A 68,395-nucleotide genomic window follows, 5' to 3' on the forward strand; every position below is an offset into this window, starting at 1 on the left:
CCGAAAGGTTGGAGGTTCGAGCCCACCCGGTGGTGGTGCGGCGCTTTTTTTTCTATGGGCTGATAGCTTTGAAGATATGTTCTGATGGTGGTAAGAGTGGAGCAGGACTGTCTCCATTGCGCAATTGGCTAGCACGATCGGCTGTTAACCGAAAGGTTGGAGGTTCCAGCCCACCCGGTGGTGGTGCAGCGCTTCTTTTTTTCTTTGGGATGATAGCTTTGAAGATATGTTCTGATGGTGGTGAGAGTGGAGCAGGACTGTCTCCGTTGCGCAATTGGCTAGCGCGATCGGCTGTTAACCGAAAGGTTGGAGTTTCAAGCCCTCCTGGGAGTGGTGTGTTGCTTTTTTCTTTGCGCTGATAGCTTTGAAGATATGCTCTGATGGTGGTGAGAGTGGAGCACGACTGTCTTCCTGGCGCGATCGGCTAGCGCGATCGTCTGTTAACCGAAAGGTTGAAGGTTCGAGCCCAGCCGGTGGTGGTTCGGCGCTCTTTTTTCTTTAGGGTGATAGATTCGAAGATATGCTCTGATGGTGGTGAGAGTGGAGCACGACTGTCTCCGTGGCGCAATTGGCTAGCGCGATCGGCTGATAATCGAAAGGTTGGAGGTTACAGCCCACGCGGGGACGGTGTGTCGTTTTTTTTTCTTTGCACTGATAGCTTTGAAGATATGTTCTGATGGTGGTGAGAGTGGAGCACGACTGTCTCCGTGGCGCGATTGGCTAGCGCGATCGTCTGTCAACCGAAAGGTTGGAGGGTCGAGCCAACCCGGTGGTTTTGCGGCGCTTTTTTTCTATGGCCTGATAACTTTGAAGATATGTTGTAATGGTGGTGAGAGTGGAACAGGACTGTCTCCGTGGCGCAATTGGCTAGCGCGATCGGCTGTTAATCGAAAGGTTGGAGTTTCGAGCCCACCCGGTGGAGGTGCGGCGCTTTTTGTTGGGGCTGATAGCTTTGAAGATATGTTCTGATGGTGGTGAGAGTGGAGCAGGACATTCTCCGTTGCGCAATTGGCTAGCGCGATCGGCTGTTAACCGAACGGATGGAGTTTCGAGATCTCCCGGGAGTGGTGTGTTGCTTTTTTCTTTGTGCTGATAACTTTGAAGATATGTTCTGATGGTGGTGAGAGTGGAGCACGACTGTCTCCGTGGCGCGATCGGCTAGCGCGATCGTCTGTTAACCGAAAGGTTGGAGGTTCGTGCCCATCCGGTGGTGGTGCGGCGCTTTTTTTTCTTTAGGCTGATAGCTTTGAAGATATGCTCTGATGGTGGTGAGAGTGGAGCACGACTGTCTTTGTGGCGCAATTGGCTAGCGCGATCGGCTGTTAACTGAAAGGTTGGAGGTTCGAGCCCTCCGGGGAGTGGTGTGTTGCTTTTTTTTCTTTGGGCTGACAGCTTTGACGATATGTTCTGATGGTGGTGAGAGTGTAGCACGACTGTCTCCGTGGCGCAATTGGCTAGCGCGATCGGCTGTTGACCGAAAGGTTGAAGGTTCGAGCGCACCCGGTGGTGGTGCGGCGCTTTTTTTTCTTTGGGCTGATAGCTTTGAAGATATGTTCTGATGGTGGTGAGAGTGGAGCAAGACTGTCTCCGTGGCGCAATTGGCTAGCGCGATCGGCTGTTAACCGAACGGTTGGAGTTTCGAGCTCTCCCGGGAGTGGTGTGTTGCTTTTTTCTTTGCGCTGATAACTTTGAAGATATGTTCTGATGGTGGTGAGAGTGGAGCACGACTGTCTCCGTGGCACGATCGGCTAACGCGATCGTCTGTTAACCGAAAGGTTGGAGGTTCGTGCCCATCCGGTGGTGGTGCGGCGCTTTTTTTTCTTTAGGCTGATAGCTTTGAAGATATGCTCTGATGGTGGTGAGAGTGGAGCACGACTGTCTCTGTGGCGCAATTAGCTAGCGCGATCGGCTGTTAACTGAAAGGTTGGAGGTTCGAGCCCTCCGGGGAGTGGTGTGTTGCTTTTTTTTCTTTGGGCTGACAGCTTTAACGATATGTTCTGATGGTGGTGAGAGTGGAGCACGACTGTCTCCGTGGCGCAATTGGCTAGCGCGATCGGCTGTTAATCGAAAGGTTGGAGTTTCGAGCCCACCCGGTGGAGGTGCGGCGCTTTTTGTTGGGGCTGATAGCTTTGAAGATATGTTCTGATGGTGGTGAGAGTGGAGCAGGACATTCTCCGTTGCGCAATTGGCTAGCGCGATCGGCTGTTAACCGAACGGTTGGAGTTTCGAGCTCTCCCGGGAGTGGTGTGTTGCTTTTTTCTTTGCGCTGATAACTTTGAAGATATGTTCTGATGGTGGTGAGAGTGGAGCACGACTGTCTCCGTGGCGCGATTGGCTAGCGCGATCGGCTGTTAACTGAAAGGTTGGAGGTTCGAGCCCTCCGGGGAGTGGTGTGTTGCTTTTTTTTTCTTTGGGCTGACAGCTTTGACGATATGTTCTGATGGTGGTGAGAGTGGAGCACGACTGTCTCCGTGGCGCAATTGGCTAGGGCGATCGGCTGTTGACCGAAAGGTTGGAGGTTCGAGCGCACCCGGTGGTGGTGCGGCGCTTTTTTTCTTTGGGCTGATAGCTTTGAAGATATGTTCTGATGGTGGTGAGAGTGGAGCAGGACTGTCTCCGTGGCGCAATTGGCTAGCGCGATCGGCTTTAACCGAAAGGTTGGAGGTTCGAGCCCTCCCGGGAGTGGTGTGTTGCTTTTTTCTTTGCGCTGGTAGCTTTGAAGATATGTTCTGTATGTGGTGAGAGTGGAGCACGACTGTCTCCGTGGCGCAATTGGCTAGCGCGATCGGCTGTTAACCGAAAGGTTGGAGGTTGCAGCCCACCCGGTGGTGGTGCGACGCTTTTTTTCTTTGGGCTGATAGCTCTGAAGAAATGTACTGACGGTGGGGAGAGTGGAGCACGACTGTCTGCGTGGCGCAATTGGCTAGCGCAATCGGCTGTTAACCGAAAGGTTGGAGGTTCGAGCCCTCCCGGGAGTGGTGTGTTGTTTTTTTTTCTTTGGGCTGATAGCTTTGAAGATATGTTCTGATGGTGGTGAGAGTGGAGCAGGACTGTCTCCGGGGCGCAATTGGCTTGCGCGATCGTCTGTTAACCGAAAGGTTGGAGGTTCGAGCCCACCCGGTGGTGGTGCGGCGCTTTTTTTTATTGGGCTGATAGCTTTGAAGATATGTTCTGATGGTGGTGAGAGTGGAGCACGACTGTCTCCGTGGCGCAATTGGCTAGCGCGATGGGCTGTTGACCGAAAGGTTGGAGGTTCGAGCGCACCCGGTGGTGGTGCGGCGCTTTTTTTTTCTTTGGCCTGATAGCTTTGAAGATATGTTGTGATGGTGGTGAGAGTGGAGCAGGACTGTCTTCGTGGCGCAATTGGCTAGTGCGATCGGCTGATAACCGAAAGGTTGGAGGTTCAAGCCCTCCCGGGAGTGGTGTGTTGCTTTTTTCTTTGACGCAGATAGCTTTGAAGCTATGTTCTGTTAGTGGTGAGAGTGGAGCACGACTGTCTCCGGGGCGTAATTGGCTAGCGCGATCGGCTGTTAACCGAAAGGTTGGGGTTCCAGCCCACCCGGGGGTGGTGCGACGCTTTTTTTCTTTGGGCTGATAGCTCTGAAGAAATGTTCTGACGGTGGTGAGAGTGGAGCACGACTGTCTCCGTGGCGCAATTGGCTAGCGCGATCGGCTGTTAACCGAAAGGTTGGAGTTTCGAGCCCTCCCGGGAGTGTGTGTTGCTTTTTTTTGGGCTGATAGCTTTGAAGATATGTTCTGATGGTGGTGAGAGTGGAGCAGGACAGTCTCCGTGGCGCAATTGGCTAGCGCGATCGGCTGTTAACTGAAAAGTTGGAGGTTTGAGCCCTCCCGGGAGTGGTGTGTTGCTTTTTTTTCTTTGGGCTGATAGCTTTGAAGATATGTTCTGAGTGTGGTAAGAGTGGAGCAGGACTGTCTCCGTGGCGCAATTGGGTAGCGCGTTCGGTCGTTAACCGAAAGGTTGGAGGTTCGAGCCCACCCGGTGGTGGTGCGGCGCTTTTTTTTCTATGGGCTGATAGCTTTGAAGATATGTTCCGATGGTGGTAAGAGTGGAGCAGGACTGTCTCCATTGCGCAATTGGCTAGCACGATTGGCTGTTAACCGAAAGGTTGGAGGTTCGAGCCCACCCGGTGGTGGTGCAGCGCTTCTTTTTTTCTTTGGGATGATAGCTTTGAAGATATGTTCTGATGGTGGTGAGAGTGGAGCAGGACTGTCTCCGTTGCGCAATTGGCTAGCGCGATCGGCTGTTAACCGAAAGGTTGGAGTTTCAAGCCCTCCTGGGAGTGGTGTGTTGCTTTTTTCTTTGCGCTGATAGCTTTGAAGATATGTTCTGATGGTGGTGAGAGTGGAGCACGACTGTCTTCCTGGCGCGATCGGCTAGCGCGATCGTCTCTTAACCGAAAGGTTGAAGGTTCGAGCCCAGCCGGTGGAGGTTCGGCGCTTTTTTTTCTTTAGGGTGATAGCTTCGAAGATATGCTCTCATGGTGGTGAGAGTGGAGCACGACTGTCTCCGTGGCGCAATTGGCTAGCGCGATCGGCTGATAATCGAAAGGTTGGAGGTTACAGCCCACGCGGGGACAGTGTGTCGTTTTTTTTTTCTTTGCACTGATAGCTTTGAAGATATGTTCTGATGGTGGTGAGAGTGGAGCACGACTGTCTCCGTGGCGCGATTGGCTAGCGCGATCGTCTGTCAACCGAAAGGTTGGAGGTTCGAGCCCACCCGGTGGTTGTGCGGCGCTTTTTTTCTATGGCCTGATAACTTTGAAGATAAGTTGTAATGGTGGTGAGAGTGGAACAGGACTGTCTCCGTGGCGCAATTGGCTAGCGCGATCGGCTGTTAATCGAAAGGTTTGAGTTTCGAGCCCACCCGGTGGAGGTGCGGCGCTTTTTGTTGGGGCTGATAGCTTTGAAGATATGTTCTGATGGTGGTGAGAGTGGAGCAGGACATTCTCCGTTGCGCAATTGGCTAGCGCGATCGGCTGTTAACCGAACGGTTGGAGTTGCGAGCTCTCCCGGTAGTGGTGTGTTGCTTTTTTCTTTGCGCTGATAACTTTGAAGATATGTTCTGATGGTGGTGAGAGTGGAGCACGACTGTCTCCGTGGCGCGATCGGCTAGCGCGATCGTCTGTTAACCGAAAGGTTGGAGGTTCGTGCCCATCCGGTGGTGGTGCGGCGCTTTTTTTTCTTTGGGCTGATAGCTTTGAAGATATGTTCTGATGGTGGTGAGAGTGGAGCACGACTGTCTCCGTGGCGCAATTGGCTAGCGCGATCGGCTTTAACCGAAAGGTTGGACGTTCGAGCCCTCCCGGGAGTGGTGTGTTGCTTTTTTCTTTGCGCTGATAGCTTTGAAGATATGTTCTGATGGTGGTGAGAGTGGAGCAGGACTGTCTCCGTGGCGCAATTGGCTAGCGCGATCGGCTGTTCACCGAAAGGTTAGAGTTTTGAGCCCTCCCGAGAGTGGTGTGTTGCTGTTTTCTTTGCGCTGATAGCTTTGAAGATATGTTCTGATGGTGGTGAGAGGGAGCACGACTGTCTCCGTGGTGGAATTGGCTAGCGCGATCGGCTGTTGACCGAAAGGTTGGAGGTTTGAGCTCACCCGGTGGTTGTGCGGCGCTTTTTTTTATTGGGCTGATAGCTTTGAAGATATGTTCTGATGGTGGTGAGAGTGGAGCACGACTGTCTCCGTGGCGCAATTGGCTAGCGCGATGGGCTGTTGACCGAAAGGTTGGAGGTTCGAGCGCACCCGGTGGTGGTGCGGCGCATTTTTTTCTTTGGGCTGATAACTTTGAAGATATGTTCTGACGGTGGTAAGAGTGGAGCAGGACTGTCTCCATTGCGCAATTGGCTAGCACGATCGGCTGTTAACCGAAAGGTTGGAGGTTCGAGCCCACCCGGTGGTGGTGCAGCGCTTCTTTTTTTCTTTGGGATTATAGCTTTGACGATATGTTCTGATGGTGGTGAGAGTGGAGCAGGACTGTCTCCGTTGCGCAATTGGCTAGCGCGATCGGCTGTTAACCGAAAGGTTGGAGTTTCAAGCCCTCCTGGAAGTGGTGTGTTGCTTTTTTCTTTGCGCTGATAGCTTTGAAGATATGTTCTGATGGTGGTGAGAGTGGAGCACGACTGTCTTCCTGGCGCGATCGGCTAGCGCGATCGTCTGTTAACCGAAAGGTTGAAGGTTCGAGCCCAGCCGGTGGTGGTTCGGCGCTTTTTTTAGGGTGATAGCTTCGAAGATATGCTCTGATGGTGGTGAGAGTGGAGCACGACTGTCTCCGTGGCGCAATTGGCTAGCGCGATCGGCTGTTAACCGAACGGTTGGAGTTTCGAGCTCTCCCGGGAGTGGTGTGTTGCTTTTTTCTTTGCGCTGATAACTTTGAAGATATGTTCTGATGGTGGTGAGAGTGGAGCACGACTGTCTCCGTGGCGCGATCGGCTAGCGCGATCGTCTGTTAACCGAAAGGTTGGAGGTTCGTGCCCATCCGGTGGTGGTGCGGCGCTTTTTTTTCTTTAGGCTGATAGCTTTGAAGATATGCTCTGATGGTGGTGAGAGTGGAGCACGACTGTCTCTGTGGCGCAATTGGCTAGCGCGATCGGCTGTTAACTGAAAGGTTGGAGGTTCGAGCCCTCCGGGGAGTGGTGTGTTGCTTTTTTTTCTTTGGGCTGACAGCTTTGACGATATGTTCTGATGGTGGTGAGAGTGGAGCACGACTGTCTCCGTGGCACAATTGGCTAGCGCGATCGGCTGTTGACCGAAAGGTTGGAGGTTCGAGCGCACCCGGTGGTGGTGCGGCGCTTTTTTTTTCTTTGGGCTGATAGCTTTGAAGATATGTTCTGATGGTGGTGAGAGTGGAGCAGGACTGTCTCCGTGGCGCAATTGGCTAGCGCGATCGGCTTTAACCGAAAGGTTGGAGGTTCGAGCCCTCCCGGGAGTGGTGTGTTGCATTTTTCTTTGCGCTGATAGCTTTGAAGATATGTTCTGTATGTGGTGAGAGTGGAGCACGACTGTCTCCGTGGCGCAATTGGCTAGCGCGATCGGCTGTTAACCGAAAGGTTGGAGGTTCCAGCCCACCCGGTGGTGGTGCGACGCTTTTTTTCTTTGGGCTGATAGCTCTGAAGAAATGTTCTGACGGTGGGGAGAGTGGAGCACGACTGTCTGCGTGGCGCAATTGGCTAGCGCGATCGGCTGTTAACCGAAAGGTTGGAGGTTCGAGCCCTCCCGGGAGTGGTGTGTTGTTTTTTTTTGGGCTGATAGCTTTGAAGATATGTTCTGATGGTGGTGAGAGTGGAGCAGGACTGTCTCCGTGGCGCAATTGGCTAGCGCGATCGGCTGTTAACCGAAAGGTTAGAGTTTCGAGCCCTCCCGGGAGTGGTGTGTTGCTGTTTTCTTTGCGCTGATAGCTTTGAAGATATGTTCTGATGGTGGTGAGAGTGGAGCAGGACTGTCTCCGGGGCGCAATTGGCTTGCGCGATCGGCTGTTGACCGAAAGGTTGGAGATTCGAGCGCACCCGGTGGTGGTGCGGCGCTTTTTTTCTTTGGGCTGATAGCTTTGAAGATATGTTCTGATGGTGGTGAGAGTGGAGCACGACTGTCTCCTTGGCGCAATTGGCTAGCGCGATCGGGTGTTAACCGAAACGTTGCAGTTTCGAGCCCTCCCGGGAGTGGTGTGTTGCTTTTTTTTGCGCTGATAGCTTTGAAGATATGTTCTGTTGGTGGTGAGAGTGGAGCAGGACTGTCTCCGTGGCGCAATTGGCTAGCGTGATCGGCTGTTAACCGAAAAACGGGAGGTTCGAGCCCTCCTGGGAGTGGTGTGTTGCTTTTTTTTTCTTTGAGCTGATAGCTTTGAAGATATGTTCTGATGGTGGTGAGAGTGGAGCAGGACTGTCTCCGGGGCGCAATTGGCTAGCGCGATCGGCTGTTGACCGAAAGGTTGGAGGTTCGAGCGCACCCGGTGGTGGTGCGGCGCTTTTTTTCTTTGGGCTGATAGATTTGAAGATATGTTCTGATGGTGGTGAGAGTGGAGCAGGACTGTCTTCGTGGCGCAATTGGCTAGCGCGATCGGCTGATAACCGAAAGGTTGGAGGTTCCAGCCCACCCGGGGGTGGTGCGACGCTTTTTTTCTTTGGGCTGATAGCTCTGAAGAAATGTTCTGACGGTGGGTAGAGTGGAGCACGACTGTCTCCGTGGCGCAATTGGCTAGCGCGATCGGCTGTGAACCGAAAAATTGGAGGTTCGAGCCCTCCCGGGAGTGGTGTGTTGCTTTTTTTTCTTTGGGCTGATAGCTTTGAAGATATGTTCTGATGGTGGTCAGAGTGGAGCAGGACTGTCTCCGTGGCGCAATTGGGTAGCGCGTTCGGTCTTTAACCGAAAGGTTGGAGGTTCGAGCCCACCCGGTGGTGGTGCAGCGCTTCTTTTTTTCGTTGCGATGATAGCTTTGAAGATATGTTCTGATGGTGGTGAGAGTGGAGCAGGACTGTCTCCGTTGCGCAATTGGCTAGCGCGATCGGCTGTTAACCGAAAGGTTGGAGTTTCAAGCCCTCCCGGGAGTGGTGTGTTGCTTTTTTCTTTGCGCTGATAGCTTTGAAGATATGTTATGATGGTGGTGAGAGTGGAGCACGACTGTCTTCCTGGCGCGATCGGCTAGCGCGATCGTCTGTTAACCGAAAGGTTGAAGGTTCGAGCCCACCCGGTGGTGGTTCGGCGCTTTTTTTTCTTTAGGGTGATAGCTTTGAAGATATGCTCTGATGATGAAGAGTGGAGCACGACTGTCTCCGTGGCGCAATTGGCTAGCGCGATCGGCTGATAATCGAAAGGTTGGAGGTTAGAGTTCACCCGGGGACGGTGTGTCGTTTTTTTTCTTTGCGCTGATAGCTTTGAAGATATGTTCTGATGGTGGTGAGAGTGGAGCACGACTGCATACGTGGCGCAATTGGCTAGCGCGATCGGCTGTTGACCGAAAGGTTGGAGGTTCGAGCCCACCCGGTGGTTGTGCGGCGCTTCTTTTTCTTTAGGCTGATAGCTTTGAAGATATGCTCTGATGGTGGTGAGAGTGGAGCACGACTGTCTCTGTGGCGCAATTGGCTAGCGCGATCGGCTGTTAACTGAAAGGTTGGAGGTTCGAGCTCTCCGGGGAGTGGTGTGTTGGTTTTTTTTCTTTGGGCTGACAGCTTTGACGATATGTTCTAATGGTGGTGAGAGTGGAGCACGACTGTCTCCGTGGCGCAATTGGCTAGCGCGATCGGCTGTTGACCGAAAGGTTGGAGGTTCGAGCGCACCCGGTGGTGGTGCGGCGCTTTTTTTCTTTGGGCTGATAGCTTTCAAGATATGTTCTGATGGTGGTGAGAGTGGAGCAGGACTGTCTCCGTGGCGCAATTGGCTAGCGCGATCGGCTTTAACCGAAAGGTTGGAGGTTCGAGCCCTCCCGGGAGTGGTGTGTTGCTTTTTTCTTTGCGCTGATAGCTTTGAAGATACGTTCTGTATGTGGTGAGAGTGGAGCACGACTGTCTCCGTGGCGCAATTGGCTAGCGCGATCGGCTGTTAACCGAAAGGTTGGAGGTTCCAGCCCACCCGGTGGTGGTGCGACGCGTTTTTTCTTTGGGCTGATAGCTCTGAAGAAATGTTCTGACGGTGGGGAGAGTGGAGCACGACTGTCTGCGTGGCGCAATTGGCTAGCGCGATCGGCTGTTAACCGAAAGGTTGGAGGTTCGAGCCCTCCCGGGAGTGGTGTGTTGTTTTTTTTTCTTTGGGCTGATAGCTTTGAAGATATGTTCTGATGGTGGTGAGAGTGGAGCAGGACTGTCTCCGTGGCGCAATTGGATAGCGCGATCGGCGGTTCACCGAAAGGTTAGAGTTTCGAGCCCTCCCGGGAGTGGTGTGTTGCTGTTTTCTTTGCGCTGATAGCTTTGAAGATATGTTCTGATGGTGGTGAGAGGGAGCACGACTGTCTCCGTGGTGAAATTGGCTAGCGCGATCGGCTGTTGACCGAAAGGTTGGAGGTTTGAGCCCACCCGGTGGTTGTGCGGCGCTTTTTTTTATTGGGCTGATAGCTTTGAAGATATGTTCTGATGGTGGTGAGAGTGGAGCATGACTGTCTCCGTGGCGCATTTGGCTAGCGCGATGGGCTGTTGACCGAAAGGTTGGAGGTTCGAGCGCACCCGGTGGTGGTGCGCCGCTTTTTTTTCTTTGGGCTGATAGCTTTGAAGATATGTTCTGATGGTGGTGAGAGTGGAGCAGGACTGTCTTCGTGGCGCAATTGGCTAGCGCGATCGGCTGATAACCGAAAGGTTGGAGGTTCAAGCCCTCCCGGAAGTGGTGTGTTGCTTTTTTCTTTGCGCAGATAGCTTTGAAGATATGTTCTGTTAGTGGTGAGAGTGGAGCACAACTGTCTCCGTGGCGCAATTGGCTAGCGCGATCGGCTTTTAACCGAAAGGTTGGGGTTCCGGCCCACCCGGGGGTGGTGCGACGCTTTTTTTCTTTGGGCTGATAGCTCTGAAGAAATGTTCTGACGGTGATGAGAGTGGAGCAGGACTGTCTCCATTGCGCAATTGGCTAGCACGATCGGCTGTTAACCGAAAGGTTGGAGGTTCGAGCTCACCCGGTGGTGGTGCAGCGCTTCTTTTTTTCTTTGGGCTGATAGCTTTGAAGATATGTTCTGATGGTGGTGAGAGTGGAGCAGGACTGTCTCCGTTGCGCAATTGGCTAGCGCGATCGGCTGTTAACCGAAAGGTTGGAGTTTCAAGCCCTCCTGGGAGTGGTGTGTTGCTTTTTTTGCGCTGATAGCTTTGAAGATATGTTCTGATTGTGGTGAGAGTGGAGCACGACTGTCTTCCTGGCGCGATCGGCTAGCGCGATCGTCTGTTAACCGAAAGGTTGAAGGTTCCAGCCCAGCCGGTGGTGGTTCGGCGCTTTTTTTAGGGTGATAGCTTCGAAGATATGCTCTGATGGTGGTGACAGTGAAGCACGACTGTCTCCGTGGCGCAATTGGCTAGCGCGATCGGCTGATAATCGAAAGGTTGGAGGTTACAGCCCACGCGGGGACGGTGTGTCGTTTTTTTTTTCTTTGCACTGATAGCTTTGAAGATATGTTCTGATGGTGGTGAGAGTGGAGCACGACTGTCTCCGTGGCGCGATTGGCTAGCGCGATCGTCTGTCAACCGAAAGGTTGGAGGTTCTAGCCCACCCGGTGGTTGTGCGGCGCTTTTTTTCTATGGCCTGATAACTTTGAAGATATGTTGTAATGGTGGTGAGAGTGGAACAGGACTGTCTCCGTGGCGCAATTGGCTAGCGCGATCGGCTGTTAATCGAAAGGTTGGAGTTTCGAGCCCACCCGGTGGAGGTGCGGCGCTTTTTGTTGGGGCTGATAGCTTTGAAGATATGTTCTGATGGTGGTGAGAGTGGAGCAGGACATTCTCCGTTGCGCAATTGGCTAGCGCGATCGGCTGTTAACCGAACGGTTGGAGTTTCGAGCTCTCCCGGGAGTGGTGTGTTGCTTTTTTCTTTGCGCTAATAACTTTGAAGATATGTTCTGATGGTGGTGAGAGTGGAGCACGACTGTCTCCGTGGCGCGATCGGCTAGCGCGATCGTCTGTTAACCGAAAGGTTGGAGGTTCGAGCGCACCCGGTGGTGGTGCGGCGCTTTTTTTTCTTTAGGCTGATAGCTTTGAAGATATGTTGTGATGGTGGTGAGAGTGGAGCAGGACTGTCTCCGTGGCGCAATTGGCTAGCGCGATCGGCTGTTAACCGAAAGGTTAGAGTTTCGAGCCCTCCCGGGAGTGGTGTGTTGCTGTTTTCTTTGCGCTGATAGCTTTGAAGATATGTTCTGATGGTGGTGAGAGGGAGCACGACTGTCCCCGTGGTGGAATTGGCTAGCGCGATCGGCTGTTGACCGAAAGGTTGGAGGTTCGAGCGCACCTGGTGGTGGTGCGGCGCTTTTTTTCTTTGGGCTGATAGCTTTGAAGATATGTTCTGATGTTGGTGAGAGTGGAGCACGACTGTCTCCTTGGCGCAATCGGCTAGCGCGATCGGGTGTTAACCGAAACGTTGGAGTTTCGAGCCCTCCCGGGAGTGGTGTGTTGCTTTTTTTTTGCGCTGATAGCTTTGAAGATATGTTTTGTTGGTGGTGAGAGTGGAGCAGGACTGTCTCCGTGGCGCAATTGGCTAGCGCGATCGGCTGTTAACCGAAAAACGGGAGGTTCGAGCCCTCCTGGGAGTGGTGTGTTGCTTTTTTTTCTTTGAGCTGATAGCTTTCAAGATATGTTCTGATGGTGGTGAGAGTGGAGCAGGACTGTCTCCGGGGCGCAATTGGCTTGCGCGATCGGCTGTTAACCGAAAGGTTGGAGGTTCGAGCCCTCCCGGGAGTGGTGTGTTGCTTTTTTTTCTTTTGTCTGATAGCTTTGAATATATGTTCTGATGGTGGTGAGAGTGGAGCACGACTGTCTCCGTGGCGCAATTGGCTAGCGCGATCGGCTGTTGACCGAAAGGTTGGAGGTTCGAGCGCACCCGGTGGTGGTGCGACGCTTTTTTTTCTTTGGGCTGATAGATTTGAAGATATTGATGCTGCTCCCATTCACCGTCGACCGTATCGCGAGTCCGCGTCGGAGCGCCAGATTATTCAAGCTGAAGTGAATAAGATGTTAACTAAAGGCATTATTGAGCCCTCATCAAGCCCATGGGCGTCACCCGTCGTCCTGGTTAAAAAGAAGGACAACACATGGCGTTTTTGCATCGATTACCGGCATCTAAATCGAATCACCAAAAAGGACGTGTATCCTTTACCACGTATTGATGACGCCCTCGATTGTCTCCACGGCGCACGCTACTTTTCATCCATCGACCTTCGTTCTGGTTATTGGCAGATTGCCGTAGACGAGAAAGACCAAGAAAAGACCGCCTTCATCACTCCAGATGGCCTATACCAATTCAAGGTTATGCCCTTCGGCCTATGCAATGCCCCCGCCACGTTCGAACGTATGATGGACTCTCTGCTACACGGGTTCAAATGGTCAACATGCCTGTGTTACCTAGACGACGTCCTCGTATTTGCACCTACGTTTGAGACCCACCTTGAGCGTCTGTCGGCCATTCTCGACGTCTTCCGCAAAGCCGGCCTCCAGTTGAACTCCTCGAAGTGTCACTTCGGCCGCCGACAGATTACCGTGCTGGGCCACCTTGTCGATGCTTCTGGTGTGAGACCGGACCCTGAGAAAATTCGTGCCGTCACGAATTTCCCAGTACCCCAATCCGCCAAAGATGTCCGGAGCTTTGTGGGACTTTGCTCCTACTTTAGGCGGTTCGTGAAAGATTTTGCGGCAATCGCCCAACCACTTACCGATCTTTTGAAGAAAGGCGTTCCATTTTCGTGGGGGTCCACTCAAGCTGCCGCCTTCTCTCACCTCATAACACTTTTGACGACGCCCCCTATCCTCGCCCACTTTGACCCATCTGCCCGAACTGAGGTCCGAACTGATGCCAGTGGTCACGGTATCGGAGCCGTTCTCGCCCAATGCCAACAGGGACACGACCGCGTTATCGCGTATGCTAGCCGCCTCCTTACACCTGCAGAGCGTAACTATTCGATCACAGAGCGAGAATGCCTTGCTCTTGTCTGGGCGGTCTCAAAATTCCGTCCATATTTATATGGCACTCACTTTTCCGTCGTCACCGACCACCACGCGCTCTGCTGGCTTTCATCCTTAAGAGATCCTACAGGTCGACTTGGTCGCTGGGCTCTGCGACTGCAAGAATACACCTTTTCTGTGATATACAAGTCTGGACGCCTGCACCAGGACGCCGATTGCCTTTCTCGCTATCCAGTTGACCCATCGGCCACCATACCTGACAACGACGCCTGCGTGTGCTCCGTTTCTCAACTGAACCACATAGCCGACGAGCAACGCCGTGATGCAGCCCTACGAGCTATCATTGAGCGCCTCGACTCCTCCCCATCGAACCGATCCTATCGCTCGTTCGTACTCCAGAATGGCACATTATACCGGCATAACTTCCATCCAGACGGTCCATCTCTGCTGCTTGCCATACCCAAACACCTCCGCTTGGCTGTACTCCACGAACTTCATGACATTCCTACTGCCGGTCACCTGGGTGTGTCCCGCACATACGACCGGATTCGCCGTCGCTTCTATTGGCCAGGTCTGGCACGGTCCGTCAGAAGATACGTCGCGGCGTGTGAGGAATGTCAGCGCCGCAAAACACCATCGACGCTTCCGGCTGGGCGCCTTCAACCACTCGATATTTCTACTGAACCTTTCTTTCGCGTCGGCTTGGACTTACTCGGCCCTTTTCCTCTGTCTTCTGCTGGCAACAGGTGGATAGCTGTGGCCACAGACTACGCCACACGCTACGCAATCACACGCGCCCTTCCAACAAGTTGCGCCACTGACGTCGCCGATTTTCTTCTACACGACGTGATCTTGCAACATGGTGCTCCACGCCAGCTGCTCACGGACCGAGGCCGCACATTTCTATCGAAAGTCATAGCGGACATTCTACGCTCTTGTGCAACACGCCACAAGCTCACTACGTCGTACCATCCGCAAACAAATGGCCTCACAGAACGCCTGAACCGAACCCTAACTGACATGCTTGCAAAGTACGTTTCCTCAGATCACTCTGACTGGGACATCGCTTTACCATACGTGACATTTGCCTACAATTCTTCGCGCCACGACACGGCTGGTTACTCCCCTTTTTTCTTGCTGTTCGGCCGCGAACCCACATTACCCCTCGATACGACGATTCCGTTACCAGCAGCTCCAACTTCACAATATGCTCGGGACGCCATCAGCCGGGCCGCCCACGCACGCGAAACCGCTCGTGCTCGCCTTCTGACCTCCCAAGCAAACCAACGGCGTCGGTACGACCAACGACACCGCGATGTGCACTTTTCGCCCGGTTCGTTGGTTCTGCTGTGGTCTCCGACCAGGCACGTTGGCCTGTCTGACAAGCTGCTCTCTCGGTACACAGGGCCCTACAGAGTGCTTCGTGAGGTGACTCCCGTCACTTATGAAATCACTCCTGCTGCCTCGCCGTCTTCATCCACCCCTAGGGCCAGCGACATCGTACACGTCGCACGCCTGAAGCAGTACCATTCGCCCAATGATCTTGACATCTAGATGCGCCGAGACGGCGCCTTTGCCGACGGGGGTTATATGCTACCTGTAGGCTGCCACAAACCATAGTGCGAATGCGCGTGTGCGCCCGACGAAGAAGAGGAGGCTCGCTGGCTGCTCGAGCTCGGAGCCAGACTGGCCAGTGCTGCAACCGCTCTTGCAAATATATTTTTCGAATATATTCGCAATACTTTGTCTCGTTACTCACGTAACATAATGTTCTGATGGTGGTGAGAGTGGAGCAGGACTGTCTTCGTGGCGCAATTGGCTCGCGCGATCGGCTGATAACCGAAAGGTTGGAGGTTCCAGCCCACCCGGGGGTGGTGCGACGCTTTTTTTCTTTGGGCTGATAGCTCTGAAGAAATGTTCTGACGGTGGGTAGAGTGGAGCACGACTGTCTCCGCGGCGCAATTGGCTAGCGCGATCGGCTGTGAACCGAAAAATTGGAGGTTCGAGCCCTCCCGGGAGTGGTGTGTTGCTTTTTTTTCTTTGGGCTGATAGCTTTGAAGATATGTTCTGATGGTGGTCAGAGTGGAGCAGGACTGTCTCCGTGGCGCAATTGGGTAGCGCGTTCGGTCGTTAACCGAAAGGTTGGAGGTTCGAGCCCACCCAGTGGTGGTGCAGCGCTTCTTTTTTTCGTTGCGATGATAGCTTTGAAGATATGTTCTGATGGTGGTGAGAGTGGAGCAGGACTGTCTCCGTTGCGCAATTGGCTAGCGCGATCGGCTGTTAACCGAAAGGTTGGAGTTTCAAGCCCTCCCGGGAGTGGTGTGTTGCTTTTTTCTTTGCGCTGATAGCTTTGAAGATATGTTCTGAGGGTGGTGAGAGTGGAGCACGACTCTCTTCCTGGCGCGATCGGCTAGCGCGATCGTCTGTTAACCGAAAGGTTGAAGGTTCGAGCCCACCCGGTGGTGGTTCGGCGCTTTTTCTTCTTTAGGGTGATAGCTTTGAAGATATGCTCTGATGGTGGTGAGAGTGGAGCACGACTGTCTCCTTGGCGCAATTGGCTAGCGCGATCGGCTGATAATCGAAAGGTTGGAGGTTAGAGTTCACCCGGGGACGGTGTGTCGTTTTTTTTTCTTTGCGCTGATAGCTTTGAAGATATGTTCTGATGGTGGTGAGAGTGGAGCACGACTGCATACGTGGCGCAATTGGCTAGCGCGATCGGCTGTTGACCGAAAGGTTGGAGGTTCGAGCCCACCCGGTGGTTGTGCGGCGCTTCTTTTTCTTTGGGCTGATAGCTTTGAAGATATGTTTTGATGGTGGTGAGAGCGGAACACGACTGTCTCCGTGGCGCAATTGGCTAGCGCGATCGGCTGGTAACCGAAAGGTTGGAGGTTCGAGCCCTCCCGGGAGTGGTGTGTTGTTTTTTTTTTCTTTGGGCTGATAGCTTTGAAGATATGTTCTGATGGTGGTGAGAGTGGAGCAGGACTGTCTCCGTGGCGCAATTGGCTAGCGCGATCGGATGTTAACCGAAAGGTTGGAGGTTCGAGCCCTCCCGGGAGTGGTGTGTTGCTGTTTTCTTTGCGCTGATAGCTTTGAAGATATGTTCTGATGGTGGTGAGAGGGAGCACGACTGTCTCCGTGGTGGAATTGGCTAGCACGATCGGCTGTTGACCGAAAGGTTGGAGGTTCGAGCGCACCCGGTAATGGTGCGGCGTTTTTTTTCTTTGGGCTGATAGCTTTGAAGATATGTTCTGATAGTGGTGAGAGTGGAGCACGACTGTTTCCTTGGCGCAATTGGCTAGCGCGATCGGGTGTTAACCGAAAGGTTGGAGTTTCGAGCCCTCCCGGGAGTGGTGTGTTGCTTTTTTTTGGGCTGATAGCTTTGAAGATATGTTCTGTTGGTGGTGAGAGTAGAGCAGGACTGTCTCCGTGGCGCAGTTGGCTAGCGCGATCGGCTGTTAACCGAAAGGTTGGAGGTTCGAGCCCTCCCGGGAGTGGTGTGTTGCTTCTTTTTCTTTGGGCTGATAGCTTTGAAGATATGTTCTGATGGTGGTCAGAGTGGAGAAGGACTGTCTCCGTGGCGCAATTGGGTAGCGCGTTCGGTCGTTAACCGAAAGGTTGGAGGTTCGAGCCCACCCGGTGGTGGTGCGGCGCTTTTTTTTCGATGGGCTAATAGCTTTGAAGATATGTTCTGATGGTGGTAAGAGTGGAGCAGGACTGTCTCCATTGCGCAATTGGCTAGCACGATCGGCTGTTAACCGAAAGGTTGGACGTTCGAGCCCACCCGGTGGTGGTGCAGCGCTTCTTTTTTTCTTTGGGATGATAGCTTTGAAGATATGTTCTGATGGTGGTGAGAGTGGAGCGGGACTGTCTCCGTTGCGCAATTGGCTAGCGCGATCGGCTGTTAACCGAAAGGTTGGAGTTTCAAGCCCTCCCGGGAGTGGTGTGTTGCTTTTTTTTGCGCTGATAGCTTTGAAGATATGTTCTGATGGTGGTGAGAGTGGAGCACGACTGTCTTCCTGGCGCGATCGGCTAGCGCGATCGGCTGTTGACCGAAAGGTTGGAGGGTCGAGCCCACCCAGTGGTGGTGCGGCGCTTTTTTTTCTTTGGGCTGATAGCTTTGAAGATATGTTCTGATGGTGGTGAGAGTGGAGCACGACTGCCTACGTGGCGCAATTGGCTAGCACGATTGGCTCTTGACCGAAAGGTTGGAGGTTCGAGCGCACGCGTTGGTGGTGCGGCGCTTTTTTCTCCTTCGGGCTGATAGCTTTGAAGGTATGTTCTGATGGTGGTGGAAGTGGAGCAGGACTGTCTCCATGGCGAAATTGGCTAGCGCGATCGGCTGTTAACCGAAAGGTTGGAGGTTCGAGCTCTCCCAAGAGTGGTGTGTTGCTTTTTTCTTTGCGCTGATAGCTTTGAAGATATGTTCTGTTGGTGGTGAGAGCGGAGCACGAATGTCTCCGTGGCGCAATTGGCTAGCGCGATCGGCTGATAACCGAAAGGTTGGAGGTTCAAGCCCTCTCGGGAGTGGTGTGTTGCTTTTTTCTTTGCGCAGATAGCTTTGAAGATATGTTCTGTTAGTGGTGAGAGTGGAGCACGACTGTCTCCGTGGCGCAATTGGCTAGCGCGATCGGCTGTTAACCGAAAGGTTGGAGGTTCCAGCCCACCCGGGGGTGGTGCGACGCTTTTTTTCTTTGGGCTGATAGCTTTGAAGATATGTTCTGTTGGTGGTGAGAGCGGAGCACGAATGTCTCCGTGGCGCAATTGGGTAGCGCGTTCGGTCGTTAACCGAAAGGTTGGAGGTTCGAGCCCACCCGGTGGTGGTGCAGCGCTTCTTTTTTTCGTTGCGATGATAGCTTTGAAGATATGTTCTGATGGTGGTGAGAGTGGAGCAGGACTGTCTCCGTTGCGCAATTGGCTAGCGCGATCGGCTGTTAACCGAAAGGTTGGAGGTTCGAGCCCTCCCGGGAGTGGTGTGTTGCTTTTTTTTCTTTTGTCTGATAGCTTTGAATATATGTTCTGATGGTGGTGAGAGTGGAGCACGACTGTCTCCGTGGCGCAATTGGCTAGCGCGATCGGCTGTTGACCGAAAGGTTGGAGGTTCGAGCGCACCCGGTGGTGGTGCGGCGCTTTTTTTTCTTTGGGCTGATAGATTTGAAGATATGTTCTGATGGTGGTGAGAGTGGAGCAGGACTGTCTTCGTGGCGCAATTGGCTCGCGCGATCGGCTGATAACCGAAAGGTTGGAGGTTCCAGCCCACCCGGGGGTGGTGCGACGCTTTTTTTCTTTGGGCTGATAGCTCTGAAGAAATGTTCTGACGGTGGGTAGAGTGGAGCACGACTGTCTCCGTGGCGCAATTGGCTAGCGCGATCGGCTGTGAACCGAAAAATTGGAGGTTCGAGCCCTCCCGGGAGTGGTGTGTTGCTTTTTTTTCTTTGGGCTGATAGCTTTGAAGATATGTTCTGATGGTGGTCAGAGTGGAGCAGGACTGTCTCCGTGGCGCAATTGGGTAGCGCGTTCGGTCGTTAACCGAAAGGTTGGAGGTTCGAGCCCATCCAGTGGTGGTGCAGCGCTTCTTTTTTTCGTTGCGATGATGGCTTTGAAGATATGTTCTGATGGTGGTGAGAGTGGAGCAGGACTGTCTCCGTTGCGCAATTGGCTAGCGCGATCGGCTGTTAACCGAAAGGTTGGAGTTTCAAGCCCTCCCGGGAGTGGTGTGTTGCTTTTTTCTTTGCGCTGATAGCTTTGAAGATATGTTCTGAGGGTGGTGAGAGTGGAGCACGACTCTCTTCCTGGCGCGATCGGCTAGCGCGATCGTCTGTTAACCGAAAGGTTGAAGGTTCGAGCCCACCCGGTGGTGGTTCGGCGCTTTTTCTTCTTTAGGGTGATAGCTTTGAAGATATGCTCTGATGGTGGTGAGAGTGGAGCACGACTGTCTCCGTGGCGCAATTGGCTAGCGCGATCGGCTGATAATCGAAAGGTTGGAGGTTAGAGTTCACCCGAGACGGTGTGTCGTTTTTTTTTCTTTGCGCTGATAGCTTTGAAGATATGTTCTGATGGTGGTGAGAGTGGAGCACGACTGCATACGTGGCGCAATTGGCTAGCGCGATCGGCTGTTGACCGAAACGTTGGAGGTTCGAGCCCACCCGGTGGTTGTGCGGCGCTTCTTTTTCTTTGGGCTGATAGCTTTGAAGATATGTTTTGATGGTGGTGAGAGCGGAACACGACTGTCTTCCTGGCGCGATCGGCTAGCGCGATCGGCTGTTGACCGAAAGGTTGGAGGGTCGAGCCCACCCAGTGGTGGTGCGGCGCTTTTTTTTCTTTGGGCTGATAGCTTTGAAGATATGTTCTGATGGTGGTGAGAGTGGAGCACGACTGCCTACGTGGCGCAATTGGCTAGCACGATTGGCTCTTGACCGAAAGGTTGGAGGTTCGAGCGCACGCGTTGGTGGTGCGGCGCTTTTTTCTCCTTCGGGCTGATAGCTTTGAAGGTATGTTCTGATGGTGGTGGAAGTGGAGCAGGACTGTCTCCATGGCGAAATTGGCTAGCGCGATCGGCTGTTAACCGAAAGGTTGGAGGTTCGAGCTCTCCCAAGAGTGGTGTGTTGCTTTTTTCTTTGCGCTGATAGCTTTGAAGATATGTTCTGTTGGTGGTGAGAGCGGAGCACGAATGTCTCCGTGGCGCAATTGGCTAGCGCGATCGGCTGATAACCGAAAGGTTGGAGGTTCAAGCCCTCTCGGGAGTGGTGTGTTGCTTTTTTCTTTGCGCAGATAGCTTTGAAGATATGTTCTGTTAGTGGTGAGAGTGGAGCACGACTGTCTCCGTGGCGCAATTGGCTAGCGCGATCGGCTGTTAACCGAAAGGTTGGAGGTTCCAGCCCACCCGGGGGTGGTGCGACGCTTTTTTTCTTTGGGCTGATAGCTTTGAAGATATGTTCTATTGGTGGTGAGAGCGGAGCACGAATGTCTCCGTTGCGATATTGGCTAGTGCGATCGGCTGTTAACCGAAAGGTTGGAGTTTCAAGCCCTCCCGGGAGTGGTGTGTTGCTTTTTTCTTTGCGCTGATAGCTTTGAAGAGATGTTCTGATGGTGGTGAGAGTGGAGCACGACTGTCTTCCTGGCGCGATCGGCTAGCGCGATCGTCTGTTAACCGAAAGGTTGAAGGTTCGAGCCGACCCGGTGGTGGTTCGGCGCTTTTTTTTCTTTAGGGTGATAGCTTTGAAGATATGCTCTGATGGTGGTGAGAGTGGAGCACGACTGTCTCCGTGGCGCAATTGGCTAGCGCGATCGGCTGATAATCGAAAGGTTGGAGGTTAGACTTCACCCGGGGACGGTGTGTCGTTTTTTCTTCTTTGCGCTGATAGCTTTGAAGATATGTTCTGGTGGTGGTGAGAGTGGAGCATGACTGCATACGTGGCGCAATTGGCTAGCGCGATCGGCTGTTGACCGAAAGGTTGGAGGTTCGAGCCCACCCGGTGGTTGTGCGGCGCTTCTTTTTCTTTGGGCTGATAGCTTTGAAGATATGTTCTGATGGTGGTGAGAGTGGAGCAGGACTGTCTCCGTGGCGCAATTGGCTAGCGCGATCAGATGTTAACCGAAAGGTTGGAGGTTCGAGCCCTCCCGGGAGTGGTGTGTTGCTGTTTTCTTTGCGCTGATAGCTTTGAAGATATGTTCTGATGGTGGTGAGAGGGAGCACGACTGTCTCCGTGGTGGAATTGGCTAGCACGATCGGCTGTTGACCGAAAGGTTGGAGGTTCGAGCGCACCCGGTGGTGGTGCGGCGCTTTTTTTCTTTGGGCTGATAGCTTTGAAGATATGTTCTGATGGTGGTGAGAGTGGAGCACGATTGTCTCCTTGGCGCAATTGGCTAGCGCGATCGGGTGTTAACCGAAAGGTTGGAGTTTCGAGCCCTCCCGGGAGTGGTGTGTTGCTTTTTTTGGGCTGATAGCTTTGAAGATATGTTCTGTTGGTGGTGAGAGTGGAGCAGGACTGTCTCCGCGGCGCAATTGGCTAGCGCGATCGGCTGTTAACCGAAAAACGGGAGGTTCGAGCCCTCCCGGGAGTGGTGTGTTGCTTTTTTTTTCTTTGGGCTGATAGCTTTGAAGATATATACTGATGGTGGTGAGAGTGGAGCAGGACTGTCTCCGGGGCGCAATTGGCTTGCGCGATCGGCTGTTAACCGAAAGGTTGGAGGTTCGAGCCCTCCCGGGAGTGGTGTGTTGCTTTATTTTTCTTTGGGCTGATAGCTTTGAATATATGTTCTGATGGTGGTGAGAGTGGAGCACGACTGTCTCCGTGGCGCAATTGGCTAGCGCGATCGGCTGTTGACCGAAAGGTTGGAGGTTCGAGCGCACCCGGTGGTGGTGCGGCGCTTTTTTTTCTTTGGGCTGATAGCTTTGAAGATATGTTCTGATGGTGGTGAGAGTGGAGCAGGACTGTCTTCGTGGCGCAAGTGGCTAGCGCGATCGGCTGATAACCGAAAGGTTGGAGGTTCAAGCCCTCCCGGGAGTGGTGTGTTGCTTTTTTCTTTGCGCAGATAGCTTTGAAGATATGTTCTGTTAGTGGTGAGAGTGGAGCACGACTGTCTCCGTGGCGCAATTGGCTAGCGCGATCGGCTGTTAACCGAAAGGTTGGAGGTTCCAGCCCACCCGGGGGTGGTGCGACGCTTTTTTTCTTTGGGCTGATAGCTCTGAAGAAATGTTCTGACGTTGGGGAGAGTGGAGCATGACTGTCTCTGTGGCGCAATTGGCTAGCGCGATCGGCTGTTAACCGAAAGGTTGGAGGTTCGAGCCCTCCCGGGAGTGGTGTGTTGCTTTTTTTTCTTTGGGCTGATATCTTTGAAGATATGTTCTCATGGTGGTCAGAGTGGAGAAGGACTGTCTCCGTGGCGCAATTGGGTAGCGCGTTCGGTCGTTAACCGAAAGGTTGGAGGTTCGAGCCCACCCGGTGGTGGTGCGGCGCTTTTTTTTCTATGGGCTAATAGCTTTGAAGATATGTTCTGATGGTGGTAAGAGTGGAGCAGGACTGTCTCCATTGCGCAATTGGCTAGCACCATCGGCTGTTAACCGAAAGGTTGGACGTTCGAGCCCACCCGGTGGTGGTGCAGCGCTTCTTTTTTTCTTTGGGATGATAGCTTTGAAGATATGTTCTGATGGTGGTGAGAGTGGAGCGGGACTGTCTCCGTTGCGCAATTGGCTTGCGCGATCGGCTGTTAACCGAAAGGTTGGAGGTTCGAGCCCTCCCGGGAGTGGTGTGTTGCTTTTTTTTCTTTTGTCTGATAGCTTTGAATATATGTTCTGATGGTGGTGAGAGTGGAGCACGACTGTCTCCGTGGCGCAATTGGCTAGCGCGATCGGCTGTTGACCGAAAGGTTGGAGGTTCGAGCGCACCCGGTGGTGGTGCGGCGCTTTTTTTTCTTTGGGCTGATAGATTTGAAGATATGTTCTGATGGTGGTGAGAGTGGAGCAGGACTGTCTTCGTGGCGCAATTGGCTCGCGCGATCGGCTGATAACCGAAAGGTTGGAGGTTCCAGCCCACCCGGGGGTGGTGCGACGCTTTTTTTCTTTGGGCTGATAGCTCTGAAGAAATGTTCTGACGGTGGGTAGAATGGAGCACGACTGTCTCCGTGGCGCAATTGGCTAGCGCGATCGGCTGTGAACCGAAAAATTGGAGGTTCGAGCCCTCCCGGGAGTGGTGTGTTGCTTTTTTTTCTTTGGGCTGATAGCTTTGAAGATATGTTCTGATGGTGGTCAGAGTGGAGCAGAACTGTCTCCGTGGCGCAATTGGGTAGCGCGTTCGGTCGTTAACCGAAAGGTTGGAGGTTCGAGCCCATCCAGTGGTGGTGCAGCGCTTCTTTTTTTCGTTGCGATGATAGCTTTGAAGATATGTTCTGATGGTGGTGAGAGTGGAGCAGGACTGTCTCCGTTGCGCAATTGGCTAGCGCGATCGGCTGTTAACCGAAAGGTTGGAGTTTCAAGCCCTCCCGGGAGTGGTGTGTTGCTTTTTTCTTTGCGCTGATAGCTTTGAAGATATGTTCTGAGGGTGGTGAGAGTGGAGCACGACTCTCTTCCTGGCGCGATCGGCTAGCGCGATCGTCTGTTAACCGAAAGGTTGAAGGTTCGAGCCCACCCGGTGGTGGTTCGGCGCTTTTTCTTCTTTAGGGTGATAGCTTTGAAGATATGCTCTGATGGTGGTGAGAGTGGAGCACGACTGTCTCCGTGGCGCAATTGGCTAGCGCGATCGGCTGATAATCGAAAGGTTGGAGGTTAGAGTTCACCCGGGGACGGTGTGTCGTTTTTTTTTCTTTGCGCTGATAGCTTTGAAGATATGTTCTGATGGTGGTGAGAGTGGAGCACGACTGCATACGTGGCGCAATTGGCTAGCGCGATCGGCTGTTGACCGAAAGGTTGGAGGTTCGAGCCCACCCGGTGGTTGTGCGGCGCTTCTTTTTCTTTGGGCTGATAGCTTTGAAGATATGTTTTGATGGTGGTGAGAGCGGAACACGACTGTCTCCGTGGCGCAATTGGGTAGCGCGATCGGCTGGTAACCGAAAGGTTGGAGGTTCGAGCCCTCCCGGGAGTGGTGTGCTGTTTTTTTTTCTTTGGGCTGATAGCTTTGAAGATATGTTCTGATGGTGGTGAGAGTGGAGCAGGACTGTCTCCGTGGCGCAATTGGCTAGCGCGATCGGATGTTAACCGAAAGGTTGGAGGTTCGAGCCCTCCCGGGAGTGGTGTGTTGCTGTTTTCTTTGCGCTGATAGCTTTGAAGATATGTTCTGATGGTGGTGAGAGGGAGCACGACTGTCTCCGTGGTGGAATTGGCTAGCACGATCGGCTGTTGACCGAAAGGTTGGAGGTTCGAGCGCACCCGGTAATGGTGCGGCGTTTTTTTTCTTTGGGCTGATAGCTTTGAAGATATGTTCTGATAGTGGTGAGAGTGGAGCACGACTGTTTCCTTGGCGCAATTGGCTAGCGCGATCGGGTGTTAACCGAAAGGTTGGAGTTTCGAGCCCTCCCGGGAGTGGTGTGTTGCTTTTTTTTGGGCTGATAGCTTTGAAGATATGTTCTGTTGGTGGTGAGAGTAGAGCAGGACTGTCTCCGTGGCGCAGTTGGCTAGCGCGATCGGCTGTTAACCGAAAGGTTGGAGGTTCGAGCCCTCCCGGGAGTGGTGTGTTGCTTCTTTTTCTTTGGGCTGATAGCTTTGAAGATATGTTCTGATGGTGGTCAGAGTGGAGAAGGACTGTCTCCGTGGCGCAATTGGGTAGCGCGTTCGGTCGTTAACCGAAAGGTTGGAGGTTCGAGCCCACCCGGTGGTGGTGCGGCGCTTTTTTTTCGATGGGCTAATAGCTTTGAAGATATGTTCTGATGGTGGTAAGAGTGGAGCAGGACTGTCTCCATTGCGCAATTGGCTAGCACGATCGGCTGTTAACCGAAAGGTTGGACGTTCGAGCCCACCCGGTGGTGGTGCAGCGCTTCTTTTTTTCTTTGGGATGATAGCTTTGAAGATATGTTCTGATGGTGGTGAGAGTGGAGCGGGACTGTCTCCGTTGCGCAATTGGCTAGCGCGATCGGCTGTTAACCGAAAGGTTGGAGTTTCAAGCCCTCCCGGGAGTGGTGTGTTGCTTTTTTTGCGCTGATAGCTTTGAAGATATGTTCTGATGGTGGTGAGAGTGGAGCACGACTGTCTTCCTGGCGCGATCGGCTAGCGCGATCGGCTGTTGACCGAAAGGTTGGAGGGTCGAGCCCACCCAGTGGTGGTGCGGCGCTTTTTTTTCTTTGGGCTGATAGCTTTGAAGATATGTTCTGATGGTGGTGAGAGTGGAGCACGACTGCCTACGTGGCGCAATTGGCTAGCACGATTGGCTCTTGACCGAAAGGTTGGAGGTTCGAGCGCACGCGTTGGTGGTGCGGCGCTTTTTTCTCCTTCGGGCTGATAGCTTTGAAGGTATGTTCTGATGGTGGTGGAAGTGGAGCAGGACTGTCTCCATGGCGAAATTGGCTAGCGCGATCGGCTGTTAACCGAAAGGTTGGAGGTTCGAGCTCTCCCAAAAGTGGTGTGTTGCTTTTTTCTTTGCGCTGATAGCTTTGAAGATATGTTCTGTTGGTGGTGAGAGCGGAGCACGAATGTCTCCGTGGCGCAATTGTCTAGCGCGATCGGCTGATAACCGAAAGGTTGGAGGTTCAAGCCCTCTCGGGAGTGGTGTGTTGCTTTTTTCTTTGCGCAGATAGCTTTGAAGATATGTTCTGTTAGTGGTGAGAGTGGAGCACGACTGTCTCCGTGGCGCAATTGGCTAGCGCGATCGGCTGTTAACCGAAAGGTTGGAGGTTCCAGCCCACCCGGGGGTGGTGCGACGCTTTTTTTCTTTGGGCTGATAGCTTTGAAGATATGTTCTGTTGGTGGTGAGAGCGGAGCACGAATGTCTCCGTGGCGCAATTGGGTAGCGCGTTCGGTCGTTAACCGAAAGGTTGGAGGTTCGAGCCCACCCGGTTGTGGTGCAGCGCTTCTTTTTTTCGTTGCGATGATAGCTTTGAAGATATGTTCTGATGGTGGTGAGAGTGGAGCAGGACTGTCTCCGTTGCGATATTGGCTAGCGCGATCGGCTGTTAACCGAAAGGTTGGAGTTTCAAGCCCTCCCGGGAGTGGTGTGTTGCTTTTTTCTTTGCGCTGATAGCTTTGAAGAGATGTTCTGATGGTGGTGAGAGTGGAGCACGACTGTCTTCCTGGCGCGATCGGCTAGCGCGATCGTCTGTTAACCGAAAGGTTGAAGGTTCGAGCCGACCCGGAGGTGGTTCGGCGCTTTTTTTTCTTTAGGGTGATAGCTTTGAAGATATGCTCTGATGGTGGTGAGAGTGGAGCACGACTGTCTCCGTGGCGCAATTGGCTAGCGCGATCGTCTGATAATCGAAAGGTTGGAGGTTAGACTTCACCCGGGGACGGTGTGTCGTTTTTTCTTCTTTGCGCTGATAGCTTTGAAGATATGTTCTGGTGGTGGTGAGAGTGGAGCATGACTGCATACGTGGCGCAATTGGCTAGCGCGATCGGCTGTTGACCGAAAGGTTGGAGGTTCGAGCCCACCCGGTGGTTGTGCGGCGCTTCTTTTTCTTTGGGCTGATAGCTTTGAAGATATGTTTTGATGGTGGTGAGAGCGGAACACGACTGTCTCCGTGGCGCAATTGGCTAGCGCGATCGGCTGTTAACCGAAAGGTTGGAGGTTCGAGCCCTCCCGGGAGTGGTGTGTTGTTTTTTTTCTTTGGGCTGATAGCTTTGAAGATATGTTCTGATGGTGGTGAGAGTGGAGCAGGACTGTCTCCGTGGCGCAATTGGCTAGCGCGATCAGATGTTAACCGAAAGGTTGGAGGTTCGAGCCCTCCCGGGAGTGGTGTGTTGCTGTTTTCTTTGCGCTGATAGCTTTGAAGATATGTTCTGATGGTGGTGAGAGGGAGCACACCTGTCTCCGTGGTGGAATTGGCTAGCACGATCGGCTGTTGACCGAAAGGTTGGAGGTTCGAGCGCACCCGGTGGTGGTGCGGCGCTTTTTTTCTTTGGGCTGATAGCTTTGAAGATATGTTCTGATGGTGGTGAGAGTGGAGCACGATTGTCTCCTTGGCGCAATTGGCTAGCGCGATCGGGTGTTAACCGAAAGGTTGGAGTTTCGAGCCCTCCCGGGAGTGGTGTGTTGCTTTTTTTGGGCTGATAGCTTTGAATATATGTTCTGATGGTGGTGAGAGTGGAGCACGACTGTCTCCGTGGCGCAATTGGCTAGCGCGATCGGCTGTTGACCGAAAGGTTGGAGGTTCGAGCGCACCCGGTGGTGGTGCGGCGCTTTTTTTTCTTTGGGCTGATAGCTTTGAAGATATGTTCTGATGGTGGTGAGAGTGGAGCAGGACTGTCTTCGTGGCGCAAGTGGCTAGCGCGATCGGCTGATAACCGAAAGGTTGGAGGTTCAAGCCCTCCCGGGAGTGGTGTGTTGCTTTTTTCTTTGCGCAGATAGCTTTGAAGATATGTTCTGTTAGTGGTGAGAGTGGAGCACGACTGTCTCCGTGGCGCAATTGGCTAGCGCGATCGGCTGTTAACCGAAAGGTTGGAGGTTCCAGCCCACCCGGGGGTGGTGCGACGCTTTTTTTCTTTGGGCTGATAGCTCTGAAGAAATGTTCTGACGTTGGGGAGAGTGGAGCATGACTGTCTCCGTGGCGCAATTGGCTAGCGCGATCGGCTGTTAACCGAAAGGTTGGAGGTTCGAGCCCTCCCGGGAGTGGTGTGTTGCTTTTTTTTCTTTGGGCTGATATCTTTGAAGATATGTTCTCATGGTGGTCAGAGTGGAGAAGGACTGTCTCCATTGCGCAATTGGCTAGCACCATCGGCTGTTAACCGAAAGGTTGGACGTTCGAGCCCACCCGGTGGTGGTGCAGCGCTTCTTTTTTTCTTTGGGATGATAGCTTTGAAGATATGTTCTGATGGTGGTGAGAGTGGAGCGGGACTGTCTCCGTTGCGCAATTGGCTAGCGCGATCGGCTGTTAACCGAAAGGTTGGAGTTTCAAGCCCTCCCGGGAGTGGTGTGTTGCTTTTTTTGCGCTGATAGCTTTGAAGATATGTTCTGATGGTGGTGAGAGTGGAGCACGACTGTCTTCCTGGCGCGATCGGCTAGCGCGATCGGCTGTTGACCGAAAGGTTGGAGGTTCGAGCCCACCCAGTGGTGGTGCGGCGCTTTTTTTTCTTTGGGCTGATAGCTTTGAAGATATGTTCTGATAGTGGTGAGAGTGGAGCACGACTGCCTCCGTGGCGCAATTGGCTAGCACGATTGGCTCTTGACCGAAAGGTTGGAGGTTCGAGCGCACCCGTTGGTGGTGCGGCGCTTTTTTCTCCTTCGGGCTGATAGCTTTGAAGGTATGTTCTGATGGTGGTGGAAGTGGAGCAGGACTGTCTCCATGGCGAAATTGGCTAGCGCGATCGGCTGTTAACCGAAAGTTTGGAGGTTCGAGCTCTCCCGAGAGTGGTGTGTTGCTTTTTTCTTTGCGCTGATAGCTTTGAAGATATGTTCTGTTGGTGGTGAGAGCGGAGCACGAATGTCTCCGTGGCGCAATTGGCTAGCGCGATCGGCTGTTAACCGAAAGGTTGGAGGTTCGAGCCCTCCCGGGAGTGGTGTGTTGCTTTTTTTTCTTTGGGCTGATAGCTTTGAAGATATGTTCTGATGGTGGTGAGAGTGGAGCACGACTGTGTCCGTGGCGCGATTGGCTAGCGCGATCGTCTGTTAACCGAAAGGTTGGAGGTTCGAGCCCACCCAGTGGTGGTGTGGCGCTTTTTTTCTATGGCCTGATAACTTTGAAGACATGTTCTAATGGTGATGAGAGTGGAACAGGACTGTCTCCGTGGCGCAATTGGCTAGTGCGATCGGCTGTCAATCGAAAGGTTGGAGTTTCGAGCCCACCCGGTGGAGGTGCGCCGCTTTTTGTTGTGGCTGATAGCTTTGAAGATATGTTCTGATGGTGGTGAGAGTGGAGCGCGACTGTCTCCGTGGCGCGATCGGCCAGCGCGATCGTCTGTTAACCGAAAGGTTGGAGGTTCGTGCCCATCCGGTGGTGGTGCGGCGCTTTTTTTTCTTTAGGCTGATAGATTTGAAGATATGCTCTGATGGTGGTGAGAGTGGAGCACGACTGTCTCCGTGGCGCAATTGGCTAGCGCGATCGGCTGTTGACTGAAAGGTTGGAGGTTCAAGCCGTCCCGGGAGTGGTGTGTTGCTTTTTTCTTTGCGCAGATAGCTTTGAAGATATGTTCTGTTAGTGGTGAGAGTGGAGCACGACTGTCTCCGTGGCGCAATTGGCTAGCGCGATCGGCTGTTAACCGAAAGGTTGGAGGTTCCAGCCCACCCGTGGGTGGTGCGACGCTTTTTTTCTTTGGGCTGATAGCTCTGAAGAAATGTTCTGACGTTGGGGAGAGTGGAGCATGACTGTCTCCGTGGCGCAATTGGCTAGCGCGATCGGCTGTTAACCGAAAGGTTGGAGGGTCGAGCCCTCCCGGGAGTGGTGTGTTGCTTTTTTTTCTTTGGGCTGATAGCTTTGAAGATATGTTCTGATGGTGGTCAGAGTGGAGAAGGACTGTCTCCGTGGCGCAATTGGGTAGCGCGTTCGGTCGTTAACCGAAAGGTTGGAGGTTCGAGCCCTCCCGGCAGTGGTGTGTTGCTTTTTTCTTTGCGCTGATAGCTTTGAAGATATGTTCTGTATGTGGTGAGAGTGGAGCACGACTGTCTCCGTGGCGCAATAGGCTAGCGCGATCGGCTGTTAACCGAAAGGTTGGATGTTCCAGCCCACCCGCTGGTGGTGCGATGCTTTTTTTTGGGCTGATAGCTCTGAAGAAATGTTCTGATGGTGGGGAGAGTGGAGCACGACTGTCTCCGTGGCGCAATTGGCTAGCGCGATCGGCTGTTAACCGAATGGTTGGAGGTTCGAGCCCTCCCGGGAGTGGTGTGTTGCTGTTTTCTTTGCGCTGATAGCTTTAAAGATATGTTCTGATGGTGGTGAGAGGGAGCACGACTGTCTCCGTGGCGCAATTGGGTAGCGCGTTCAGTTGTTAACCGAAAGGTTAGACGTTCGAGCCCACCCGGTGGTGGTGCGGCGCTTTTTTCTATGGCCTGATAGCTTTGAAGATATGTTCTAATGGTGGTGAGAGTGGAGCAGGACTGTCTCCGTGGCGAAATTGGCTAGCGCCATCGGCTGTTAACCGAAAGGTTGGAGGTTCGAGCCCTCCCGAGAGTGGTGTGTTGCTTTTTTCTTTGCGCTGATAGCTTTGAAGATATGTTCTGTTGGTGGTGAGAGTGGAGCATGACTGTCTTCGAGGCACAATTGGCTAGCGCGATCAGCTGTTAACCGAAAGGTTGGAGGTTCGAGCCCTCCCGGGAGTGGTGGGTTGCTTTTTTTTCTTTGGGCTGATAGCTTTGAAGATATGTTCTGATGGTGGTGAGAGTGGAGCAGGACTGTCTCTGTGGCGCAATTGGGTAGCGCGTTCGGTCGTTGACCGAAAGGTTGGAGGTTCGAGCCCACCCGGTGGTGGTGCGGCGCTTTTTTGGGGCTGATAGCTTTGAAGATATGTTCTGATGGTGGTGAGAGTGGAGCAGGACTGTCTCCATGGCGCAATTGGCTAGCACGATCGGCTGTTAACCGAAAGGTTGGAGTTTTGAGCTCTCTCGGGAGTGGTGTGTTGCTTTTTTCTTTGCGCTGATAGCTTTGAAGATATGTTCTGATGGTGGCGAGAGTGGAGCACGACTGTCTCCGTGGCGCGATCGGCTAGCGCGATCGTCTGTTAACCGAAAGGTTGGAGGTTCGAGCCCATCCGGTGGTGGTGCGGCGCTTTTTTTTCTTTAGGCTGATAGCTTTGAAGATATGCTCTGATGGTGGTGAGGGTGGAGCACGACTGTCTCCGTGGCGCAATTGGCTAGCGCGATCGGCTGCTAACTGAAAGGTTGGAGGTTCGAGCCCTCCGGGGAGTGGTGTGTTGCTTTTTTTTTTCTTTGGGCTGATAGCTTTGACGATATGTTCTGATGGTGGTGAGAGTGGAGCAGGACTGTTTTCGGGGCGCAATTGGCTTGCGCGATCGGCTGTTAACCGAAAGGTTGGAGGTTCGAGCCCACCCGGTGGTGGTGTGGCGCTTTTTTTCTTTGGGCTGATAGATTTGAATATATGTTCTGATGGTGGTGAGAGTGGAGCGGGACTGTCTCCGTGGCGCAATTGGCTAGCGCGATCGGCTGTTAACCGAAAGGTTGGAGGTTCGAGCCCTCCCGGGTGTGGTGTGTTGTATTTTTCTTTGCGCTGATAGCTTTGAAGATATGTTCTGTATGTGGTGAGAGTGGAGCACAGCTGGCTCCATGGCGCAATTGGCTAGTGCGATCGGGTGTTAACCGAAAGGTTGGAGGTTCGAGCCCACCCGGTGGTGGTGCGAAGCTTTTTTTCTTTGGGTTGATAGCTCTGAAGAAATGTTCTGACGGTGGGGAGAGTGGAGCACGACTGTCTCCATGGCGCAATTGGCTAGCGCGATCGGCTGTTAACCGAAAGGTTGGAGGTTCGAGCCCACCGGGTGGTCGTGCGGCGCTTTTTTCTCCTTCGCGCTGATAGCTTTGAAGGTATGTTCTGATGGTGGTGAGAGTGGAGCAGGACTGTCTCCGTGGCGAAATTGGCTAGCGCGATCGGCTGTTAACCGAAAGGTTGGAGGTTCGAGCTCTCCCGAGAGTGGTCTGTTGCTTTTTTCTTTGCGCTGATAGCTTTGAAGATATGTTCTGTTGGTGGTGAGAGCGGAGCACGAATGTCTCCGTGGCGCAATTGGCTAGCGCGATCGGCTGTTAACCGAAAGGTTGGAGGTTCGAGCCCTCCCGGGATTGGTGTGTTGCTTTTTTTTTCTTTGGGCTGATAGCTTTGAAGATATGTTCTGATGGTGGTGAGAGTGGAGCACGACTGTCTCCGTGGCGCGATTGGCTAGCGCGATCGGCTGTTAATCGAAAGGTTGGAGTTTCGAGCCCACCCGGTGGAGGTGCGGCGCTTTTTGTTGTGGCTGATAGCTTTGAAGATATGTTCTGAAGGTGGTGAGAGTGGAGCAGGACTGTCTCCGTTGCGCAATTGGCTAGCACGATCGGCTGTTAACCGAACGGTTGGAGTTTCGAGCCCTCCCGGGAGTGGTGTGTTGCTTTTTTTGCGCTGATAGCTTTGAAGATATGTTCTGATGGTGGTGAGAGTGGAGCACGACTGTCTCCGTGGCGCGATCGGCTAGCGCGATCGTCTGTTAGCCGAAAGGTTGGAGGTTCGTGCCCATCAGGTGGTGGTGCGGAGTTTTTTTTTTCTTTAGGCTGATAGCTTTGAAGATATGCTCTGATGGTGGTGAGAGTGGAGCACGACTGTCTCCGTTGCGCAATTGACTAGCGCGATCGCCTGTTAACTGAAAGGTTGGAGGTTCGAGCCCTCCGGGGAGTGGTGTGTTGCTTTTTTTTCTTTGGGCTGACAGCTTTGACGATATGTTCTGATGGTGGTGAGAGTGGAGCAGGACTGTCTCCGGGGCGCAATTGGCTTGCGCGATCGGCTGTTAACCGAAAGGTTGGAGGTTCGAGCCCACCCGGTGGTGGATCGGCGCTTTTTTTTCTTTGGGCTGATAGCTTTGAAGATATGTTTTGATGATGGTGAGAGTGGAGCACGACTGTCTCCGTGGCGCAATTGGTTAGCGCGATCGGCTGTTGACCGAAACGTTGGAGGTTCGAGCGCACCCGGTGGTGGTGCGGCGCTTTTTTTTCTTTGGGCTGATTGCTTTGAAGATATGTTCTGATGGTGGTGAGAGTGGAGCAGGACTGTCTCCGTGGCGCAATTGGCTAGCGCGATCGGCTGTTAACCGAAAGGTTGGAGGTTCGAGCCCTCCCGGGAGTGGTGTGTTGCTTTTTTCTTTGCGCTGATAGCTTTGAAGATATGTTCTGTATGTGGTGAGAGTGGAGCACGACTGTCTCCATGGCGCAATTGTTTAGCGCGATCGGCTGTTAACCGAAGGTTGGAGGTTCGAGCCCACCCGGTGGTCGTGCGGCGCTTCTTTTTCTTTGGGCTGATAGCTCTGAAGAATTGTTCTGATGGTGGTGAGAGTTGAGCAGGACTGTCTCCGTGTCGCAATTGGCTAGCGCGATCGGCTGTTAACCGAAAGGTTGGAGGTTCGAGCCCTCCCGGCAGTGGTGTGTTGCTTTTTTCTTTGCGCTGATAGCTTTGAATATATGTTCTGATGGTGGTGAGAGTGGAGCACGACTGTCTCCGTGGCGCAATTGGCTAGCGCGATCGGCTGTTGACCGAAAGGTTGGAGGTTCGAGCGCACCCGGTGGTGGTGCGGCGCTTTTTTTTCTTTGGGCTGATAGCTTTGAAGATATGTTCTGATGGTGGTGAGAGTGGAGCAGGACAGTCTTCGTGGCGCAAGTGGCTAGCGCGATCGGCTGATAACCGAAAGGTTGGAGGTTCAAGCCCTCCCGGGAGTGGTGTGTTGCTTTTTTCTTTGCGCAGATAGCTTTGAAGATATGTTCTGTTAGTGGTGAGAGTGGAGCACGACTGTGTCCGTGGCGCAATTGGCTAGCGCGATCGGCTGTTAACCGAAAGGTTGGAGGTTCCAGCCCACCCGGGGGTGGTGCGACGCTTTTTTTCTTTGGGCTGATAGCTCTGAAGAAATGTTCTGACGTTGGGGAGAGTGGAGCATGACTGTCTCCGTGGCGCAATTGGCTAGCGCAATCGGCTGTTAACCGAAAGGTTGGAGGTTCGAGCCCTCCCGGGAGTGGTGTGTTGCTTTTTTTTCTTTGGTCTGATATCTTTGAAGATATGTTCTGATGGTGGTCAGAGTGGAGAAGGACTGTCTCCGTGGCGCAATTGGGTAGCGCGTTCGGTCGTTAACCGAAAGGTTGGAGGTTCGAGCCCACACGGTGGTGGTGCGGCGCTTTTTTTTCTATGGGCTAATAGCTTTGAAGATATGTTCTGATGGTGGTAAGAGTGGAGCAGGACTGTCTCCATTGCGCAATTGGCTAGCACGATCGGCTGTTAACCGAAAGGTTGGACGTTCGAGCCCACCCGGTGGTGGTGCAGCGCTTCTTTTTTTCTTTGGGATGATACCTTTGAAGATATGTTCTGATGGTGGTGAGAGTGGAGCGGGACTGTCTCCGTTGCGCAATTGGCTAGCGCGATCGGCTGTTAACCGAAAGGTTGGAGTTTCAAGCCCTCCCGGGAGTGGTGTGTTGCTTTTTTGCGCTGATAGCTTTGAAGATATGTTCTGATGGTGGTGAGAGTGGAGCACGACTGTCTTCCTGGCGCGATCGGCTAGCGCGATCGGCTGTTGACCGAAAGGTTGGAGGTTCGAGCCCACCCAGTGGTGGTGCGGCGCTTTTTTTTCTTTGGGCTGATAGCTTTGAAGATATGTTCTGATGGTGGTGAGAGTGGAGCACGACTGCCTCCGTGGCGCAATTGGCTAGCACGATTGGCCTTGACCGAAAGGTTCGAGGTTCGAGCGCACCCGTTGGTGGTGCGGCGCTTTTTTCTCCTTCGGGCTGATAGCTTTGAAGGTATGTTCTGATGGTGGTGGAAGTGGAGCAGGACTGTCTCCATGGCGAAATTGGCTAGCGCGATCGGCTGTTAACCGAAAGTTTGGAGGTTCGAGCTCTCCCGAGAGTGGTGTGTTGCTTTTTTCTTTGCGCTGATAGCTTTGAAGATATGTTCTGTTGGTGATGAGAGCGGAGCACGAATGTCTCCGTGGTGCAATTGGCTAGCGCGATCGGCTGTTAACCGAAAGGTTGGAGGTTCGAGCCCTCCCGGGAGTGGTGTGTTGCTTTTTTTCTTTGGGCTGATAGCTTTGAAGATATGTTCTGATGGTGGTGAGAGTGGAGCACGACTGTGTCCGTGGCGCGATTGGCTAGCGCGATCGTCTGTTAACCGAAAGGTTGGAGGTTCGAGCCCACCCAGTGGTGGTGTGGCGCTTTTTTTCTATGGCCTGATAACTTTGAAGACATGTTCTAATGGTGATGAGAGTGGAACAGGACTGTCTCCGTGGCGCAATTGGCTAGTGCGATCGGCTGTCAATCGAAAGGTTGGAGTTTCGAGCCCACCCGGTGGAGGTGCGCCGCTTTTTGTTGTGGCTGATAGCTTTGAAGATATGTTCTGATGGTGGTGAGAGTGGAGCGCGTCTGTCTCCGTGGCGCGATCGGCCAGCGCGATCGTCTGTTAACCGAAAGGTTGGAGGTTCGTGCCCATCCGGTGGTGGTGCGGCGCTTTTTTTTCTTTAGGCTGATAGATTTGAAGATATGCTCTGATGGTGGTGAGAGTGGAGCACGACTGTCTCCGTGGCGCAATTGGCTAGCGCGATCGGCCGTTGACTGAAAGGTTGGAGGTTCAAGCCGTCCCGGGAGTGGTGTGTTGCTTTTTTCTTTGCGCAGATAGCTTTGAAGATATGTTCTGTTAGTGGTGAGAGTGGAGCACGACTGTCTCCGTGGCGCAATTGGCTAGCGCGATCGGCTGTTAACCGAAAGGTTGGAGGTTCCAGCCCACCCGGGGGTGGTGCGACGCTTTTTTTCTTTGGGCTGATAGCTCTGAAGAAATGTTTTGACGTTGGGGAGAGTGGAGCATGACTGTCTCCGTGGCGCAATTGGCTAGCGCGATCGGCTGTTAACCGAAAGGTTGGAGGTTCGAGCCCTCCCGGGAGTGGTGTGTTGCTTTTTTTTCTTTGGGCTGATAGCTTTGAAGATATGTTCTGATGGTGGTCAGAGTAAAGAAGGACTGTCTCCGTGGCGCAATTAGGTAGCGCGTTCGGTCGTTAACCGAAAGGTTGGAGGTTCGAGCCCTCCCGGCAGTGGTGTGTTGCTTTTTTCTTTGCGCTGATAGCTTTGAAGATATGTTCTGTATGTGGTGAGAGTGGAGCACGACTGTCTCCGTGGCGCAATAGGCTAGCGCGATCGGCTGTTAACCGAAAGGTTGGAGGATCCAGCCCACCCGGTGGTGGTGCGACGCTTTTTTTTGGGCTGATAGCTCTGAAGAAATGTTCTGATGGTGGGGAGAGTGGAGCACGACTGTCTCCGAGGCGCAATTGGCTAGCGCGATCGGCTGTTAACCGAAAGGTTGGAGGTTCGAGCCCTCCCGGGAGTGGTGTGTTGCTGTTTTCTTTGCGCTGATAGCTTTAAAGATATGTTCTGATGGTGGTGAGAGGGAGCACGACTGTCTCCGTGGCGCAATTGGGTAGCGCGTTCAGTCGTTAACCGAAAGGTTAGACGTTCGAGCCCACCCGGTTGTGGTGCGGCGCTTTTTTTCTATGGCCTGATAGCTTTGAAGATATGTTCTAATGGTGGTGAGAGTGGAGCAGGACTGTCTCCGTGGCGAAATTGGCTAGCGCCATCGGCTGTTAACCGAAAGGTTGGAGGTTCGAGCCCTCCCGAGAGTGATGTGTTGCTTTTTTCTTTGCGCTGATAGCTTTGAAGATATGTTCTGTTGGTGGTGAGAGTGGAGCATGACTGTCTTCGAGGCGCAATTGGCTAGCGCGATCAGCTGTTAACCGAAAGGTTGGAGGTTCGAGCCCTCCCGGGAGTGGTGGGTTGCTTTTTTTTCTTTGGGCTGATAGCTTTGAAGATATGTTCTGATGGTGGTGAGAGTGGAGCAGGACTGTCTCTGTGGCGCAATTGGGTAGCGCGTTCGGTCGTTGACCGAAAGGTTGGAGGTTCGAGCCCACCCGGTGGTGGTGCGGCGCTTTTTTGGGGCTGATAGCTTTGAAGATATGTTCTGATGGTGGTGAGAGTGGAGCAGGACTGTCTCCATGGCGCAATTGGCTAGCACGATCGGCTGTTAACCGAAAGGTTGGAGTTTTGAGCTCTCTCGGGAGTGGTGTGTTGCTTTTTTCTTTGCGCTGATAGCTTTGAAGATATGTTCTGATGGTGACGAGAGTGGAGCACGACTGTCTCCGTGGCGCGATCGGCTAGCGCGATCGTCTGTTAACCGAAAGGTTGGAGGTTCGAGCCCATCCGGTGGTGGTGCGGCGCTTTTTTTTCTTTAGGCTGATAGCTTTGAAGATATGCTCTGATGGTGGTGAGGGTGGAGCGCGACTGTCTCCGTGGCGCAATTGGCTAGCGCGATCGGCTGCTAACTGAAAGGTTGGAGGTTCGAGCCCTCCGGGGAGTGGTGTGTTGCTTTTTTTTTTCTTTGGGCTGATAGCTTTGACGATATGTTCTGATGGTGGTGAGAGTGGAGCAGGACTGTTTTCGGGGCGCAATTGGCTTGCGCGATCGGCTGTTAACCGAAAGGTTGGAGGTTCGAGCCCACCCGGTGGTGGTGTGGCGCTTTTTTTCTTTGGGCTGATAGATTTGAATATATGTTCTGATGGTGGTGAGAGTGGAGCGGGACTGTCTCCGTGGCGCAATTGGCTAGCGCGATCGGCTGTTAACCGAAAGGTTGGAGGTTCGAGCCCTCCCGGGTGTGGTGTGTTGTATTTTTCTTTGCGCTGATAGCTTTGAAGATATGTTCTGTATGTGGTGAGAGTGGAGCACAGCTGGCTCCATGGCGCAATTGGCTAGCGCGATCGGCTGTTAACCGAAAGGTTGGAGGTTCGAGCCCACCCGGTGGTGGTGCGAAGCTTTTTTTCTTTGGGTTGATAGCTCTGAAGAAATGTTCTGACGGTGGGGAGAGTAGAGCACGACTGTCTCCATGGCGCAATTGGCTAGCGCGATCGGCTGTTAACCGAAAGGTTGGAGGTTCGAGCCCACCCGGTGGTCGTGCGGCGCTTTTTTCTCCTTCGCGCTGATAGCTTTGAAGGTATGTTCTGATGGTGGTGAGAGTGGAGCAGGACTGTCTCCGTGGCGAAATTGGCTAGCGCGATCGGCTGTTAACCGAAAGGTTGGAGGTTCGAGCTCTCCCGAGAATGGTCTGTTGCTTTTTTCTTTGCGCTGATAGCTTTGAAGATATGTTCTGTTGGTGGTGAGAGCGGAGCACGAATGTCTCCGTGGCGCAATTGGCTAGCGCGATCGGCTGTTAACCGAAAGGTTGGAGGTTCGAGCCCTCCCGGGAGTGGTGTGTTGCTTTTTTTGCGCTGATAGCTTTGAAGATATGTTCTGATGGTGGTGAGAGTGGAGCACGACTGTCTCCGTGGCGCGATCGGCTAGCGGGATCGTCTGTTAGCCGAAAGGTTGGAGGTTCGTGCCCATCAGGTGGTGGTGCGGCGCTTTTTTTTTTCTTTAGGCTGATAGCTTTGAAGATATGCTCTGATGGTGGTGAGAGTGGAGCACGACTGTCTCCGTTGCGCAATTGGCTAGCGCGATCGCCTGTTAACTGAAAGGTTGGAGGTTCGAGCCCTCCGGGGAGTGGTGTGTTGCTTTTTTTTCTTTGGGCTGACAGCTTTGACGATATGTTCTGATGGTGGTGAGAGTGGAGCAGGACTGTCTCCGGGGCGCAATTGGCTTGCGCGATCGGCTGTTAACCGAAAGGTTGGAGGTTCGAGCCCACCCGGTGGTGGATCGGCGCTTTTTTTTCTTTGGGCTGATAGCTTTGAAGATATGTTCTGATGATGGTGAGAGTGGAGCACGACTGTCTCCGTGGCGCAATTGGTTAGCGCGATCGGCTGTTGACCGAAACGTTGGAGGTTCGAGCGCACCCGGTGGTGGTGCGGCGCTTTTTTTTCTTTGGGCTGATTGCTTTGAAGATATGTTCTGATGGTGGTGAGAGTGGAGCAGGACTGTCTCCGTGGCGTAATTGGCTAGCGCGATCGGCTGTTAACCGAAAGGTTGGAGGTTCGAGCCCTCCCGGGAGTGGTGTTGCTTTTTTCTTTGCGCTGATAGCTTTGAAGATATGTTCTGTATGTGGTGAGAGTGGAGCACGACTGTCTCCATGGCGCAATTGTTTAGCGCGATCGGCTGTTAACCGAAAGGTTGGAGGTTCGAGCCCACCCGGTGGTCGTGCGGCGCTTCTTTTTCTTTGGGCTGATAGCTCTGAAGAATTGTTCTGATGGTGGGGAGAGTTGAGCAGGACTGTCTCCGTGGCGCAATTGGCTAGCGCGATCGGCTGTTAACCGAAAGGTTGGAGGTTCGAGCCCTCCCGGCAGTGGTGTGTTGCTTTTTTCTTTGCGCTGATAGCTTTGAAGATATGTTCTGTATGTGGTGAGAGTGGAGCACGACTGTCTCCGTGGCGCAATTGGCTAGCGCGATCGGCTGTTAACCGAAAGGTTGGAGGTTCCAGCCCACCCGGTGGTGGGACGCTTTTTTTTGGGCTGATAGCTCTGAAAAAATGTTCTGACGGTGTGGAGAGTGGAGCACGACTGTCTCCGTGGCGCAATTGGCTAGCGCGATCGGCTGTTAACCGAACGGTTGGAGTTTCGAGCCCTCCCGGGAGTGGTGTGTTGCTTTTTTTTGCGCTGATAGCTTTGAAGATATGTTCTGATGGTGGTGAGAGTGGAGCAGGACTGTCTCCGGGGCGCAATTGGCTTGCGCGATCGGCTGTTAACCGAAAGGTTGGAGGTTCGAGCCCACCCGGTGGTGGTTCGGCGCTTTTTTTCTTTGGGCTGATAGCTTTGAAGATATGTTCTGATGGTGGTGAGAGTGGAGCACGACTGTCTCCGTGGCGCAATTGGCTAGCGCGATCGGCTGTTGACCCAAAGGTTGGAGGTTCGAGCGCACCCGGTGGTGGTGCGGCGCTTTTTTTTCTTTGGGCTGATAGCTTTGAAGATATGCTCTGATGGTGGTGAGAGTGGAGCACGACTGTCTCCGTGGCGCAATTGGCTAGCGCGATCGGCCGTTGACTGAAAGGTTGGAGGTTCAAGCCGTCCCGGGAGTGGTGTGTTGCTTTTTTCTTTGCGCAGATAGCTTTGAAGATATGTTCTGTATGTGGTGAGAGTGGAGCACGACTGTCTCCGTGGCGCAATAGGCTAGCGCGATCGGCTGTTAACCGAAAGGTTGGAGGATCCAGCCCACCCGGTGGTGGTGCGACGCTTTTTTTTGGGCTGATAGCTCTGAAGAAATGTTCTGATGGTGGGGAGAGTGGAGCACGACTGTCTCCGAGGCGCAATTGGCTAGCGCGATCGGCTGTTAACCGAAAGGTTGGAGGTTCGAGCCCTCCCGGGAGTGGTGTGTTGCTGTTTTCTTTGCGCTGATAGCTTTAAAGATATGTTCTGATGGTGGTGAGAGGGAGCACGACTGTCTCCGTGGCGCAATTGGGTAGCGCGTTCAGTCGTTAACCGAAAGGTTAGACGTTCGAGCCCACCCGGTTGTGGTGCGGCGCTTTTTTTCTATGGCCTGATAGCTTTGAAGATATGTTCTAATGGTGGTGAGAGTGGAGCAGGACTGTCTCCGTGGCGAAATTGGCTAGCGCCATCGGCTGTTAACCGAAAGGTTGGAGGTTCGAGCCCTCCCGAGAGTGATGTGTTGCTTTTTTCTTTGCGCTGATAGCTTTGAAGATATGTTCTGTTGGTGGTGAGAGTGGAGCATGACTGTCTTCGAGGCGCAATTGGCTAGCGCGATCAGCTGTTAACCGAAAGGTTGGAGGTTCGAGCCCTCCCGGGAGTGGTGGGTTGCTTTTTTTTCTTTGGGCTGATAGCTTTGAAGATATGTTCTGATGGTGGTGAGAGTGGAGCAGGACTGTCTCTGTGGCGCAATTGGGTAGCGCGTTCGGTCGTTGACCGAAAGGTTGGAGGTTCGAGCCCACCCGGTGGTGGTGCGGCGCTTTTTTGGGGCTGATAGCTTTGAAGATATGTTCTGATGGTGGTGAGAGTGGAGCAGGACTGTCTCCATGGCGCAATTGGCTAGCACGATCGGCTGTTAACCGAAAGGTTGGAGTTTTGAGCTCTCTCGGGAGTGGTGTGTTGCTTTTTTCTTTGCGCTGATAGCTTTGAAGATATGTTCTGATGGTGACGAGAGTGGAGCACGACTGTCTCCGTGGCGCGATCGGCTAGCGCGATCGTCTGTTAACCGAAAGGTTGGAGGTTCGAGCCCATCCGGTGGTGGTGCGGCGCTTTTTTTTCTTTAGGCTGATAGCTTTGAAGATATGCTCTGATGGTGGTGAGGGTGGAGCGCGACTGTCTCCGTGGCGCAATTGGCTAGCGCGATCGGCTGCTAACTGAAAGGTTGGAGGTTCGAGCCCTCCGGGGAGTGGTGTGTTGCTTTTTTTTTCTTTGGGCTGATAGCTTTGACGATATGTTCTGATGGTGGTGAGAGTGGAGCAGGACTGTTTTCGGGGCGCAATTGGCTTGTGCGATCGGCTGTTAACCGAAAGGTTGGAGGTTCGAGCCCACCCGGTGGTGGTGTGGCGCTTTTTTTCTTTGGGCTGATAGATTTGAATATATGTTCTGATGGTGGTGAGAGTGGAGCGGGACTGTCTCCGTGGCGCAATTGGCTAGCGCGATCGGCTGTTAACCGAAAGGTTGGAGGTTCGAGCCCTCCCGGGTGTGGTGTGTTGTATTTTTCTTTGCGCTGATAGCTTTGAAGATATGTTCTGTATGTGGTGAGAGTGGAGCACAGCTGGCTCCATGGCGCAATTGGCTAGCGCGATCGGCTGTTAACCGAAAGGTTGGAGGTTCGAGCCCACCCGGTGGTGGTGCGAAGCTTTTTTTCTTTGGGTTGATAGCTCTGAAGAAATGTTCTGACGGTGGGGAGAGTAGAGCACGACTGTCTCCATGGCGCAATTGGCTAGCGCGATCGGCTGTTAACCGAAAGGTTGGAGGTTCGAGCCCACCCGGTGGTCGTGCGGCGCTTTTTTCTCCTTCGCGCTGATAGCTTTGAAGGTATGTTCTGATGGTGGTGAGAGTGGAGCAGGACTGTCTCCGTGGCGAAATTGGCTAGCGCGATCGGCTGTTAACCGAAAGGTTGGAGGTTCGAGCTCTCCCGAGAATGGTCTGTTGCTTTTTTCTTTGCGCTGATAGCTTTGAAGATATGTTCTGTTGGTGGTGAGAGCGGAGCACGAATGTCTCCGTGGCGCAATTGGCTAGCGCGATCGGCTGTTAACCGAAAGGTTGGAGGTTCGAGCCCTCCCGGGAGTGGTGTGTTGCTTTTTTTGCGCTGATAGCTTTGAAGATATGTTCTGATGGTGGTGAGAGTGGAGCACGACTGTCTCCGTGGCGCGATCGGCTAGCGGGATCGTCTGTTAGCCGAAAGGTTGGAGGTTCGTGCCCATCAGGTGGTGGTGCGGCGCTTTTTTTTTTCTTTAGGCTGATAGCTTTGAAGATATGCTCTGATGGTGGTGAGAGTGGAGCACGACTGTCTCCGTTGCGCAATTGGCTAGCGCGATCGCCTGTTAACTGAAAGGTTGGAGGTTCGAGCCCTCCGGGGAGTGGTGTGTTGCTTTTTTTTCTTTGGGCTGACAGCTTTGACGATATGTTCTGATGGTGGTGAGAGTGGAGCAGGACTGTCTCCGGGGCGCAATTGGCTCTCGCGATCGGCTGTTAACCGAAAGGTTGGAGGTTCGAGCCCACCCGGTGGTGGATCGGCGCTTTTTTTTCTTTGGGCTGATAGCTTTGAAGATATGTTCTGATGATGGTGAGAGTGGAGCACGACTGTCTCCGTGGCGCAATTGGTTAGCGCGATCGGCTGTTGACCGAAACGTTGGAGGTTCGAGCGCACCCGGTGGTGGTGCGGCGCTTTTTTTTCTTTGGGCTGATTGCTTTGAAGATATGTTCTGATGGTGGTGAGAGTGGAGCAGGACTGTCTCCGTGGCGTAATTGGCTAGCGCGATCGGCTGTTAACCGAAAGGTTGGAGGTTCGAGCCCTCCCGGGAGTGGTGTGTTGCTTTTTTCTTTGCGCTGATAGCTTTGAAGATATGTTCTGTATGTGGTGAGAGTGGAGCACGACTGTCTCCATGGCGCAATTGTTTAGCGCGATCGGCTGTTAACCGAAAGGTTGGAGGTTCGAGCCCACCCGGTGGTCGTGCGGCGCTTCTTTTTCTTTGGGCTGATAGCTCTGAAGAATTGTTCTGATGGTGGTGAGAGTTGAGCAGGACTGTCTCCGTGGCGCAATTGGCTAGCGCGATCGGCTGTTAACCGAAAGGTTGGAGGTTCGAGCCCTCCCGGCAGTGGTGTGTTGCTTTTTTCTTTGCGCTGATAGCTTTGAAGATATGTTCTGTATGTGGTGAGAGTGGAGCACGACTGTCTCCGTGGCGCAATTGGCTAGCGCGATCGGCTGTTAACCGAAAGGTTGGAGGTTCCAGCCCACCCGGTGGTGGGACGCTTTTTTTTTGGGCTGATAGCTCTGAAAAAATGTTCTGACGGTGGGGAGAGTGGAGCACGACTGTCTCCGTGGCGCAATTGGCTAGCGCGATCGGCTGTTAACCGAACGGTTGGAGTTTCGAGCCCTCCCGGGAGTGGTGTGTTGCTTTTTTTTGCGCTGATAGCTTTGAAGATATGTTCTGATGGTGGTGAGAGTGGAGCAGGACTGTCTCCGGGGCGCAATTGACTTGCGCGATCGGCTGTTAACCGAAAGGTTGGAGGTTCGAGCCCACCCGGTGGTGGTTCGGCGCTTTTTTTCTTTGGGCTGATAGCTTTGAAGATATGTTCTGATGGTGGTGAGAGTGGAGCACGACTGTCTCCGTGGCGCAATTGGCTAGCGCGATCGGCTGTTGACCCAAAGGTTGGAGGTTCGAGCGCACCCGGTGGTGGTGCGGCGCTTTTTTTTCTTTGGGCTGATAGCTTTGAAGATATGCTCTGATGGTGGTGAGAGTGGAGCACGACTGTCTCCGTGGCGCAATTGGCTAGCGCGATCGGCCGTTGACTGAAAGGTTGGAGGTTCAAGCCGTCCCGGGAGTGGTGTGTTGCTTTTTTCTTTGCGCAGATAGCTTTGAAGATATGTTCTGTTAGTGGTGAGAGTGGAGCACGACTGTCTCCGTGGCGCAATTGGCTAGCGCGATCGGCTGTTAACCGAAAGGTTGGAGGTTCCAGCCCACCCGGGGGTGGTGCGACGCTTTTTTTCTTTGGGCTGATAGCTCTGAAGAAATGTTTTGACGTTGGGGAGAGTGGAGCATGACTGTCTCCGTGGCGCAATTGGCTAGCGCGATCGGCTGTTAACCGAAAGGTTGGAGGTTCGAGCCCTCCCGGGAGTGGTGTGTTGCTTTTTTTTCTTTGGGCTGATAGCTTTGAAGATATGTTCTGATGGTGGTCAGAGTAAAGAAGGACTGTCTCCGTGGCGCAATTAGGTAGCGCGTTCGGTCGTTAACCGAAAGGTTGGAGGTTCGAGCCCTCCCGGCAGTGGTGTGTTGCTTTTTTCTTTGCGCTGATAGCTTTGAAGATATGTTCTGTATGTGGTGAGAGTGGAGCACGACTGTCTCCGTGGCGCAATAGGCTAGCGCGATCGGCTGTTAACCGAAAGGTTGGAGGATCCAGCCCACCCGGTGGTGGTGCGACGCTTTTTTTTGGGCTGATAGCTCTGAAGAAATGTTCTGAAGGTGGGGAGAGTGGAGCACGACTGTCTCCGAGGCGCAATTGGCTAGCGCGATCGGCTGTTAACCGAAAGGTTGGAGGTTCGAGCCCTCCCGGGAGTGGTGTGTTGCTGTTTTCTTTGCGCTGATAGCTTTAAAGATATGTTCTGATGGTGGTGAGAGGGAGCACGACTGTCTCCGTGGCGCAATTGGGTAGCGCGTTCAGTCGTTAACCGAAAGGTTAGACGTTCGAGCCCACCCGGTTGTGGTGCGGCGCTTTTTTTCTATGGCCTGATAGCTTTGAAGATATGTTCTAATGGTGGTGAGAGTGGAGCAGGACTGTCTCCGTGGCGAAATTGGCTAGCGCCATCGGCTGTTAACCGAAAGGTTGGAGGTTCGAGCCCTCCCGAGAGTGATGTGTTGCTTTTTTCTTTGCGCTGATAGCTTTGAAGATATGTTCTGTTGGTGGTGAGAGTGGAGCATGACTGTCTTCGAGGCGCAATTGGCTAGCGCGATCAGCTGTTAACCGAAAGGTTGGAGGTTCGAGCCCTCCCGGGAGTGGTGGGTTGCTTTTTTTTCTTTGGGCTGATAGCTTTGAAGATATGTTCTGATGGTGGTGAGAGTGGAGCAGGACTGTCTCTGTGGCGCAATTGGGTAGCGCGTTCGGTCGTTGACCGAAAGGTTGGAGGTTCGAGCCCACCCGGTGGTGGTGCGGCGCTTTTTTGGGGCTGATAGCTTTGAAGATATGTTCTGATGGTGGTGAGAGTGGAGCAGGACTGTCTCCATGGCGCAATTGGCTAGCACGATCGGCTGTTAACCGAAAGGTTGGAGTTTTGAGCTCTCTCGGGAGTGGTGTGTTGCTTTTTTCTTTGCGCTGATAGCTTTGAAGATATGTTCTGATGGTGACGAGAGTGGAGCACGACTGTCTCCGTGGCGCGATCGGCTAGCGCGATCGTCTGTTAACCGAAAGGTTGGAGGTTCGAGCCCATCCGGTGGTGGTGCGGCGCTTTTTTTTCTTTAGGCTGATAGCTTTGAAGATATGCTCTGATGGTGGTGAGGGTGGAGCGCGACTGTCTCCGTGGCGCAATTGGCTAGCGCGATCGGCTGCTAACTGAAAGGTTGGAGGTTCGAGCCCTCCGGGGAGTGGTGTGTTGCTTTTTTTTCTTTGGGCTGATAGCTTTGACGATATGTTCTGATGGTGGTGAGAGTGGAGCAGGACTGTTTTCGGGGCGCAATTGGCTTGCGCGATCGGCTGTTAACCGAAAGGTTGGAGGTTCGAGCCCACCCGGTGGTGGTGTGGCGCTTTTTTTCTTTGGGCTGATAGATTTGAATATATGTTCTGATGGTGGTGAGAGTGGAGCGGGACTGTCTCCGTGGCGCAATTGGCTAGCGCGATCGGCTGTTAACCGAAAGGTTGGAGGTTCGAGCCCTCCCGGGTGTGGTGTGTTGTATTTTTCTTTGCGCTGATAGCTTTGAAGATATGTTCTGTATGTGGTGAGAGTGGAGCACAGCTGGCTCCATGGCGCAATTGGCTAGCGCGATCGGCTGTTAACCGAAAGGTTGGAGGTTCGAGCCCACCCGGTGGTGGTGCGAAGCTTTTTTTCTTTGGGTTGATAGCTCTGAAGAAATGTTCTGACGGTGGGGAGAGTAGAGCACGACTGTCTCCATGGCGCAATTGGCTAGCGCGATCGGCTGTTAACCGAAAGGTTGGAGGTTCGAGCCCACCCGGTGGTCGTGCGGCGCTTTTTTCTCCTTCGCGCTGATAGCTTTGAAGGTATGTTCTGATGGTGGTGAGAGTGGAGCAGGACTGTCTCCGTGGCGAAATTGGCTAGCGCGATCGGCTGTTAACCGAAAGGTTGGAGGTTCGAGCTCTCCCGAGAATGGTCTGTTGCTTTTTTCTTTGCGCTGATAGCTTTGAAGATATGTTCTGTTGGTGGTGAGAGCGGAGCACGAATGTCTCCGTGGCGCAATTGGCTAGCGCGATCGGCTGTTAACCGAAAGGTTGGAGGTTCGAGCCCTCCCGGGAGTGGTGTGTTGCTTTTTTTGCGCTGATAGCTTTGAAGATATGTTCTGATGGTGGTGAGAGTGGAGCACGACTGTCTCCGTGGCGCGATCGGCTAGCGGGATCGTCTGTTAGCCGAAAGGTTGGAGGTTCGTGCCCATCAGGTGGTGGTGCGGCGCTTTTTTTTTCTTTAGGCTGATAGCTTTGAAGATATGCTCTGATGGTGGTGAGAGTGGAGCACGACTGTCTCCGTTGCGCAATTGGCTAGCGCGATCGCCTGTTAACTGAAAGGTTGGAGGTTCGAGCCCTCCGGGGAGTGGTGTGTTGCTTTTTTTTCTTTGGGCTGACAGCTTTGACGATATGTTCTGATGGTGGTGAGAGTGGAGCAGGACTGTCTCCGGGGCGCAATTGGCTTGCGCGATCGGCTGTTAACCGAAAGGTTGGAGGTTCGAGCCCACCCGGTGGTGGATCGGCGCTTTTTTTTCTTTGGGCTGATAGCTTTGAAGATATGTTCTGATGATGGTGAGAGTGGAGCACGACTGTCTCCGTGGCGCAATTGGTTAGCGCGATCGGCTGTTGACCGAAACGTTGGAGGTTCGAGCGCACCCGGTGGTGGTGCGGCGCTTTTTTTTCTTTGGGCTGATTGCTTTGAAGATATGTTCTGATGGTGGTGAGAGTGGAGCAGGACTGTCTCCGTGGCGTAATTGGCTAGCGCGATCGGCTGTTAACCGAAAGGTTGGAGGTTCGAGCCCTCCCGGGAGTGGTGTGTTGCTTTTTTCTTTGCGCTGATAGCTTTGAAGATATGTTCTGTATGTGGTGAGAGTGGAGCACGACTGTCTCCATGGCGCAATTGTTTAGCGCGATCGGCTGTTAACCGAAAGGTTGGAGGTTCGAGCCCACCCGGTGGTCGTGCGGCGCTTCTTTTTCTTTGGGCTGATAGCTCTGAAGAATTGTTCTGATGGTGGTGAGAGTTGAGCAGGACTGTCTCCGTGGCGCAATTGGCTAGCGCGATCGGCTGTTAACCGAAAGGTTGGAGGTTCGAGCCCTCCCGGCAGTGGTGTGTTGCTTTTTTCTTTGCGCTGATAGCTTTGAAGATATGTTCTGTATGTGGTGAGAGTGGAGCACGACTGTCTCCGTGGCGCAATTGGCTAGCGCGATCGGCTGTTAACCGAAAGGTTGGAGGTTCCAGCCCACCCGGTGGTGGGACGCTTTTTTTTTTGGGCTGATAGCTCTGAAAAAATGTTCTGACGGTGGGGAGAGTGGAGCACGACTGTCTCCGTGGCGCAATTGGCTAGCGCGATCGGCTGTTAACCGAACGGTTGGAGTTTCGAGCCCTCCCGGGAGTGGTGTGTTGCTTTTTTTTGCGCTGATAGCTTTGAAGATATGTTCTGATGGTGGTGAGAGTGGAGCAGGACTGTCTCCGGGGCGCAATTGGCTTGCGCGATCGGCTGTTAACCGAAAGGTTGGAGGTTCGAGCCCACCCGGTGGTGGTTCGGCGCTTTTTTTCTTTGGGCTGATAGCTTTGAAGATATGTTCTGATGGTGGTGAGAGTGGAGCACGACTGTCTCCGTGGCGCAATTGGCTAGCGCGATCGGCTGTTGACCCAAAGGTTGGAGGTTCGAGCGCACCCGGTGGTGGTGCGGCGCTTTTTTTTCTTTGGGCTGATAGCTTTGAAGATATGTTCTGATGGTGGTGAGAGTGGAGCAGGACTGTCTCCGTGGCGCAATTGGCTAGCGCGATCGGCTGTTAACCGAAAGGTTGGAGGTTCGAGCCCTCCTGGCAGTGGTGTGTTGCTTTTTTCTTTGCGCTGATAGCTTTGAAGATATGTTCAGATGGTGGCGAGAGTGGAGCACGACTGTCTCCGTGGCGCGATCGGCTAGCGCGATCGTCTGTTAACCGAAAGGTTGGAGGTTCGAGCCCATCCGGTGGTGGTGCGGCGCTTTTTTTCTTTAGGCTGATAGCTTTGAAGATATGCTCTGATGGTGGTGAGGGTGGAGCACGACTGTCTCCGTGGCGCAATTGGCTAGCGCGATCGGCTGCTAACTGAAAGGTTGGAGGTTCGAGCCCTCCGGGGAGTGGTGTGTTGCTTTTTTTTTCTTTGGGCTGATAGCTTTGACGATATGTTCTGATGGTGGTGAGAGTGGAGCAGGACTGTTTTCGGGGCGCAATTGGCTTGCGCGATCGGCTGTTAACCGAAAGGTTGGAGGTTCGAGCCCACCCGGTGGTGGTGTGGCGCTTTTTTTCTTTGGGCTGATAGATTTGAATATATGTTCTGATGGTGGTGAGAGTGGAGCGGGACTGTCTCCGTGGCGCAATTGGCTAGCGCGATCGGCTGTTAACCGAAAGGTTGGAGGTTCGAGCCCTCCCGGGTGTGGTGTGTTGTATTTTTCTTTGCGCTGATAGCTTTGAAGATATCTTCTGTATGTGGTGAGAGTGGAGCACAGCTGGCTCCATGGCGCAATTGGCTAGCGCGATCGGCTGTTAACCGAAAGGTTGGAGGTTCGAGCCCACCCGGTGGTGGTGCGAAGCTTTTTTTCTTTGGGTTGATAGCTCTGAAGAAATGTTCTGACGGTGGGGAGAGTGGAGCACGACTGTCTCCATGGCGCAATTGGCTAGCGCGATCGGCTGTTAACCGAAAGGTTGGAGGTTCGAGCCCACCCGGTGGTCGTGCGGCGCTTTTTTCTCCTTCGCGCTGATAGCTTTGAAGGTATGTTCTGATGGTGGTGAGAGTGGAGCAGGACTGTCTCCGTGGCGAAATTGGCTAGCGCGATCGGCTGTTAACCGAAAGGTTGGAGGTTCGAGCTCTCCCGAGAATGGTCTGTTGCTTTTTTCTTTGCGCTGATAGCTTTGAAGATATGTTCTGTTGGTGGTGAGAGCGGAGCACGAATGTCTCCGTGGCGCAATTGGCTAGCGCGATCGGCTGTTAACCGAAAGGTTGGAGGTTCGAGCCCTCCCGGGAGTGGTGTGTTGCTTTTTTTTTCTTTGGGCTGATAGCTTTGAAGATATGTTCTGATGGTGGTGAGAGTGGAGCACGACTGTCTCCGTGGCGCGATTGGCTAGCGCGATCAGCTGTTAATCGAAAGGTTGGAGTTTTGAGCCCACCCGGTGGAGGTGCGGCGCTTTTTGTTGTGGCTGATAGCTTTGAAGATATGTTCTGAAGGTGGTGAGAGTGGAGCAGGACTGTCTCCGTTGCGCAATTGGCTAGCGCGATCGGCTGTTAACCGAACGGTTGGAGTTTCGAGCCCTCCCGGGAGTGGTGTGTTGCTTTTTTTGCGCTGATAGCTTTGAAGATATGTTCTGATGGTGGTGAGAGTGGAGCACGACTGTCTCCGTGGCGCGATCGGCTAGCGCGATCGTCTGTTAGCCGAAAGGTTGGAGGTTCGTGCCCATCAGGTGGTGGTGCGGCGCTTTTTTTTTCTTTAGGCTGATAGCTTTGAAGAAATGTTCTGACGGTGGGGAGAGTAGAGCACGACTGTCTCCATGGCGCAATTGGCTAGCGCGATCGGCTGTTAACCGAAAGGTTGGAGGTTCGAGCCCACCCGGTGGTCGTGCGGCGCTTTTTTCTCCTTCGCGCTGATAGCTTTGAAGGTATGTTCTGATGGTGGTGAGAGTGGAGCAGGACTGTCTCCGTGGCGAAATTGGCTAGCGCGATCGGCTGTTAACCGAAAGGTTGGAGGTTCGAGCTCTCCCGAGAATGGTCTGTTGCTTTTTTCTTTGCGCTGATAGCTTTGAAGATATGTTCTGTTGGTGGTGAGAGCGGAGCACGAATGTCTCCGTGGCGCAATTGGCTAGCGCGATCGGCTGTTAACCGAAAGGTTGGAGGTTCGAGCCCTCCCGGGAGTGGTGTGTTGCTTTTTTTGCGCTGATAGCTTTGAAGATATGTTCTGATGGTGGTGAGAGTGGAGCACGACTGTCTCCGTGGCGCGATCGGCTAGCGGGATCGTCTGTTAGCCGAAAGGTTGGAGGTTCGTGCCCATCAGGTGGTGGTGCGGCGCTTTTTTTTTTCTTTAGGCTGATAGCTTTGAAGATATGCTCTGATGGTGGTGAGAGTGGAGCACGACTGTCTCCGTTGCGCAATTGGCTAGCGCGATCGCCTGTTAACTGAAAGGTTGGAGGTTCGAGCCCTCCGGGGAGTGGTGTGTTGCTTTTTTTTCTTTGGGCTGACAGCTTTGACGATATGTTCTGATGGTGGTGAGAGTGGAGCAGGACTGTCTCCGGGGCGCAATTGGCTTGCGCGATCGGCTGTTAACCGAAAGGTTGGAGGTTCGAGCCCACCCGGTGGTGGATCGGCGCTTTTTTTTCTTTGGGCTGATAGCTTTGAAGATATGTTCTGATGATGGTGAGAGTGGAGCACGACTGTCTCCGTGGCGCAATTGGTTAGCGCGATCGGCTGTTGACCGAAACGTTGGAGGTTCGTGCGCACCCGGTGGTGGTGCGGCGCTTTTTTTTCTTTGGGCTGATTGCTTTGAAGATATGTTCTGATGGTGGTGAGAGTGGAGCAGGACTGTCTCCGTGGCGTAATTGGCTAGCGCGATCGGCTGTTAACCGAAAGGTTGGAGGTTCGAGCCCTCCCGGGAGTGGTGTGTTGCTTTTTTCTTTGCGCTGATAGCTTTGAAGATATGTTCTGTATGTGGTGAGAGTGGAGCACGACTGTCTCCATGGCGCAATTGTTTAGCGCGATCGGCTGTTAACCGAAAGGTTGGAGGTTCGAGCCCACCCGGTGGTGCTGCGGCGCTTCTTTTTCTTTGGGCTGATAGCTCTGAAGAATTGTTCTGATGGTGGTGAGAGTTGAGCAGGACTGTCTCCGTGGCGCAATTGGCTAGCGCGATCGGCTGTTAACCGAAAGGTTGGAGGTTCGAGCCCTCCCGGCAGTGGTGTGTTGCTTTTTTCTTTGCGCTGATAGCTTTGAAGATATGTTCTGTATGTGGTGAGAGTGGAGCACGACTGTCTCCGTGGCGCAATTGGCTAGCGCGATCGGCTGTTAACCGAAAGGTTGGAGGTTCCAGCCCACCCGGTGGTGGGACGCTTTTTTTTTGGGCTGATAGCTCTGAAAAAATGTTCTGACGGTGGGGAGAGTGGAGCACGACTGTCTCCGTGGCGCAATTGGCTAGCGCGATCGGCTGTTAACCGAACGGTTGGAGTTTCGAGCCCTCCCGGGAGTGGTGTGTTGCTTTTTTTTGCGCTGATAGCTTTGAAGATATGTTCTGATGGTGGTGAGAGTGGAGCAGGACTGTCTCCGGGGCGCAATTGGCTTGCGCGATCGGCTGTTAACCGAAAGGTTGGAGGTTCGAGCCCACCCGGTGGTGGTTCGGCGCTTTTTTTCTTTGGGCTGATAGCTTTGAAGATATGTTCTGATGGTGGTGAGAGTGGAGCACGACTGTCTCCGTGGCGCAATTGGCTAGCGCGATCGGCTGTTGACCCAAAGGTTGGAGGTTCGAGCGCACCCGGTGGTGGTGCGGCGCTTTTTTTTCTTTGGGCTGATAGCTTTGAAGATATGTTCTGATGGTGGTGAGAGTGGAGCAGGACTGTCTCCGTGGCGCAATTGGCTAGCGCGATCGGCTGTTAACCGAAAGGTTGGAGGTTCGAGCCCTCCTGGCAGTGGTGTGTTGCTTTTTTCTTTGCGCTGATAGCTTTGAAGATATGTTCAGATGGTGGCGAGAGTGGAGCACGACTGTCTCCGTGGCGCGATCGGCTAGCGCGATCGTCTGTTAACCGAAAGGTTGGAGGTTCGAGCCCATCCGGTGGTGGTGCGGCGCTTTTTTTTCTTTAGGCTGATAGCTTTGAAGATATGCTCTGATGGTGGTGAGGGTGGAGCACGACTGTCTCCGTGGCGCAATTGGCTAGCGCGATCGGCTGTTAACCGAAAGGTTGGAGGTTCGAGCCCTCCCGGGTGTGGTGTGTTGTATTTTTCTTTGCGCTGATAGCTTTGAAGATATGTTCTGTATGTGGTGAGAGTGGAGCACAGCTGGCTCCATGGCGCAATTGGCTAGCGCGATCGGCTGTTAACCGAAAGGTTGGAGGTTCGAGCCCACCCGGTGGTGGTGCGAAGCTTTTTTTCTTTGGGTTGATAGCTCTGAAGAAATGTTCTGACGGTGGGGAGAGTGGAGCACGACTGTCTCCATGGCGCAATTGGCTAGCGCGATCGGCTGTTAACCGAAAGGTTGGAGGTTCGAGCCCACCCGGTGGTCGTGCGGCGCTTTTTTCTCCTTCGCGCTGATAGCTTTGAAGGTATGTTCTGATGGTGGTGAGAGTGGAGCAGGACTGTCTCCGTGGCGAAATTGGCTAGCGCGATCGGCTGTTAACCGAAGGGTTGGAGGTTCGAGCTCTCCCGAGAATGGTCTGTTGCTTTTTTCTTTGCGCTGATAGCTTTGAAGATATGTTCTGTTGGTGGTGAGAGCGGAGCACGAATGTCTCCGTGGCGCAATTGGCTAGCGCGATCGGCTGTTAACCGAAAGGTTGGAGGTTCGAGCCCTCCCGGGAGTGGTGTGTTGCTTTTTTTTTCTTTGGGCTGATAGCTTTGAAGATATGTTCTGATGGTGGTGAGAGTGGAGCACGACTGTCTCCGTGGCGCGATCGGCTAGCGCGATCGTCTGTTAGCCGAAAGGTTGGAGGTTCGTGCCCATCAGGTGGTGGTGCGGCGCTTTTTTTTTCTTTAGGCTGATAGCTTTGAAGATATGCTCTGATGGTGGTGAGAGTGGAGCACGACTGTCTCCGTTGCGCAATTGGCTAGCGCGATCGCCTGTTAACTGAAAGGTTGGAGGTTCGAGCCCTCCGGGGAGTGGTCTGTTGCTTTTTTTGCGCTGATAGCTTTGAAGATATGTTCTGATGGTGGTGAGAGTGGAGCACGACTGTCTCCGTGGCGCGATTGGCTAGCGCGATCAGCTGTTAATCGAAAGGTTGGAGTTTTGAGCCCACCCGGTGGAGGTGCGGCGCTTTTTGTTGTGGCTGATAGCTTTGAAGATATGTTCTGAAGGTGGTGAGAGTGGAGCAGGACTGTCTCCGTTGCGCAATTGGCTAGCGCGATCGGCTGTTAACCGAACGGTTGGAGTTTCGAGCCCTCCCGGGAGTGGTGTGTTGCTTTTTTTGCGCTGATAGCTTTGAAGATATGTTCTGATGGTGGTGAGAGTGGAGCAGGACTGTCTCCGGGGCGCAATTGGCTTGCGCGATCGGCTGTTAACCGAAAGGTTGGAGGTTCGAGCCCACCCGGTGGTGGATCGGCGCTTTGTTTTCTTTGGGCTGATAGCTTTGAAGATATGTTCTGATGATGGTGAGAGTGGAGCACGACTGTCTCCGTGGCGCAATTGGTTAGGGCGATCGGCTGTTGACCGAAACGTTGGAGGTTCGAGCGCACCCGGTGGTGGTGCGGCGCTTTTTTTTCTTTGGGCTGATTGCTTTGAAGATATGTTCTGATGGTGGTGAGAGTGGAGCAGGACTCTCTCCGTGGCGCAATTGGCTAGCGCGATCGGCTGTTGACCCAAAGGTTGGAGGTTCGAGCGCACCCGGTGAGGGTGCGGCGCTTTTTTTTCTTTGGGCTGATAGCTTTGAAGATATGTTCTGATGGTGGTGAGAGTGGAGCAGGACTGTCTCCGTGGCGCAATTGGCTAGCGCGATCGGCTGTTAACCGAAAGGTTGGAGGTTCGAGCCCTCCCGGGTGTGGTGTGTTGTATTTTTCTTTGCGCTGATAGCTTTGAAGATATGTTCTGTATGTGGTGAGAGTGGAGCACAGCTGGCTCCATGGCGCAATTGGCTAGCGCGATCGGCTGTTAACCGAAAGGTTGGAGGTTCGAGCCCACCCGGTGGTGGTGCGAAGCTTTTTTTCTTTGGGTTGATAGCTCTGAAGAAATGTTCTGACGGTGGGGAGAGTGGAGCACGACTGTCTCCATGGCGCAATTGGCTAGCGCGATCGGCTGTTAACCGAAAGGTTGGAGGTTCGAGCCCACCCGGTGGTCGTGCGGCGCTTTTTTCTCCTTCGCGCTGATAGCTTTGAAGGTATGTTCTGATGGTGGTGAGAGTGGAGCAGGACTGTCTCCGTGGCGAAATTGGCTAGCGCGATCGGCTGTTAACCGAAAGGTTGGAGGTTCGAGCTCTCCCGAGAATGGTCTGTTGCTTTTTTCTTTGCGCTGATAGCTTTGAAGATATGTTCTGTTGGTGGTGAGAGCGGAGCACGAATGTCTCCGTGGCGCAATTGGCTAGCGCGATCGGCTGTTAACCGAAAGGTTGGAGGTTCGAGCCCTCCCGGGAGTGGTGTGTTGCTTTTTTTTTCTTTGGGCTGATAGCTTTGAAGATATGTTCTGATGGTGGTGAGAGTGGAGCACGACTGTCTCCGTGGCGCGATCGGCTAGCGCGATCGTCTGTTAGCCGAAAGGTTGGAGGTTCGTGCCCATCAGGTGGTGGTGCGGCGCTTTTTTTTTCTTTAGGCTGATAGCTTTGAAGATATGCTCTGATGGTGGTGAGAGTGGAGCACGACTGTCTCCGTTGCGCAATTGGCTAGCGCGATCGCCTGTTAACTGAAAGGTTGGAGGTTCGAGCCCTCCGGGGAGTGGTCTGTTGCTTTTTTTTCTTTGGGCTGACAGCTTTGACGATATGTTCTGATGGTGGTGAGAGTGGAGCAGGACTGTCTCCGGGGCGCAATTGGCTTGCGCGATCGGCTGTTAACCGAAAGGTTGGAGGTTCGAGCCCACCCGGTGGTGGATCGGCGCTTTGTTTTCTTTGGGCTGATAGCTTTGAAGATATGTTCTGATGATGGTGAGAGTGGAGCACGACTGTCTCCGTGGCGCAATTGGTTAGCGCGATCGGCTGTTGACCGAAACGTTGGAGGTTCGAGCGCACCCGGTGGTGGTGCGGCGCTTTTTTTTCTTTGGGCTGATTGCTTTGAAGATATGTTCTGATGGTGGTGAGAGTGGAGCAGGACTCTCTCCGTGGCGCAATTGGCTAGCGCGATCGGCTGTTGACCCAAAGGTTGGAGGTTCGAGCGCACCCGGTGGTGGTGCGGCGCTTTTTTTTCTTTGGGCTGATAGCTTTGAAGATATGTTCTGATGGTGGTGAGAGTGGAGCAGGACTGTCTCCGTGGCGCAATTGGCTAGCGCGATCGGCTGTTAACCGAAAGGTTGGAGGTTCGAGCCCTCCTGGCAGTGGTGTGTTGCTTTTTTCTTTGCGCTGATAGCTTTGAAGATATGTTCAGATGGTGGCGAAAGTGGAGCACGACTGTCTCCGTGGCGCGATCGGCTAGCGCGATCGTCTGTTAACCGAAAGGTTGGAGGTTCGAGCCCATCCGGTGGTGGTGCGGCGCTTTTTTTTCTTTAGGCTGATAGCTTTGAAGATATGCTCTGATGGTGGTGAGGGTGGAGCACGACTGTCTCCGTGGCGCAATTGGCTAGCGCGATCGGCTGCTAACTGAAAGGTTGGAGGTTCGAGCCCTCCGGGGAGTGGTGTGTTGCTTTTTTTTTCTTTGGGCTGATAGCTTTGACGATATGTTCTGATGGTGGTGAGAGTGGAGCAGGACTGTTTTCGGGGCGCAATTGGCTTGCGCGATCGGCTGTTAACCGAAAGGTTGGAGGTTCGAGCCCACCCGGTGGTGGTGTGGCGCTTTTTTTCTTTGGGCTGATAGATTTGAATATATGTTCTGATGGTGGTGAGAGTGGAGCGGGACTGTCTCCGTGGCGCAATTGGCTAGCGCGATCGGCTGTTAACCGAAAGGTTGGAGGTTCGAGCCCTCCCGGTTGTGGTGTGTTGTATTTTTCTTTGCGCTGATAGCTTTGAAGATATGTTCTGTATGTGGTGAGAGTGGAGCACAGCTGGCTCCATGGCGCAATTGGCTAGCGCGATCGGCTGTTAACCGAAAGGTTGGAGGTTCGAGCCCACCCGGTGGTGGTGCGAAGCTTTTTTTCTTTGGGTTGATAGCTCTGAAGAAATGTTCTGACGGTGGGGAGAGTGGAGCACGACTGTCTCCATGGCGCAATTGGCTAGCGCGATCGGCTGTTAACCGAAAGGTTGGAGGTTCGAGCCCACCCGGTGGTCGTGCGGCGCTTTTTTCTCCTTCGCGCTGATAGCTTTGAAGGTATGTTCTGATGGTGGTGAGAGTGGAGCAGGACTGTCTCCGTGGCGAAATTGGCTAGCGCGATCGGCTGTTAACCGAAAGGTTGGAGGTTCGAGCTCTCCCGAGAATGGTCTGTTGCTTTTTTCTTTGCGCTGATAGCTTTGAAGATATGTTCTGTTGGTGGTGAGAGCGGAGCGCGAATGTCTCCGTGGCGCAATTGGCTAGCGCGATCGGCTGTTAACCGAAAGGTTGGAGGTTCGAGCCCTCCCGGGAGTGGTGTGTTGCTTTTTTTTTCTTTGGGCTGATAGCTTTGAAGATATGTTCTGATGGTGGTGAGAGTGGAGCACGACTGTCTCCGTGGCGCGATTGGCTAGCGCGATCAGCTGTTAATCGAAAGGTTGGAGTTTTGAGCCCACCCGGTGGAGGTGCGGCGCTTTTTGTTGTGGCTGATAGCTTTGAAGATATGTTCTGAAGGTGGTGAGAGTGGAGCAGGACTGTCTCCGTTGCGCAATTGGCTAGCGCGATCGGCTGTTAACCGAACGGTTGGAGTTTCGAGCCCTCCCGGGAGTGGTGTGTTGCTTTTTTTGCGCTGATAGCTTTGAAGATATGTTCTGATGGTGGTGAGAGTGGAGCACGACTATCTCCGTGGCGCGATCGGCTAGCGCGATCGTCTGTTAGCCGAAAGGTTGGAGGTTCGTGCCCATCAGGTGGTGGTGCGGCGCTTTTTTTTTCTTTAGGCTGATAGCTTTGAAGATATGCTCTGATGGTGGTGAGAGTGGAGCACGACTGTCTCCGTTGCGCAATTGGCTAGCGCGATCGCCTGTTAACTGAAAAGTTGGAGGTTCGAGCCCTCCGGGGAGTGGTCTGTTGCTTTTTTTTCTTTGGGCTGACAGCTTTGACGATATGTTCTGATGGTGGTGAGAGTGGAGCAGGACTGTCTCCGGGGCGCAATTGGCTTGCGCGATCGGCTGTTAACTGAAAGGTTGGAGGTTCGAGCCCTCCGGGGAGTGGTCTGTTGCTTTTTTTTCTTTGGGCTGACAGCTTTGACGATATGTTCTGATGGTGGTGAGAGTGGAGCAGGAATGTCTCCGTGGCGCAATTGGCTAGCGCGATCGGCTGTTAACCGAAAGGTTGGAGCCCTCCCGGGAGTGGTGTGTTGCAGTTTTCTTTGCGCTGATAGCTTTGAAGATATGTTCTGATGGTGGTGAGAGGGAGCACGACTGTCTCCGTGGTGCAATTGGCTAGCGCGATCGGCTGTTGACCGAAAGGTTGGAGGTTCGAGCGCACCCGGTGGTGGTGTGTTGCTTTTTTTTAGGCTGATAGCTTTGAAGATATGTTCTGATGGTGGTGAGAGTGTAGCAGGACGTTCTCCGTGGAGCAATTGGCTAGCGCGATCGGCTGTTAACCGAAAAGTTGGAGGTTCGAGCCCTCCCGGGTGTGGTGTGTTGCTTTTTTTTCTTTGGGCTGATAGCTTTAAAGATATGTTCTGATGGTGGTGAGAGTGGAGCAGGACTGTCTCCGTGGTGCGATTGGGTAACGCGTTCAGTCGTTAACCGAAAGGTTAGAGGTTCGAGCCCACCCGGTGGTGGTGCGGCGCTTTTTTTCTATGGCCTGATAGCTTTGAAGATATGTTCTAATGGTGGTGAGAGTGGAGCAGGACTTTCTCCGTGGCGAAATTGGCTAGCGTCATCGGCTGTTAACCGAAAGGTTTTAGGTTCGAGCCCTCCCGAGAGTGGGGTGTTGCTTTTTTCTTTGCGCTGATAGCTTTGAAGATATGTTCTGTTGGTGGTGAGAGTGGAGCATGACTGTCTCCGAGGCGCAATTGGCTAGCACGTTTGGCTGTTAACCGAAAGGTTGGAGGTTCGAGCCCTCCCGGGAGTGGTGGGTTGCTTTTTTTTCTTTGGGCTGATAGCTTTAAAGATATGTTCTGATGGTGGTGTGAGTGGAGCAGGACTGTCTCTGTGGCGCAATTGGGTAGGGCGTTCGGTCGTTAACCGAAAGGTTGGAGGTTCGAGCCCACCCGGTGGTGGTGCGGCGCTGTTTTTGGGGCTGATAGCTTTGAAGATATGTTCTGATGGTGGTGAGAGTGGAGCAGGACTGTCTCCATGGCGCAATTGGCTAGCACGATCGGCTGTTAACCGAACGGTTGGAGTTTCGAGCCCTCCCGGGAGTGGTGTGTTGCTTTTTTTTGCGCTGATAGCTTTGAAGATATGTTCTGATGGTGGTGAGTGTGGAGCACGACTGTCTCTGTGGCGCGATCCGCTAGCGCGATCGTCTGTTAACCGAAAGGTTGGAGGTTCGTGCCCATCCGGTGGTGGTGCGGCGCTTTTTTTTCTTTAGGCTGATAGCTTTGAAGATATGCCCTGATGGTGGTGAGAGTGGAGCACGACTGTCTCCGTGGCGCAATTGGCTAGCGCGATCGGCTGTTAACTGAAAGGTTGGAGGTTCGAGCCCTCCGGGGAGTGGTGTGTTGCTTTTTTTTCTTTGGGCTGACAGCTTTGACGATATGTTCTGATGGTGGTGAGAGTGGAGCAGGACTGTCTCCGGGGCGCAATTGGCTTGCGCGATCGGCTGTTAACCGAAAGGTTGGAGGTTCGAGCCCACCCGGTGGTGGTTCGGCGCTTTTTTTCTTTGGGATGATAGCTTTGAAGATATGTTCTGATGGTGGTGAGAGTGGAGCACGACTGTCTCCGTGGCGCGATTGGCTAGCGCGATCGGCTGTTGACCGAAAGGTTGGAGGTTCGAGCGCACCCGGTGGTGGTGCGGCGCTTTTTTTTCTTTGGGCTGATAGCTTTGAAGATATGTTCTGATGGTGGTGAGAGTGGAGCAGGACTGTCTCCGTGGCGCAATTGGCTAGCGCGATCGGCTGTTAACCGAAAGGTTGGAGGTTCGAGCCCTCCTGGCAGTGGTGTGTTGCTTTTTTCTTTGCGCTGATAGCTTTGAAGATATGTTCTGTATGTGGTGAGAGTGGAGCACGACTGTCTCCGTGGCGCAATTGGCTAGCGCGATCGGCTGTTAACCAAAAGGTTGGAGGTTCCAGCCCACCCGGTGGTGGTGCGACGCTTTTTTTCTTTGGGCTGATAGCTTTGAAGATATGTTCTGATGGTGGGGAGAGTGGAGCAGGAATGTCTCCGTGGCGCATTTGGCTAGCGCGATCGGCTGTTAACCGAAAGGTTGGAGCCCTCCCGGGAGTGGTGTGTTGCTGTTTTCTTTGCGCTGATAGCTTTTAAGATATGTTCTGATGGTGGTGAGAGGGAGCACGACTGTCTCCGTGGTGCAATTGGCTAGCGCGATCGGCTGTTGACCGAAAGGTTGAAGGTTCGAGCGCACCCGGGGGTGGTGTGTTGCTTTTTTTTAGGCTGATAGCTTTGAAGATATGTTCTGATGGTGGTGAGAGTGGAGCAGGACGGTCTCCGTTAAGCAATTGGCTAGCGCGATCGGCTGTTAACCGAAAAGTTGGAGGTTCGAGCCCTCCCGGGTGTGGTGTGTTGCTTTTTTTTCTTTGGGCTGATAGCTTTGAAGATATGTTCTGATGGTGGTGAGAGTGGAGCACGACTGTCTCTGTGGCGCGATCCGCTAGCGCGATCGTCTGTTAACCGAAAGGTTGGAGGTTCGTGCCCATCCGGTGGTGGTGCGGCGCTTTTTTTTCTTTAGGCTGATAGCTTTGAAGATATGCCCTGATGGTGGTGAGAGTGGAGCACGACTGTATCCGTGGCGCAATTGGCTAGCGCGATCGACTGTTAACTGAAAGGTTGGAGGTTCGAGCCCTCCGGGGTGTGGTGTGTTGCTTTTTTTTCTTTGGGCTGATAGCTTTGACGATATGTTCTGATGGTGGTGAGAGTGGAGCAGGACTGTTTCCGGGGCGCAATTGGCGTGCGCGATCGGCTGTTAACCCAAAGGTTGGAGGTTCGAGCCCACCCGGTGGTGGTGTGGCGCTTTTATTTCTTTGGGCTGATAGATTTGAAGATATTTTCTGATGGTGGTGAGAGTGGAGCACGACTGACTCCGTGGCGCAATTGGCTAGCGCGATCGGCTGTTGACCGAAAGGTTGGAGGTTCGAGCGCACCCGGTGGTGGTGCGGCGCTTTTTTTTCTTTGGGCTGATAGCTTTGAACATATGTTCTGATGGTGGTGAGAGCGGAGCGGGACTGTCTCCGTGGCGCAATTGGCTAGCGCGATCGGCTGTTAACCGAAAGGTTGGAGGTTCGAGCCCTCCCGGGAGTGGTGTGTTGCTTTTTTCTTTGCGCTGATAGCTTTGAAGATATGTTCTGATTGTGGTGAGAGTGGAGCATGGCTGTCTCCATGGCGCAATTGGCTAGCACGATCGGCTGTTAACCGAAAGGTTGGAGTTTCGAGCCCACCCGGTGGTGGTGCGGCGCTTTTTTTTCTTTGGGCTGATAGCTTTGAAAATATGTTCTGATGGTGGTGAGAGTGGAGCACGACTGTCTCCGTGGCGGAATTGGTTAGCGCGATCGGCTGTTGACCGAAAGGTTGGAGGTTCGAGGGCACCCGGTGGTGGTGCAGCGCTTTTTTTTCTTTGGGCTGATTGCTTTGAAGATATGTTCTGATGGTGGTGAGAGTGGAGCAGGACTGTCTCCGTGGCGCAATTGGCTAGCGCGATCGGCTGTTAACCGAAAGTTTGGAGGTTCGAGCCCTCCCGGGAGTGGTGTGTTGCTTTTTTCTTTGCGCTGATAGCTTTGAAGATATGTTCTGTATGTGGTGAGAGTGGAGCACGACTGTCTCCATGGCGCAATTGGCTAGCGCGATCGGCTGTTAACCGAAAGGTTGGAGGTTCGAGCCCACCCGGTGATCGTGCGGCGCTTCTTTTTCTTTGGGCTGATAGCTCTGAAGAATTGTTCTGATGGTGGTGAGAGTTGAGCAGGACTGTCTCCGTGGCGCAATTGGCTAGCGCGATCGGCTGTTAACCGAAAGGTTGGAGGTTCGAGCCCTCTCGGTAGTGGTGTGTTGCTTTTTTCTTTGCGCTGATAGCTTTGAAGATATGTTCTGTATGTGGTGAGAGTGGAGCACGACTGTCTCCGTGGCGCAATTGGCTAGCGCGATCGGCTGTTAACCGAAAGGTTGGAGGTTCCAGCCCACCCGGTGGTGGTGCGACGCTTTTTTTCTTTGGGCTGATAGCTCTGAAGAAATGTTCTGACGGTGGGGAGAGTGGAGCACGACTGTCTCCGTGGCGCAAATGGCTAGCGCGATCGGCTGTTAACCGAAAGGTTGGAGGTTCGAGCCCTCCCGGGAGTGGTGTGTTGTTTTTTTTTCTTTGGGCTGATAGCTTTGAAGATATGATCTGATGGTGGTGAGAGTGGAGCAGGACTGTCTCCGTGGCGCAATTGGCTAGCGCGATCGGCTGTTAACCGAAAGGTTGGAGGTTCGAGCGCACCCGGTGGTGGTGTGTTGCTTTTTTTGGGCTGTAGCTTTGAAGATATGTTCTGATGGTGGTGAGAGTGGAGCAGGACTGTCTCCGTGGCGCAATTGGCTAGCGCGATCGGCTGTTAACCGAAAAGTTGGATGTTCGAGCCCTCCCGGGAGTGGTGTGTTGCTTTTTTTTCTTTGGGCGGATCGCTTTGAAGATATGTTCTGATGGTGGTGAGAGTGGAGCAGGACTGTCTCCGTGGCGCAATTGGCTAGCGCGATTGGCTGTTAATCGAAAGGTTGGAGTTTCCAGCCCACTCGATGGTGGTGCGGCGCTTTTTGTGGGGCTGATAGCTTTGAAGATATGTTCTGATGGTGGTGAGAGTGGAGTAGGAGTGTCTCCGTTGCGCAATTGGCTAGCGCGATCGGCTGTTAACCGAAAGGTTGGAGTTTCGAGCCCTCCCGGGAGTGGTGTGTTGCTTTTTTCTTTCCGCTGATAGCTTTGAAGATATGTTCTGATGGTTGTGAGAGTTGAGCATGACTGTCTCCGTGGCACGATCGGCTAGCGCGATCGTCTGTTAACCGAAATGTTGGAGGTTCGAGCCCACCCGGTGGTGGTGCGGCGCTTTTTTTTCTATGGCCTGATAGCTTTGAAGATATGTTCTAATGGTGGTGAGAGTGGAGCAGGACTGTCTCAGTGGCGAAATTGGCTAGCGCCATCGGCTGTTAACCGAAAGGTTTTAGGTTCGAGCCCTCCCGAGAGTGGGGTGTTGCTTTTTTCTTTGCGCTGATAGCTTTGAAGATATGTTCTGTTGGTGGTGAGAGTGGAGCATGACTGTCTCCGAGGCGCAATTGGCTAGCACGATCGGCTGTTAACCGAAAGTTTGGAGGTTCGAGCCCTCCCGGGAGTGGTGGGTTGCTTTTTTTTCTTTGGGCTGATAGCTTTAAAGATATGTTCTGATGGTGGTGTGAGTGGAGCGGGACTGTCTCTGTGGCGCAATTGGGTAGCGCGTTCGGTCGTTAACCGAAAGGTTGGAGGTTCGAGCCCACCCGGTGGTGGTGCGGCGCTGTTTTTGGGGCTGATAGCTTTGAAGATATGTTCTGATGGTGGTGAGAGTGGAGCAGGACTGTCTCCATGGCGCAATTGGCTAGCACGATCGGCTGTTAACCGAAAGGTTCGATTTTCGAGCTCTCTCGGGAGTGGTGTGTTGCTTTTTTCTTTGCGCTGATAGCTTTGAAGATATGTTCTGATGGTGGTGAGAGTGGAGCACGACTGTCTCCGTGGCGCGATCGGCTAGCGCGATCGTCTGTTAACCGAAAGGTTGGAGGTTCGAGCCCATCCGGTGGTGGTGCGGCGCTTTTTTTCTTTAGGCTGATAGCTTTGAAGATATGCTTTGATGGTGGTGAGAGGGGAGCACGACTGTCTCCGTGGCGCAATTGGCTAGCGCGATCGGCTGTTAACTGAAAGGTTGGAGGTTCAAGCCCTCCGGGGTGTAGTGTGTTGCTTTTTTTTCTTTGGGCTGATAGCTTTGACGATATGTTCTGATGGTGGTGAGAGTGGAGCAGGACTGTTTCCGGGGCGCAATTGGCGTGCGCGATCGGCTGTTAACCCAAAGGTTGGAGGTTCGAGCCCACCCGGTGGTGGTGTCGCGCTTTTTTTTCTTTGGGCTGATAGATTTGAAGATATTTTCTGATGGTGGTGAGAGTGGAGCACGACTGACTCCGTGGCGCAATTGGCTAGCGCGATCGGCTGTTGACCGAAAGGTTGGAGGTTCGAGCGCGCCCGGTAGTGGTGCGGCGCTTTTTTTTTCTTTGGGCTGATAGCTTTGAACATATGTTCTGATGGTGGTGAGAGCGGAGCGGGACTGTCTCCGTGGCGCAATTGGCTAGCGCGATCGGCTGTTAACCGAAAGGTTGGAGGTTCGAGCCCTCCCGGGAGTGGTGTGTTGCTTTTTTCTTTGCGCTGATAGCTTTGAAGATATGTTCTGTATGTCGTGAGAGTGGAGCACGACTGTCTCCGTGGCGGAATTGGTTAGCGCGATCGGCTGTTGACCGAAAGGTTAGAGGTTCGAGCGCACCCGGTGGTGGTGCGGCGCTTTTTTTTCTTTGGGCTGATTGCTTTGAAGATATGTTCTGATGGTGGTGAGACTGGAGCAGGACTGTCTCCGTGGCGCAATTGGCTAGCGCGATCGGCTGTTAACCGAAAGGTTGGAGGTTCGAGCCCTCCCGGGAGTGGTGTGTTGCTTTTTTCTTTGCGCTGATAGCTTTGAAGATATGTTCTGTATGTGGTGAGAGTGGAGCACGACTGTCTCCATGGCGCAATTGGCTAGCGCGATCGGTTGTTAACCGAAAGGTTGGAGGTTCGAGCCCACCCGGTGATCGTGCGGTGCTTCTTTTTCTTTGGGCTGATAGCTCTGAAGAATTGTTCTGATGGTGGTGAGAGTTGAGCAGGACTGTCTCCGTGGCGCAATTGGCTAGCGCGATCGGCTGTTAACCGAAAGGTTGGAGGTTCGAGCCCTCTCGGCAGTGGTGTGTTGCTTTTTTCTTTGCGCTGATAGCATTGAAGATATGTTCTGTATGTGGTGAGAGTGGAGCACGACTGTCTCCGTGGCGCAATTGGCTAGCGCGATCGGCTGTTAACCGAAAGGTTGGAGGTTCCAGCCCACCCGGTGGTGGTGCGACGCTTTTTTTCTTTGGGCTGATAGCTCTGAAGAAATGTTCTGACGGTGGGGAGAGTGGAGCACGACTGTCTCCGTGGCGCAAATGGCTAGCGCGATCGGCTGTTAACCGAAAGGTTTGAGGTTCGAGCCCTCCCGGGAGTGGTGTGTTGTTTTTTTTCTTTGGGCTGATAGCTTTGAAGATATGTTCTGATGGTGGTGAGAGTGGAGCAGGACTGTCTCCGTGGCGCAATTGGCTAGCGCGATGGGCTGTTAACCGAAAGGTTGGAGGTTCGAGCGCTCCCGGTGGTGGTGTGTTGCTTTTTTTGGGCTGTAGCTTTGAAGATATGTTCTGATGGTGGTGAGAGTGGAGCAGGACTGTCTCTGTGGCGCAATTGGCTAGCGCGATCGGCTGTTAACCGAAAAGTTGGATGTTCGAGCCCTCCCGGGAGTGGTGTGTTGCTTTTTTTTCTTTAGGCGGATCGCTTTGAAGATATGTTCTGATGGTGGTGAGAGTGGAGCAGGACTGTCTCCGTGGCGCAATTGGCTAGCGCGATTGGCTGTTAATCGAAAGGTTGGAGTTTCCAGCCCACTCGATGGTGGTGCGGCGCTTTTTTTGGGGCTGATAGCTTTGAAGATATGTTCTGATGGTGGTGAGAGTGGAGTAGGAGTGTCTCCGTTGCGCAATTGGCTAGCGCGATCGGCTGTTAACCGAAAGGTTGGAGTTTCGAGCCCTCCCGGGAGTGGTGTGTTGCTTTTTTCTTTGCGCTGATAGCTTTGAAGATATGTTCTGATGGTTGTGAGAGTTGAGCATGACTGTGTCCGTGGCACGATCGGCTAGCGCGATCGTCTGTTAACCGAAAGGTTGGAGGTTCGAGCCCACCCGGTGGTGGTGCGGCGCTTTTTTTTCTTTAGGCTGATAGCTTTGAAGATATGCTCTGATGGTGGTGAGAGTGGAGCACGACTGTCTCCGTGGCAAAATTGGCTAGCGCGATCGGCTGTTAACTAAAAGGTTGGAGGTTCGAGCCCTCCGGGGAGTGGTGTGTTGCTTTTTTTTGGGCGGATAGCTTTGAAGATATGTTCTGATGGTGGTGAGAGTGGAGCACGACTGTCTCCGTTGCGCAATTGGCTAGCGCGATCGGCTGTTAACCGAAAGGTTGGAGGTTCCAGCCCACCCGGTGGTGGTGCGACGCTTTTTTTTTTGGGCTGATAGCTCTGAAGTAATGTTCTGACGGGGGGGAGAGTGGAGCACGACTGTCTCCGTGGCGCAATTGGCTAGCGCGATCGGCTGTTAACCGAAAGGTTCGAGGTTCGAGCCCTCCCGGGAGTGGTGTGTTGTTTTTTTTCTTTGGGCTGATAGCTTTGAAGATATGTTCTGATGGTAGTGAGAGGGAGCACGACTGTCTCCGTGGTGCAATTGGCTAGCGCGATCGGCTGTTGACCGAAAGGTTGAAGGTTCGAGCGCACCCGGTGGTGGTGCGGCGCTTTTTTTTCTTTGGGCTGATCGCTTTGAAGATATGTTCTGATGGTGGTGAGAGTGGAGCACGACTGTCTCCGTGGCGCAATTGGCTAGCGCGATCGGCTGTTAACCGAAAGGTTGGAGGTTCGAGCCCTCCCGAGAGTGGTGTGTTGCTTTTTTCTTTGCGCTGATAGCTTTGAAGATATGTTCTGATGGTGGTGAGAGTGGAGCAGGAATGTCTCCGTGGCGCAATTGGCTAGCGCGATCGGCTGTTAACCGAAAGGTTGGAGCCCTCCCGGGAGTGGTGTGTTGCTGTTTTCTTTGCGCTGATAGCTTTGAAGATATGTTCTGATGGTGATGAGAGGGAGCACGACTGTCTCCGTGGTGCAATTGGCTAGCGCGATCGGCTGTTGACCGAAAGGTTGGAGGTTCGAGCGCACCCGGTGGTGGTGTGTTGCTTTTTTTTAGGCTGATAGCTTTGAAGATATGTTCTGATGGTGGTGAGAGTGGAGCAGGACGGTCTCCGTGGAGCAATTGGCTAGCGCGATCGGCTGTTAACCGAAAAGTTTGAGGTTCGAGCCCTCCCGGGTGTGGTGTGTTGCTTTTTTTCTTTGGGCTGATAGCTTTAAAGATATGTTCTGATGGTGGTGAGAGTGGAGCAGGACTGTCTCCGTGGTGCGATTGGGTAGCGCGTTCAGTCGTTAACCGAAAGGTTAGAGGTTCGAGCCCACCCGGTGGTGGTGCGGCGCTTTTTTTTATGGCCTGATAGCTTTGAAGATATGTTCTAATGGTGGTGAGAGTGGAGCAGGACTGTCTCCGTGGCGAAATTGGCTAGCGCCATCGGCTGTTAACCGAAAGGTTTTAGGTTCGAGCCCTCCGGAGAGTGGGGTGTTGCTTTTTTCTTTGCGCTGATAGCTTTGAAGATATGTTCTGTTGGTGGTGAGAGTGGAGCATGACTGTCTCCGAGGCGCAATTGGCTAGCGCGATCGGCTGTTAACCGAAAGGTTGGAGGTTCGAGCCCTCCCGGGAGTGGCGGGTTGCTTTTTTTTCTTTGGGCTGATAGCTTTAAAGATATGTTCTGATGGTGGTGAGAGTGGAGCAGGACAGTCTCTGTGGCGCAATTGGGTAGCGCGTTCGGTCGTTAACCGAAAGGTTGGAGGTTCGAGCCCACCCGGTGGTGGTGCGGTGCTGTTTTTGGGGCTGATAGCTTTGAAGATATGTTCTGATGGTGGTAAGAGTGGAGCAGGACTGTCTCCATGGCGCAATTGGCTAGCACGATCGGCTGTTAACCGAAAGGTTGGATTTTCGAGCTCTCTCGGGAGTGGTGTGTTGCTTTTTTCTTTGCGCTGATAGCTTTGAAGATATGTTCTGATGGTGGTGAGAGTGGAGCACGACTGTCTCCGTGGCGCGATCGGCTAGCGCGATTGTCTGTTAACCGAAAGGTTGGAGGTTCGAGCCCATCCGGTGGTGGTGCGGCGCTTTTTTTCTTTAGGCTGATAGCTTTGAAGATATGCTTTGATGGTGGTGAGAGTGGAGCACGACTGTCTCCGTGGCGCAATTGGCTAGCGCGGTCGGCTGTTAACTGAAAGGTTGGAGGTTCGAGCCCTCCGGGGTGTGGTGTGTTGCTTTTTTTTTCTTTGGGCTGATAGCTTTGACGATATGTTCTGATGGTGGTGAGAGTGGAGCAGGACTGTTTCCGGGGCGCAATTGGCGTGCGCGATCGGCTGTTAACCCAAAGGTTGGAGGTTCGAGCCCACCCGGTGGTGGTGTGGCGCTTTTTTTTCTTTGGGCTGATAGATTTGAAGATATTTTCTGATGGTGGTGAGAGTGGAGCACGACTGACTCCGTGGCGCAATTGGCTAGCGCGATCGGCTGTTGACCAAAGGTTGGAGGTTCGAGCGCACCCGGTGGTGGTGCGGCGCTTTTTTTTCTTTGGGCTGATAGCTTTGAACATATGTTCTGATGGTGGTGAGAGCGGAGCGGGACTGTCTCCGTGGCGCAATTGGCTAGCGCGATCGGCTGTTAACCGAAAGGTTGGAGGTTCGAGCCCTCCCAGGAGTGGTGTGTTGCTTTTTTCTTTGCGCTGATAGCTTTGAAGATATGTTCTGTATGTGGTGAGAGTGGAGCACGACTGTCTCCATGGCGCAATTGGCTTGCGCGATCGGCTGTTAACCGAAAGGTTGGAGCTTCGAGCCCACCCGGTGATCGTGCGGCGCTTCTTTTTCTTTGGGCTGATAGCTCTGAAGAATTGTTCTGATGGTGGTGAGAGTTGAGCAGGACTGTCTCCGTTGCGCAATTGGCTAGCGCGATCGGCTGTTAACCGAAAGGTTGGAGGTTCGAGCCCTCCCGGCAGTGGTGTGTTGCTTTTTTCTTTGCGCTGATAGCTTTGAAGATATGTTCTGTATGTGGTGAGAGTGGAGCACGACTGTCTCCGTGGCGCAATTG

The 68,395-nt window shown here is 53.3% G+C and overlaps 4 non-coding genes across 4 annotated transcripts; all 4 read left to right on the forward strand.

The window, feature by feature from the left end:
- Positions 1–24,090: 24,090 nt before the first annotated feature.
- TRNAT-GGU (transfer RNA threonine (anticodon GGU)) lies at positions 24,091–24,167 on the forward strand. The gene has a single exon. It is a non-coding gene; the product is annotated as a tRNA-Thr (tRNA).
- Positions 24,168–29,675: 5,508 nt separating this feature from the next.
- Positions 29,676–29,752, forward strand: TRNAN-GUU (transfer RNA asparagine (anticodon GUU)). Its single transcript has one exon. It is a non-coding gene; the product is annotated as a tRNA-Asn (tRNA).
- Positions 29,753–35,840: 6,088 nt separating this feature from the next.
- On the forward strand, positions 35,841–35,917 carry TRNAN-GUU (transfer RNA asparagine (anticodon GUU)). Its single transcript has one exon. It is a non-coding gene; the product is annotated as a tRNA-Asn (tRNA).
- An 8,272-nt stretch (positions 35,918–44,189) lies between these two features.
- Positions 44,190–44,266, forward strand: TRNAN-GUU (transfer RNA asparagine (anticodon GUU)). Its single transcript has one exon. It is a non-coding gene; the product is annotated as a tRNA-Asn (tRNA).
- Positions 44,267–68,395: the final 24,129 nt, after the last annotated feature.

The sequence above is a fragment of the Rhipicephalus microplus genome, unplaced genomic scaffold, assembly GCF_043290135.1.
Source record: "Rhipicephalus microplus isolate Deutch F79 unplaced genomic scaffold, USDA_Rmic scaffold_38, whole genome shotgun sequence".
NCBI classification, from domain to species: domain Eukaryota; kingdom Metazoa; phylum Arthropoda; class Arachnida; order Ixodida; family Ixodidae; genus Rhipicephalus; species Rhipicephalus microplus.